Genomic DNA, 61,183 nt, shown 5'->3' on the forward strand with positions numbered 1-61,183 from the left:
CCATTCTTCTGTTGAGGGACATCTGGGTTCTTTCCAGCTTCTGGCTATTATAAATAAGGCTGCTATGAACATAGTGGAGCATGTGTCCTTATTACCAGTTGGAACTTCTTCTGGGTATATGCCCAGGAGAGATATTGCTGGATCTTCCGATAGTATTATGTCCAATTTTCTGAGGAACCTCCAGACAGACTTCCAGAGTGGTTGTACAAGCTTGCAATCCCACCAGCAATGGTAGAGTGTTCCTGTTTCTCCTTTTATCAGCTACCAAATTGAGTTATTTTAGTTTTTTTTTTTTTAATGTTGTTTCAGGCAAGCCCTATCATTCTAGGATGACACTGTCCAGTAGAAGATTCAATGATGGTGATGATGATGATGGTAGTGGTGGTGGTATTGGAATGTTCTATAATCCACTCTGCTCCCAGTATGACTAGTAACCATACAGCTATCATATATTTCAAACATAGCGAGTACAACTGGGAGACTGATTTAAGTTTTGGTTAATATACATAGCAGCACGTGGCTAGTGGCCACCATGTTGGGATAAGGATAGAGAGTCTTGGGTGGAAGGCAGAACCCCACCACGGAGCCCACACATAAACAGGTTCTCAATTCTTACTTGGTATTTTTCAGGACCCTGGCGAAATGGACGGATATAGACAATGTTTCATGAGAGTGGACAAGGAAATGAAATCTCTCATTAATGTGCATGGAGCTCTCTACAGCTTGAGATCCGTTATCAGAATCAGATGGTCAGCCCACTTGGATGTGGAAAACAATGGGCACTAGAGAACGCTGTAACCACAGGCAGAGTGCCTGCTTTCATCATTTCTGTCTCATATAAGGCTCCACCTCCTATCCCCCTAAGACTATCAAGTTTCATCTTTTCTTTTTCTTTTGAGACAGGGTTTCTCTGTGTAGCTCTGGCTGTCCTGGAATTCCCTCTGTAGACCAGGCTGGCCTTCAACTCAGAGATCAGCCTGCTTTTGTCTCCCAAGTGGTAGGATTAAAGGTGTGCTCTACCACCAACCCATTGGTACAAAACTTTTTTTGTTGTTTTCAGACTAATAATGACTTCCTCTCATTGAGACCTGTGGCGTGCCCCTCCCTTAACCTAAATAATATCCACTACCCAGCCAACACCTCAAGCTGGAAGTTATGGAGTCCATTTGTACTGAGATAATTGAAGTGGAGAGGATTGGCCTCAAGAGCTAGAATCACAGTGGGGGGTGTTTGTTTGTTGTTGGGGTTTTTTTGTTTGTTTGTTTGTTTTTGTTTTGTTTTGTTTTTTCATGCTCTGAGCTGTCCCATCCTCTGGAACACAGTGAAGTGACAGCCCAGACATCCACAGGTGCAAAAGGTAGCTGGATGTTTACCCCATCATGTTTTGATTGGGAGAGCTGGGTGGCAACTCTCTGATGCTTTAATTTAGATGCTTTCCATGGGAGATGCTACAGACAGACTGTGCTAGCTTCCAGGCACGCGTTAGCACTGCTTGCCAGCAAGTTGGCTTCCAGGGAAGGGGTTGGGATGAGATTATCATGAACCTATTGATTGGCTGAGTTCTGGAGTGGAGACAAGGTCTCCTGAGCAACCTGGCACCAGGTTGGTTTATTTGGATTTTTCTAAGCCTGTGATAAGGATTGTAATTTCAGCCCCCCAGACACTCCTTTTCAGAAGCCTTGGGGAAGGAAACTGCATGACCTGCAGTCAGGCCTTCCTAATTCTGCTCCTTTTCCCTCCCCTTCCTCTCATTCTATCAGGATTTTTTCAAGGTACATTGGCACACCTTCTCCATAAACTCTTCCCTGCCCCTCCCATCTTTTAATTTGTTCCTGATTGCTCATTACAAAACTCAAAATGGTTTTGTGTGTGTAGGTTCCTTCTTGAAGAGGCCGGGATGCTGGAGAGGGAACAATAGCCCTTGTTAGTAATGCTGGGTTCTGTGCAGGCCACTTCAGATGCAGGGAGAAGGGGGATGCCCACAGGGACCCTCAGACATTTGGTCAGTGTCTGCACCTGGGAGGTACCTCTGGCTTTGGTGCTAACACGGCTTTTACTTATGTCCTTGGAGGCCACAGGCAGAGTGTGTACAGCTGTCTCTTGCAGACAAGCTCCAAAACATTGGGGCACAGAGCCCTCAGGTAGCCACGTAGGGATCTGACAGGGCTTTCTCCAAGCTGTGGGGATAGGAGTCTATCTCTATAACATGCTGCATGAAGCCCAAAGATGACCCACTGCAGGGGGTGGGGAGTTGTCTAAATGTTAAATATACTATGTTGGGGTTGGAGAGATGGCCCAGTGGCTGTTGACATTCCTTCTACCCTCTGTCCAACAGTTACTTAGCAACAGCCAGGTAGGCCTGGCTTGCTATAAAAGGGACTGTTTGGTCTCTCTGACTCTTGCTTTCTGCCTCCTTTCTCTCCTCCACCCCTTTCTCCTTCTCTCCCCTTCTCTCTCTCTTCATGTGTTCCTGACCAGCCTCCTTTCTCTCTCTCTCTCTCTCTCTCTCTCTCTCTCTCTCTCTCTCTCTCTCTCTCTCTCTCTCTCTCTCTCTCTCTCTCTCTCTCTCTCTCTCTCCTTCTCCCCTTCCTCCCTTTCCTCCTCCTTCCCTTCCTCCTCCTCCTCGTCCTTCTTCTTCTCTGTCCCTTCTCTTCCTCTGCCTCAACTCCCTTCTCAACTCCCCTTCCCATGTCCCCAAATAAACTCTATTCTATACTAGACTCATTGAATGGTTGGTACCTGGAAGGGAAGGGGAAGAGAATGACTCTTCATGGGTCCTCTAAGGTTCCCCTTCCCACCGTACCATACAGTGCTCTATAAAACACATCAGTGGCTGCTGTGAATAAGGCAGCTGTGAGCATCCATGAATAAGGTTTTGTGTGCCATCATGGCTTTCAAGCAAACTGTGAAGGTAAGGGAATCAGCCACGCGCAGAAGTGTACCAGCTTGAGTCTGGACAGTGTGTCTGAGGGCAGCTGAGGGCTCTCTGTGGCTAGAGTGTTAAGCATGAGGCAGAAAGGGGCAGATAAAGACTGAGAGATGTGGGACCTGAGGCACGTAAGGCCTGGGAAGCCAGGTAAGTAAGGATCTTGGCTCCTCACCTCCACCCCTACCCCGCACCCCCCCCCCCCAGGAACCTTGAGAGAACCAGTGGAGGATTCCAACTTAAACCAAATCTTCTGTTTTGCCTCAAAGGTTATCAGAGGTGGCAAGAAGAGCAAAAAGAGGTTGGCCAAGAAAAACGAGAAGGAAGGAAAGTTCGCAGAGTTCCTAAGAGGCGAGGAACTCCAGAGGGTGAGTCATGATGTCTGGGACCCACAAGGCAGAGGCAGTTCATGCTGAGAAGAGGTGACCACCAGGCACCCACACTCCTGTCCTTGTGACCACTGGTGTGTATTTATCTAGCAGTCTCCCTGTGACATCCCTAGGAGGGGAGGTGGGCAGGTTCCATAGCTCACCCCAAGCTCCAGATTCTGTCATCTGCTTCCCCCTCCCTCATCTCCCCACCCCCACCCCAGCTCTCTGTAATTTGGCTTTCACCCCAGGAAGTAGCTCCTTTGATTACCAAAGATCTAAATTGCCTAGCCCCTCCTCCTCCTCAGCCTGCAAATATCTCTCTGTGAGTTTGTTCTACAGAACCTTGCTATGGAAATGGAGACCTAAATCCAGCAGCCTCCACTGGGGGCCAAGTCGAAATGCACCTGTGGCCTAACCGGTGGAATCAGTGTGTGCCTTAGCAAGATGCTGGGGTCTGAGGGGCATAGTTTTGACTGCCCACATTTAGGGAATGGGACTTCCTTTACTTTGTCACATTGAGGAGTAAGGGCTGCTATCTTCCTAGAGAGGACCACCCCACAAGCCTCAGTGACTATCAAGCCGTGGATTCAGAGTTTAACTCTCAGGCTTCTCACTTAGGTCCTGATGGATGAGGAAGTCAGGATTGTGGACAACAAGCTAAGCACCATGGGATAGAAGAAGTATGTCTCACACTGGGTTTGAGTTGGGATTCCCTGGTCATAGGCAGCCTTACTCAAAGTCTGTTTGGGATGAGGAAGGTGTCTTAGTTGGTAATACGTTATGTGTGCAAACATAACGACCTGAGTTTGGATCCCAAGTACCTGTATAAGAGCTAGGCAGTAATAGTGTTTATCTATCATCCCAGGACTGCAGGGACAGGAGAGCTCAGGCCCAGCCAGCCTAACTGAACCAACCGGGAGCTCCAGGGTCAATGTGAGAGCCTGCCTCACAAACTAAGGTGTAGAGTTGACACCTGATGTCAACCTCTGGCCTTTACACACATGTGTATGTGTGTTTTCATGTGTACACACACACACACACACACACACATTGATATGAAGTGAGACCTAGAGGTCTGAAGAGCTATGTTGGAAACAGGGAATCTGGGCTACTTCAAGGCCCACAGATTCAAGCCCCACATTGCAGGGTAGCCGAGCAGAGGGTCTCTGAGAGAATGGTTGGCTCAGGCAGAGTGCTAGTGTTGCTGGAACTGCCCTGTGCTTTGTTTGTTTGTTTGTTTGTTTGTTTAATGCCATCCTGTCATGTTTCATCGGGCCTTGGAGGAACACCAGCCTGCTCCTTGGTGCAAGATACCCACCTGCCTACCAAAGAAAGCTAAAGGGGTTGAAATAGTGGAAGGACAGAGAGCAACCGACATCACCTCAGCCAATATCTAGTCCACAGCCACACAAGCGTGCCCCCAACCCGACTTTTCTTCTATTGTTTTTCAGTCCCCGCAGGCAGGGGACTGACATGTGCACCCTCATTTTGAAGCATCTTCCTCTGCATCAGGACCTTTCTTTTCTGTCCCCACCCTGCAGACCACGACTTCTCTGCCTTCTCCTGGGTCCATCTTTCCTTCCTTTGAACTTGCACTTGTGTCTGCCTTTTGGTTGTTTTCCAAGACCTTTTTTAGTTTATAACCCTTTCTTTCCAGAGTTTTATGTTTACTGAGTGTGGCGGCACACATGATTAATCTTAGCACTTGGGAAACAGAAAGATTTCTGAATTTGAGACCAGCCTGGTCCAGATAGCAAGTTTCAGGCCTGCTACTGTGTGATTTGAATATATTTGCATACTCAGTCCCCATTGGTGAACTGTTTGAAAAGATTAGGAGGTGTGTTCTTGGGGTTGGCTTTGATGTTTCAAAAGCCCACATAAGGTTCCAGATCCTGCAAGCAGCACAACTCAGCAGCTTCGACCATGTGTTTCTGGTTTTATAGTCAAAAGGAGAATACTGGAACAATTAGTGGTGATTAAGAAGGGACCAGCATCACTGAGGTGAAATCTTCTGAGAAGTGTTTTCTGAGAGCACAAAAAAGCTGTGTTCCAGAAATAGCTCAGGTTGTACCTCCTGCTGCAGCTGGACTTGCTGATGTGTAGGAGTCACCCAGGTGGTACTGGTTTTGAAGGCATGAAGGGGTCATGAAGAGCAGCTGAGGCTTGGCCGCTGTGAGAGACCACAGAAGACCATTGGAGAAGGTGCAGCCTCAGGTGTAGTTGATGGCCCAGGACTGAAGGGGTCATGCAAAGGAGTTGAGGCTTGGCACCATGAAGAGAGCCTATGAGAGGCTATTGGTAAAGCCTAGTTGGAGTGGAAGACCCCAGTGTATCAGAGATGCCAGTACCATGGGATGATCACCAAGAACAGCAGCAGCAGTGGAGTGGATCAACCTGAGCTAAGAGTGCTACAGAGGGCAGAGCTGGAGAAATGATGCCAGCCCTTATGAGGAACCCAGAAGATCATGTGTGGACCCTAGACATTGAAACAAGAAGCTGTAACGTTGGGGATTACAGTTGGATGAATCTCAGAAGAGACCTTGAACTTTGAATTTATATCACTGTTGAGACTGCTATAGATTATGGGGACTTTTGAAGTTGGACTAAATGTATTTTTTATTATACTATGTTTAGGTATGGCCCCCATAGACTCATATGTTTGAACAAACCTCTGGTGGTCAGAGAGTGGAATGTGATGGTTTGTATATGCTTAGCCCAGGGAGTGACAATATTTGGAGGTGTGGCCTTGGAGTAGATGTGACCTGGTTGGAGTAGGTGTGTCACTGTGGGCTTGGGCTTTAATACCTTAGTCCTAGCTGCCTGGAAGTGAGTATTCTGCTAGCAGCCTCCAGATGAAGATGTAGAACTCTCAGCTCCTCGTGCACCATGCCTGCCTGGATACTGCCATGCTCCTACCTTGATGACAATGGACTGAACCTCTGAACCTGTAAGCCAGCCTCCAATTAAATGCTTCCTTTTATAAAGTTGCCTTGGCTGTGGTGTCTCCTCACAGCATTAGAACAGTGCCTAAGACAGCTACATAGTGAGACCTTGTCTCAAAAAAAAAAAAAAAAAAAAAAAAAAAAAAAAAAAAAAAAAAAAAAAAAAAAAAAAAAAAAAAAAAAAAAAAAAAAAAACCAATCAACCAACCAAACAAACAAACAAAGAAAAAGTATCTTAGGCTCTACTGTCTGAGCTAGGTGGGGACCCATGTGTCCACTCTTTTAAAATATGGCGTCCCTATGGCTTTGTGGGGGCACCAGGTAAGGGTGTCTCTAAGCTACTCTTCCTACAGCAGATCTGTGTTCATGGAGGCTGGACTGAAGATGATGAGGCTGGAGCCCAGACCTCAGTCTCCAGAGTGAAACCTGCATGCGTCCATCCTGCTCCACAAACACGCTCCATTCTCATTTCCAGTTTGGAAACTACATTAATCCTATTGGTATCACCCTCTTCCCTGTCACAAACGTAAATCTTAATCGCCTTCCATTTTGCCCTCTTATCTAATTCTGATATTTAACCCATCACAAACTATTATTGATTCTATTTTCATGGGCTTTTTCCCCCAAATCTTTTTTGAAAATACTTTACTTTTCTGTACTTGTGTTTGTATGCGTGTATGCACTTGTGGGTCCAGAAGAGGGCAGCAGATCACCTAGAACAGTTAATAGGCCACTGTGAGCTGCCCAATCATGGGTGCTGAGACCTGAACTCAGGCCCTCCGCAAGAGCAAGCAAGCACTCTTAATGCCTGAGCCATCTCTCCAGCCTCCCCAATCGATTATCCTGATATTGTCTAGCGTACACATCTCTGCACCACTTAAGACTAGTTGAGATCTCTGTTACTTTTAGTACGTTTTTTTGTTTGTTTGTTTGTTTTGTTTTGTTTTTCAAGACAGGGTTCCTCTGTGTAGCCCTGGCTGTCCTGGAACTCACTCTGTAGACCAGGCTGGCCTCGAACTCAGAAATCTGTCTGCCTCTGCCTCCCGAGTGCTGGGATTAAAGGTGTATGCCACCACGCCCAGCTTAGTAAGTTTTATTTGTTTGTTTAGGGCTTTGTTGTTGTTTGTTTCTGTTTTATTTTAGCCAAGGTATCACAGGCAGTTACCTATGTATTCACTGTGTAGCTAAGGATGACCTTGAACTGCTAATGCGTTTACCTCTTGAGTACTGGGCTCACAGGTATGAGGCTAGTGCCATTCCCTAAACGCGGGCAGTCAGAACTATGCCCCTCAAACCCCAGCATCTTGCTAAGGCGCACACTGATTCCATGGGTTAGGCCACAGGCACATTTCTACTTGGCCCCCAGTGGAGGCTGCTGGATTTAGGTTTCCATTTCCTTTCTCCTTTACAGCTCTCTTTTTCCAGATCTGGGAGCCCAAGATTCTGACACTGAGAGATCCTGAGTCACATGGAGCCCTCACAGAGCTGAGGGCTCCAGACAGCAGGTCCTGGGTCTCTCTGTGCCCAAGTGCCATCCAGGAGAAGAGTCTGAGACCTGGCTCACTGAGCAGTCGAGGTACATCTCAGAGGTAGGGCCAGGTCTCTGGAAGTAACTAGGGGCTGCCTGCCTTGGTGCAAACCAGGCCCTTGCCTTTCAGGTTTGCAATTTTGGCACCTGCTCACTCCTTCCTGCCACTGCCACATGACTAAGCTTTGGCAACTCGTGAGCATGACAGGCTCCCACCTCCGTCTCCCTCCCACCTTCTCCCACCTCCACAAGAATTCTCTACCTTCTCACTCAGCCTAGTGCTGACAGCCATCATTTTCAAACTGCTCTTCCGGCCTCTCTTCCTCAAGTTCAGGTTCTTCTCTCTCTTTCCTACTGTGCTGGAGGGAGCAACTGAAAGTAAGGCAGACACCGAGCTTTGTGTGGTGTGTGTGTGTGTGTGTGTGTGTGTGTGTGTGTGTGTGTGTGTGTGTGGTGTATGTGGTGGTGTGCAGTGTGTTATGTGTATGTATGTATATGTGTATATGTTTGTGTGGTGTGTGTGTGTGTGGTGGTGTGTAGTATGCTCTGTGTGTGTGTGTGTGTGTCTGTCTGTCTGTCGTGTCCATCCCCATCACCAAGCTGAATGGATAACTTCCTGGAGAGACACCCATGATCCCCTGTATCTCTAACACCCATCCACTATTTCATTTGCACACTGTAAATATGTGCTGCCTGTCAAGGATTATGAATGCAGAATGGAGGAAACAGCTGAGAAGTACTGGTCCATCTCCCATTCCTCCTGGGACTTGTTTCTCCCAGCCTTCAGCCTCCCCAGGTATCCACAGACCTCACCAACTCCTGCTTCCATCAGACCCATGAGAGCAGTGGTCCTCAACCTTCCTAACGTTGCAACCCTTAATACAGCTTCTCATGTTGTGGTGACCCCAACCATTACATTATTGCTGCTGCTAGTTTATAATTGTAATTCTGCCACTGTTAGGAATTGGAATTGTAAGTATTGCTGTTTTCTGGTGGTCTTTGGCCTCTCTGGTGAAAAGATTGTTCCATCCCCAAAGGGGTTGCAACCCAGAGGCTGAAAACCACTGAATTAGACAACGGGTCAAAATAATTTATTCCCGTGACCAGTGACTAGAAGGATGTTGAGTGGAAACTGCAAGGAAACAGGTAAGATCAAAACTTGGAAGACATTCTTGCTGCTGTGGTCCATTCTAGAATCTTCACTTGTGTAGGGTGTGGGGCAGGGCAGGGGAGGCAGTAATGTACTTTAATCAGTCAACTGAATTAAATGTAATCTCATTCAGGAATACCCTCAAAGAAATACCCAGAATAATGTTTGACGTAGTGTCTGGGTATTCAATGGCCATTCAAACTGACATGTGAAATTAATCATTATAAGAGAGGTCTGGGGCTGGAGAGTTGGCTCAGTGGTTAGGACCACTGACTGCTCTTCCAGAGGTTCTGAGTTCAATTCCTAGCAACCACATGATGGCTCACAACCATCTGTAATGGGATCCGATGCTCTCTTCTGGTGTGTCTGAAGACAGAGACAGTGTACTCACATAAATAAATAAATAGTTTTTTTAAAAATAAGAGGTCTGGAGCAATTCCAGAGTCCAGGCAGAGAGAAGAAAAAAATGAATAGTGGCTTAAAATAGGTGGTGGTGGCGGTGTTAGTAGTATGTAAAAAATAGTCGAGGCCGGGCGTGGTGGCGCACGCCTTTAATCCCAGCACTCGGGAGGCAGAGGCAGGCGGATTTCTGAGTTCGAGGCCAGCCTGGTCTACAGAGTGAGTTCCAGGACAGCCAAGGCAACACAGAGAAACCCTGTCTCGAAAAAACCAAAAAAAAAAAAAAAAAAAAAAAAAAAAAAAAAAAAAAAAAAAAAAAAAAAAAAAAACATGAAGGAAGGAACACTGGAGCTGACCCTGGGGACAGGAAAAGAGAGAACATAAGGAGATAGAGCAAGACAGCGAGGCTGGCTATTGGCAGTGCTGCTCAGCTGGTAGGGTCTGCCTAGCTGGGCCAGGTGTGTGCTGAAGTCATGTGGTTTTCATAACAACCCCATGAAGAGAGTCTCATCGTATTCCCCTTTATGAGATGAATAAACTAAGCTTCAGAGAGATTCATAATGTCTCCGAGCATTTCTTCCCAGCTGGGAAGCCATGGGGAGAGATTTGAACCTCATGGGAGACAGGCAGACAATCCAGGGTTCTATCATAGAAAACCTCTCTCCCTCCCCTTCCCCCTTCCTCCCTCCTCCTTTTCTTCCTTCCTCTCCTCCCCTCTCCCTCCCTGCCTCCTCCTCCATCCTCCCTCACTCCCCTCTTCCTTCCTCTTTCCATGTGGGAGAATGTAAATATGTTTATGGCTGAGGAGGAGCTGCAGAAGATGAACAAGTAGCAGAGGAACAACAGTGAAGCCAAGACCTGGGTGGAGAATGGCATTTAGTGGAGGGACTGCAGAGATGCCAGGCAGTGCAAATCCACCCTTGACCTATCTTCCTCCTCTGAGGGTCATTGCTGGTTGCCTCCATAAGGATGGCTGCTGGGGACAGAGAGAACCTAGGGACTTCTCAGTTATTGCTGCGGTCAGTTGTGAGCCCCAGTTAAAGGGTCTTCTGTAATAATGGCCTCCTTGTTCAGGGGAGGGCTGCTCTGAAAATCCATGAGGCCAAATTCTGGTTCTGTTTGCAAGCCTGTAATGGTGGGTTTCTAGGCCACTCTTGGGGTTTCTACTGCCTGATAGCAGAACCAGTGGCGACCTGTTCTACTAGTGTAGGGGGTGAAGGTGCCTGGCTGGAGGCTCCCTGTGGCTCTTGGGGACAGCACAGTGTATTGCTAAGGATGCTACCCCCAATATTAAACATAAAAGCCCCACGGATTTTAGAACGGGGGTCCATGGGAACTCATCAGCCTGCAACTCTGTGATATCTCCAGACACTGTGCCTTGCGTTCGTCCTTTATCACACAGTCCCTTTACTAGAAACCGCCTGTGGTGCCGCTGATCTCCACCTGGGTCTCCAGCCAGCTCCAACTCTGAGGACTCCCAGCAGGCTGTGCACTCGTCACACTGGAAGAACCCAGAACCCATCCGGAGCAGCCTGGCTTACTGGCTGCAGGCAGCTTGTTCTCTGCCCTCTCCAAGGATCTGGGATTTATTTAGCCCGTTTCCGTGGCAGCACTGGTGGCAGCAGCAGCATCTGCTTCCCCACGAGTCTGAATGAATCACGGCCACCCACGCTAACCCTTGGCACAGCACAACCCTGCTGGGGACCACAGATAATAAGGCAGCGGGGAGACACTATGCACTTTCCACTGCCTCGTGGCTTTCTGCCCTGGGTCGGACCCCGTAAAGATAATGCACCGGGCAGAGCTCTAGGAAGGACTTACCTACCCAGAAGACTGGAAGGCTCTTCCAAGAGCCGTCAGATCTGCTTCTGCTAACTTCTGGGTGGCTTCTGGGTGGCCACTGCCAGCAGCACCATGGCTTAATGGCTGTAGGACTTTGGTCTCTGAGTCCTGAGCTCTTAACGTTCCCTCCCTACAGCTGCCATTGAACCCATATTGACCTCTGGGTTCTCTGGCTCTCAGTGCAGCCCTTCCTCTCTGAGCAGCAGCCTTTCAAACTGGTTTCTTTCTCAGATTCTCCTGTTGGAAATATACCTTTCCTTCATCCTTCTTGTTGCAGATTTCTGGTGGAAAAATGAGCTTCCCTGTCTCATCGGTGGCTAAAGGAAGCATAAGGCTAATCTCAGAGGTGTGCTTCCCCTTACCGTCTCAGCAGGCAAGCATCACCTTGGAGTTTGCTGGACTCCACATTCCCCACCAGACCCCAGGTAAATTACATTGGAAATTCTGGGGTGCTATGACAATCTGTAAGTATCTGGGGAGACTCAGAGGCATGGCAGAGTTTGTGGTCCAAAGAAAGAGTAGCACCTGTGCCTGGGGATCTGGTTCGTGCTTCTGCATGGGCTCCCAGTACGGCTGCAAATGTGTCCTGTGTGTGAGGCACACTGAGGGAAGGGGCTCGAGAAGTCAGAGATTCCATGTGTCCTGACTCTGGGCCCAAGAGTCCTCCAGTGTCTCGTCTCCAGATTACCGAAGTCACATGGAAAGGAACCAGTGTGGTTTTCTTATATGGGAAGGACAATATTTCTCCTGCTGTGGAAAGGGTCTTGGAAAAAGAAAACCTTCTTTGGGAGCGAACAATCTGGCCTTTGAGTCTTCCCCATGAGCTCTGCTGGAGGAAAAAGCCCTGGCAAGCCATGCACATTCCTCTTGCTAGCTCTCTTTTTGCCATTCACTCCTTACCCTATGCTAAGTCTAATAAATGGTCTCCACCTCAGAGATCTTACTCCAGGGGTGGGGGGCGGGGGTGGGGCAAATGATCCCTAAGTCTGAGTTTCTTAAGAGAACCAAGGTATATGCTCTAAACGCTTCCTACCCTAAGAGGATGTCTTCTGCCTCATGCAAGCCTTCTCTTTGTACACATAGTGGAGAGACACCATCTTAGCCTTCTCTTTGGACACATGATGGAGAGACACCATCTTAAGCTCCTTTTGTCCCAATAGCAGTAGGAGTCAGCCAAGGGCCTGGATGTGAACTCCAACACTTTTGCTTCCATCTTGTTGAACAGAATCAGTCTCAACCTTCTGACCTTCAGGGACCAGAAAATGCAGAGGAGAGAAGGATGGTGGTGGACTGTAAGGCTTTACCATGTAAAGGCCACGTGTAGTGTTTCCATGTTTACCACATGTAGTGTTAGCATGACTGGGTGGGTGTTATATACTTGTGTACATGCTCACGTGCCTTTTCTGCCTTATTACTTGATGTAAGAGCAATCACTGAACCTGGAACATGCCAATCCAGCTAGACTGTCTGGTCAGCAAGTCCCAGGGATCCCTTTGTCTGCCACCACCACCCCCACCCCCCTCGGTGCTGGAACTGCATGTACATTACACAATACTGGCTTTCTATTGTGGTGCTGAGGATCCACACTCAGGTCTTCATGCTTGTATGGCAAATACTTTACCAAGGGAGCCAATGGAGCTGAGGGAAGCCATCTTCTCAGTGCTTACACAATCTTTCTTAACACTTGCAGGATACTTAACGGTGAAGGAGCTCCGGCCATGGGATGGGGGTGGGGCATTCCCAGGGCAACTGACTTTATCCCATTCTAGAGTATACCATTAACACTACCCACCATGAACAGTACTCCCTGTCTTTTGTTTAAGCACATGCAGAGCAGATGTTTATGTATGTATATGTGTATGTATATTTTCAAGATGCCCCCTGCCACATTCCTGGAGTCTACACACTCAGTAAGTGACCAGTGAATGACTGAAAAGGAATAATTATTAACAATATCTCTACACACACACACACACACACACACACACACACACAAGTTCTCTGTCTTCAGGAAGTTTATCCTGTGCGGAGTTAGAAGTTATCCAAGTAGCTGGACAAAGAGGTTCACGCCCACAGTCCCAGCACTTGGGAGGTTGAAGCATATGTTCAAGGCCAGCTGGGCTCCAGAACGAAACTGTGTCTCAAAAACAAAACCAAACAAATATGTAAGTCATTATCTGAAATTTGGAAAATATGTCGTATCGAGCAACATGCAAATCAAGTAAAAACCCGGGCCCCAGAGGAGCCAAGGGATGGATGCTTCTGACTAAGCATGAGGCTGGGAGCCCTTGCTGTTTGTTTTTACACATGCAATGTGGGTCTCAAAAGGTCAGTGGTCTTTCCAACACAGGCGCAGTGAAGCAAGCTGCTGGGTCTCTGTTCCTGATGTTTTTCTCCTCCCGTGCTAATAACTAACAGAGCTGTGCATCTACAGTTTACAGTTTTCAGCTGCCTTCATGGGTATCACGTCTCTGTAAGCCTGGCCGCCTGCACCGCCTCCAGCACCCAGCCTCAGAATCCAGGTTCCCTTGCCTCTGGTGGAAGATGTGGGATGTGTTTTGTCGAGGGTGGAACATCCAGTTCTCCCTGCCAGGCCCTGCCTTCCAGCATTTTCTCACATCCACTCCCTACCTGTACGAGGGCTCCCTTTCTGGAAGGCATCTGCAAGACCATGGGAGGGTCTATCCAGTAGCAGTGGACCAGAAGAGGCAGAGGGCAGATGAGCCAGCACCTTCTTGCCCTGCAGGCAGAGACAGGCATCCTTACTTTCACTTGAGCTCGCAAGTGCAAACAGTTACATAAGCCTCCCACTGACTTCCAGAGCGCTTTTGAGCAGATTCCATCCCAAGTCCATTAGTTCTATGGGGCCCCCAAAGGCAGGGCAAAGTTGGGGTTTATCATGTGGAATCTCCACCATTTAGGCATTGGCACTCTCTGTCCTTTGTTCCCTCCTGATGTCTCCCTCCTCCCTCTCCCTCCTCCCCTCTCTCTCCTGCCTTCCTTCCCCTTCCCCAAGTTCTTCTCCACTAAGGTTGTACTCAGCTTCGGGCATCTCCTGAGAGCCAGTTCTGAACCAAGCCCACAAAGCCCGAGCCCTAGAAGCTTGCTTCATCCTGGTCTCTCCTGTCCTTGCTCTTGCACCGAACAACCGTCTTCCTTGGGCTCCTCTGTGCACCACGCAATGAGCTAAGAGTTTACTGAAATTCTTTAGTCTAACTTATTCATTCTCTCTTTCTCTTTCTCTCTCTCTCTCTCTCTCTCTCTCTCTCTCTCTCTCTCTCTCTCTCTCTCTNTGAAATTCTTTAGTCTAACTTATTCATTCTCTCTTTCTCTCTCTCTCTCTCTCTCTCTCTCTCTCTCTCTCTCTCTCTCTCTCTCTCTCTCTCTCTCTCTCTCTCTCGTTTGCCCTGTTTTTGTTTTTCTGAGATAGGGTCTTGCTGTAGCCCAGGTCAGCCTCTCACTTTAGGGATTACCTCAGCCTCCCACCTTCTAAGTTTTTACACCTGGCACTATCATCCCATTATTACACTCTATCTACCTGATAGATAGTGTTATGTTCCACTCTGCCCTCTATATTATATGTCACATACTATATATATTTTCCCATATAAGGACATAGGGATCAAGAGGTATATAAATTGTTGGAGCCTGCACAGCTGGGAACAGCTTGCACAGTCAGTCGACCCGAATGCCCCCAGATAGCCGGCTGCCGACACCATTCCTCAACACGTAGCAGCTGACGTCTATTCTCAGTCTCAGTGCACAAAGAAAAGGAGCCTTTAACACAACGCCTTCCGCGCCACATTTTCCCCTTTGAGACTCCATGCTTTTTTCAAAATCGTAACGTAAAAATGATGCGTGCCTTTATGGTGTTCATATTTTAATTCATGAACACAGTGTGGGATAGCTAGTTGTTTAACATATGCATTGCTTCACACCCATTTCTTTGTGTTGTGAACACTTAAAATCCACTCTGCAATTTTCAAGTGTATAGACTGCTATTAACGCTGAGTTAAAAAATAACAAAAAAAAAAACAAAAAAAAAACAACTGAGTGACGGAGTGGGTAAGACCATGGTGTGTACATCTTGGGCTTCACTATTTTCTTGTTTCCTGGGAGTCTGGAAAACGATGTGATTTTTCGATCATTTCTCTAGTCCACAGAGTATGGAGAGCTTTTCTCCTTCTCCCGTAGAGGGTCTCAGGTCCATGCTGGCCTCGAACTCCCTGTTTGTTTCCTTTTCTCTCCCTCCACCTCCTGAGTGCTGGGATCATGGATGTCTACGAACACACCCAGTCAATTCAGTGGTGGGGATTGACCCCAAAGTGAGGCAAGCTCTCTACCCACAGAGCTCCATCCACAACCCTTGATCGATTTCATTTTGAGCAAAGGTCTCACCCTGTTACTTGAGTTGGCTTGGAACTCACTAGGTAGCCTGGGCTGGCCTTGAACTTGCAGCAATCATTGTACCTCAACCTCCTGGTGCCGAGGTTGTTGGTATGAATCACCACGCCCAGCTGAGAAACCTTTTCTGATATCCCTGTAATGCGATGAACTGCCTGTCCCCAAGGTTGTCCCCTAAGGGTTGAGCTCATGAGTTAGTGACAAAGGCGAAAAGCAGTATACAGTGTCAGCAAGTGGGATAGGGATCGACTGACTCTCACCCACGGCTTTTGATTTTGTTTTTGTTGTTTATTTATTTATTTATTTATTTATAACTGGATCGTAGTCATAGAAGCAACCAAAATAACATAATGCCTAGTGACAGAAACATTAAAGTTGAGCTGCAGAAATGTCTCCAGCTAAGAGCAGGCATACAAGCAAGCATACAAACACGCCTTTTTCCAAGACAAATTCTCCTCTCCTCCCCCACTGGTACATGCTTCCCAGCTCCCTCCCCACACACTTCCGCCTACAGGAATGACAACTACAGAACCATCAGCCTTTTGTATAACAGGAGCCTCCATCATGGCCCCGCTTGTCACCGGAGACCAGAGACCCAGTTGTTACCGCCTTGGTGGCTGTTTTCAGTGCCCCTCACTTTCTCTCACATCTCGGTGTGAGTCAACAGTATGCTCTTGACAGCACCTTTCCTCCACCATCGGATGCTTCTCCTCGGGATGGTGGAGGTGCTGCCCCTAGCCAGCATCCCAGTCTCGGTTCCATTTACACCCTGCTAGGTTAAAAGCCAAAGAATCAAAAGGAGTTGAGTAATTTTCTTCCTGGGATTTCACAGTTTCTTTCAGGGACTGCTTCAGTTTAGAGCAGGAGGGCTCCTCCCCAACCTTCCAGCTTCCTCCTCAGCCTCCGGAACTGACTCCACTGCTCACCACTTCACAGTGGGCCTTTTCCACCCGACACTTGGGATAGCCCTTAGGCCATTTCAGTAAAACCCCTCCAGTGCACACGCACACGGAGTCATTGTGCTACAGGCTGCATTTCGTTACCTCTGGGCTGCGCACTTAACTTCCTCTCCCAGACTCTAAAGTCTCAGAGAAGTTAGGGACAGGAGCATGCTCATATCTCTTGGCTCAGTACCTTTGCACTCAGAAACTAATATGCTCAAGTCTCATTCATAAATGAATCTTTCAACCACCCTTCTTATATTAAACATAAAGGCAATGATTTAAAGCACCATGAATCAAATAGCTAATCCCACTAGGATATAGTTTAAGGTGCATTGGCATGCCTTTGGGCGATTTTTGTCATTGTGTTGGCTAATCACAACTGTCAACTTGATGGAAATCACCTGGAAGAGCAGGCTCTGTGGGAGCTGCCTGGATTAGGTTGATGGAAACAAACCCTTTCTTCTTTAAATTGCTTTTATCAAGGTTTATTTTATCCTTTTAATTTTCTATGTCTGGGTGCTTTGCCTGCCTATAATATGTGAACCATATACATGCCGGGGGGCCTGTGGAGGCCAGAAGAGGGCATCAGATCCCCTGGACCTGGGGGTTAGAGATGACTGTGAGCCACCATATGGATGTAGGGAATCAAACCCTGGTCCCTTGCAAGAGCAACCAGTGCTCTTGACCACTGAGCCATCTCTCCAGCCCTGTGTCAGGGTATTTAATCAAAACAGCGGGGAAAGTAAAAGCGTAGTAAGCCTTGATGTGGATAGAGCTCAGCAGAACTAATTACTTCTTTGCATATAGCACAAGCGACGGCTAAGAGTCCAGTTTCTAAATATGTGTTCTATCTGGAGAAAGGCCCTGTCTTCTCAACCAAAAATCACTTAACCCTTTGATGGACTGGAGAGGTCTCTCAGATCAAAGCAGAACAGGACAAAATCATCTAACATTGTGAAGACATACTGCAAATGGTCAGTGAATGTTCAGTCAGTCTGACATATGACAAGGCTCAGAAACAACTGTAATATGAAAGCCCTCTTCACCCGCCACCACTCAGGCCTGACCCAGAAAGCTGAAGTCAAGGTCTTCAGTGGTGAGGATGCACAGGATGGGAGTAGAGGAAGGTCCTGCCAGGTGGCAGGCCTGACAGATGTGACTGGGGGTGGAACAACCCTAAGGGTGCATGAAGAAAACCAATAAAGTTCAGTGTGGATCCCCAAATCCGGGGCCCAGGGGGCGGGGGAGTTCTTGTTGCAAATAGACTCTATTCATGGCAGACAGAGCCTCCAGTGAGACGTCCTCAGATAGTCCCAGTAGTGAGGACAGTCTCTTCTGGAGGAACACACAGACAAAAGCATCGAAATCCCAACCACCACCCTCTGAACCCAGAGAGTGATAGCTACTTCTGCATCACTGTGAGCTAAAACGTGACAACGCAACCTGAAGGGAGGAGGGGCTTATTTCAGTTCAGAGTTTCAGATCTGTCCGTCAGTTATCTTGGAGAAGGTATGATGGACCCAGCTCTTCGTGCCACAGTGTCAAGAAACCAAGAAGGAGACAGGAAGGGGGTCATGGGCTCCTTCCTTCTTCCTTGTTCCTCCCTTCCTTGTTCCTTTTTTGTTCCTTTCCTTCCAGCCTGGTCAGTAAACAAGAAACAAAATATCTGCCTGCGAGTCCCAACAGCCAGTGTACTGGGCTCTCTGCTCTCTCTCCTCTCCCTCGCTCACTAGTGTCTGGTAAAGGGGTGGGGTTTCTATGAATGCCCTGAGCTACCTTTGTGCTGTTTTTAGGCTTTCTATTCTATAGACCAGAAAAAAAAAATTGCTGAAATTAGGAGACATTTGAATGCTCCTCCTCAAGCCCAGAAAAGCTCTCTGCTGTTGCTATGTTTAAGAGCCCGGCATCGAGCTGTTTGGGCTTATGTCTTGCTGTTATGTAATAAATATGTTTTTCAGCTTTGGAAATCTGAGTACCTCTTGCAAGGATGAAAATGGTGGTCTCACAATGCTGTGCACCCCGGGGACACTTGAAAGAGGGTGGGAGAAGACAACAGAGTGCCTTGGGAGTATTCAAAGAGGGATGTGTGCAGAGGCGATATGAATGACTACTGAATTCCCAAAGAAACAGCAGAGGGGAGAAGAGAAGGGAGAAGAAGGGAGGGATGCTATGTATGCACTGGTGCCAGGGAATGCGTCATCAGAAACCACACTAAAGCTGCCGCAGAAGTCAAAGAGACACAGGAGAGGTGGACTGGTCTATTGGAGAAAGGAGGTTTTATTAGCTCCTTCTATTATATAACAATTTACCCTAGTCCCAGCTGCTTAAAATAGCGTGCATTTATTATCAGGCAGTTGTGCGGTTCAGAAGTGTGGCTTGAATGTATGTCCCCATAGGCTCCTTACCCCCCTCCTGGGAAGTAAGGTTGGTCAGGAAGGTTGTAGAGCTTCACGGAGGAAGTGGCTCATTCCAGGTAGGCCACGAGACCTGATAGCCCAGCCCCATTTCCTGTTCTCTCTCCACCCTTAAGTGTGGATTCAGGGTGACCAGACAGCCTCTTGCACTTGCTAATGTGCCCTCCTCATATACAGCCACGACCCTACCCCCTGCACGCTTTCCCCCTCCAGGAAAGGTGTCCCTATAAAACTATAAACCAAAATCCATCCTTTCTTTCTTAAGATGCCTTTGTCAGGGTATTTATCAAAGAATCAAGAGCTGAAGATGGGCAGCGTAGCCAGTTCTCTGCTTGGTTAGGATCTCACGAAGTAAGAGTTCACGTCCCCACTCCTACACCATTACCAGCAGAATATGGTTGCCCTTGGTCACAGGACCAAGGTTCAGTGTCCTTGCTGGATGTTGCTCAATTAATTACAATTCCTTACCTTGTGGCTCTCTTGCATGGTAGAGGCAGGGGTATCAGAAGTTCAAGGCTTAGCTATATATACTGAGTTGGAGGCCAACCTGGGCTACATGATGCTCAGGTCACATTCTTCCGACCTGTAATCAGGGTCCCCGAGTTCTACTCCTTGATTTTCAGGTTGCTGATTATGAGAGCAGTTCTGTAACTAGTAGTCAGGTCTGGGCTCCAGGTGTGCCTCCAGGATTTTGGCCTCTTATTGAAATAAGGCTCCCACAGATTTGCAGAAGTAACAAGAGAACTTTATTCAAAGCAAAGAGCTTGGACAGATCAGATCCACTGTTGAGAGTGACAATAGGCCACAAGAGGAAAGGTACTCAAGGGCCCCCAGTTATTGTCTGGATCTTCTTTTTATTATTATGGGAGTTTGAAAAAGAATAGACCCCATAGGCTCGTACATTTGAATCTTTGGTCCTCAGTTGGTGGAACTATTTGGGAAGGATTGGGAGATGTGGCCTTGTTGAAGGAGATGGGCCACTTGGGGTAGGCTTTGAGGTTTCAAAAGGCCACACTAGGTGCCCCCCCCCCCTCACCAGGTCCCTCCTCCCCCCTACCAGGTCTCCCCCTCCCCCCACCAGGTCTTCCCCCCTCCTACTCCCCCCACCAGGTCTCCCCCCCCCCCCCCTCTCCCTACCAGGTCTCCCCTCCCCCTGCCTGCTTCCTGTGGATCATGATGTAAAGCCCTTAGCTACTGCTCCAGCACCATACCTGCCTGCCAGCTGCCATGAGCCCCACACCATGATAGTCATAGATTAGCCCTCTGAAACTGTAAGCAAGCTCCCATTTAAATATTTTCTTTTATAACTTGCCTTGGTCATGGTGTCTTATCACATAAAAAAACTCTATAAAAAAGGAGGGATTTGGTTACTGGTGGTATGGTTTCAGTGTCTGCCTATTTTGATAGGCAGATTCTGTTATATAACCATTTTTCTATTCTGTGGATCCCAAGGTGGGGCAGTCTCTGGATGGCCTTTCTTTCAGTCTCTGTTCCATTTTTTTGTTTGTTTGTTTTTGTTTTTGTTTTTCGAGACAGGGTTTCTCTGTGTAGCCCTGGTTATCCTGGAACTCACTCTGTAGACCAGGCTGGCCTCGAACTCAGAAATCTGCCTGCCTCTGCCTCCCGAGTGCTGGGATTAAAGGTGTGCGCCACCACCACCCAGCTCTCTGTTCCATTATTTGTCCCTGCGTTTTCTTTAGACAGGGACAATTCTGGGTTAAAAATTTTTAGATGGGTAGGTGGCCCCATCCCTCCACCAGGGGGCCGTGCTTATCTACTGGAGGTGGTCTCTTCAGGTCCCATTTCCCCTCGTTAGGTGTTTGGCTAATGTCATCCCTGTTGGGTCCTGGGAACCTCTTGCTTCCCTGGCGTCTGGGACTTTTTAGTGGCTACCCCCAGTTCCCCACCCGCACTGCTACATATTTCTATTCATTTTCCTGACTTCTTTTCTGTCTCTTCGCATACCTGATCTTGCGCCCCCCCCCCCTTTCCCTCTCACGTCCCTCCCTCCCTCTGCCTCCCATGATTATTTTGCTCACCCTTCTAAGTAGGATTGAAGCATCCTCACTTTGGTCTTCCTTCTTGTTAGGCTTCATATGGTCTGTGAGTTGTACCATGGGTATTCCAAGTTTTTTGGGGGGCTAATATCCACTTATCACTCTCAGTGAGAACATACCACTTGTGTGCTTTTTATCTCACTCAATATGATATTTTCTAGTTCCATCCATTTGCCTGCAAAATTCATGAAGTCATCATTTTTATTAGCTGAGTAGTACTCCATTGTGTAAATGTACCACATTGTCTGTATCCATTCCTCTGCTGAGGGACATCTGGGTTGTTTCCAGCTTCTGGCTATTATAAATAAGGCAGTTATGAACATAGCAGAGCATGTATCCTTGTTATATGTTGTTGGAGCATCCTTTGGGTATATGCCCAGGAGAGGTATAGCTGGGTCCTCAGATAGTACTATTTCCAATTCTCTGAGGAACCTCCAGATTGATTTCCAGAGTGGTTGTACCAGCTTGCAATCTCACCAGCAATGGAGGAGTTCCTCTTTTCCCACATCCTTGCCAGCTTCTGCTATCACCTGAGTTTTTCATCTTAGCCATTCTGACTGGTGTGAGGTGGAATCTCAGGGTTGTTTTGATTTGCATTTCCCTGATGACTGAAGATGTTGAACATTTCTTTAGGTGCTTCTCGGCCATTTGAGATTCCTCTGCTGAGAATTCTTTGTTTAGCTCTGTACCTCATTTTTAAATTGGGTTATTTGGTTTTCTGGGGGAAAGGTCTTAGACCAGGTATTGGGGCGGGAGAGGGAGCTCACCTGTGAGTCTGGAGTCAATTATCTCTGGGTGGGTTGGGGGTGGGGGGCTGGATGACAGGATCTGCTCCCCCAGGTTACACATTTTAATAAATGAAAATGCAAATTACACTCCACTGTCTTCAACCATGACTGGCATCTTCATAAGAGCACAAGATGTCCCCTAGGAAGGGCAGTGGACTGTAACTGGAAAGTTGAACAGTCCTTTTTTGGCATGCGATCATTTCAAACTCTAAAGCCTGATATGACATTATAAAAATAATGTTGATGTTAATATAAACCAAACACTACTTTTTAGGGAGTCATAATTCTGGTGATACCATCTCTGTCTTCTCTGCCACATCATCGGAATGTCTATGCAGCTTTCTGCATTCCATGGGGAAGCCATATGTACTGGGTATATCCTGTGTGTGTGTGTGTGTGTGTGTGTGTGTGTGTGTGTGTTTTAGTAGGATATGTGTGTGGTATATACATCTGTGTATGTGTAGTGTATTTATGTGTGTGTGTGTGTGGTATATGTGTGTGGTGTGTGCATGTGTGTATATATGGGGGGTTAGTAATATATGTGTGTGGTGTATGCACATGTGTATGTATGGGGGTTAGTAGTATATGTGTGTGCATGTGTGTGTATGTGTAGTGTATGTGTAGTATATGTATGTGTATGTGTAGTGTATATGTGTGTGTAATATATGTGTATGGTATGTGCATGTGTATATGTATTGTAGCATTAGTAATATATGTGTATGGTGTATACACATGTGTATGTATAGGGGGTCAGCAGTATATTGTGTAATGTGTGCAGTATGCATGTGTATATGTATGGGGGTTAGTAATATTTGTATGCTATGTACATGTGTATATGTATAAGGGGGATTAGTAGTATACGTGTAGGGGCAGAGAGGGAAGCCAGGCATCCTGCTTTGTTACTTTTGGTCCCTTTGGGACAGATTCTCTCATTGAATCTGGAGCACTCCTCCTGTCTCTGCCTCCATGGTGCTGGCATTACAGGAGTGTGCATACTCAGCCACATGGCTTTTAAATGGGCACTGAGGATTTGAACTCAGGTTTTCATGCTTACACAGCAAACACCCACTGAGCCACCTCCCTGCTCCTCACCACCAGTCTCTCTCCTTATTCGCTAGTTTAGCATCGTTGGGCCACTCGTTGAAAGAAACCCAAGAATTCATTTATACCTGACTTCCTTTCATACAGGAGCGTGGAGGTACGCACTAGCACTCCAGAATCACCCTTCTCTGATAAGAAGCCCTTGGTTCTATTCTGAGTGTCCCCAGCATCTTGCTTATGGGAAGCCACATGTGTAGTTGCAGGGTGGCGCTGGCTTCCACTGGCCACCACGCATACATAGGCAGTAAAGGTTTTTTTGCCAAGATGAGGTTTTGAGAATTAACCAAAATTAACCAATCCAATGAGAGACAAGTTAACCAATCAGATGAGAGAGAAGTTAACCAATCAGATGTAGGCATGCAAATGAGGTGGTAAGCATAACCCAAGCACAACCAATCCAGGTGTGAGACACGCCTCTCCTAGGCCTATATAAGCAGCACCAGTTCTGGGCTTGGGGTCTCTTTGCCTCTGCAATCAAGCTCTCCCAATAAACGTGTGCAGAAGGATCCTGTTGCAGCGTCGTTCTTGCTGGCAAGTCATGCGCAAGACTTGCTGGTTATTAGCTCAAAGGCCCAGGCTGAAGCAGAGCCTAGGAAAGACCACCCCAAAGGCTCCTTGCTAACACCTTTCAGAATCTTCTAGTGAAATCTCTTCCACTCACCTCTTGCCCCAAGTGAACAGAGCCCTGGATGTACTGCTGTAAGGGCCCAGGATTAGACAAAAAACGGACTCAAATAGTATGTAAACCCAAAAACTGTTTTATTTTACAGAAGTCCAGCATGCTGGGGTCCTTCCCCCCCCCCCCAATTACCAAGATAGAGAGACACCCAAGTGAGCTTGCAGGCCTGATTTAAAGCACATTAGGGAATTCTGGAGTAGGTGACCTCTATGTTAATCTGCTGGATCCATCTCTAAGGGCATTCCATTACCAGGGTGTGGGGGCTGGAAACTTGCTGGGAAGGTCTGGAAACTGTTACTGGGGAAGTAGCTGACAAGTCTAGAAACTGCTGCTGACCCATCATTGTCCTTGCCTCAGGCCAGGTGGCAGGGCTGCTTCTGAGGTCTGGACTTGCCTGGAATTGCCCAGTTCTTGAAGACAGAAATTTAGGCCTCGTCTCCTTAACTGCTAATTTGAAGCCTGTCATGGAATCAGCCTAGCCTTCTCACTGTCATGTTCAGATTGGGCTCTTCAGTAACAGAGAACCAACCTAAGTTAGATCCCTAGGTTCTTTTCTGTTTTCTGAGTGCTTAATCAGGGGAAATGCTAATAAGCTGATAGTAGATGGTGTGACCAGTCCCCTGTCTCAGCTACAGGAGGGATTGATTGGGTGAGGTGGGCCCCCCAGGGCGGGGGTGGGGGGGTAGGTGTTGCCAGAGCCTAACTTCTGGGATTCTTTCCTTAACTGCAGACCTCCTGTGAAGCTTTCCTCTCCCTTTCCCCAGCCTCCAGCAAATCAGACCTTTGTTCCCATTTCCAGGAGGGAGTAGATGTGGGAAGGACTGGAGGGATTGTCAAGCATAGCTAACCTAAGTCAGATCTCCAGGCCACCGCTGAAAGGCAGCTCTGCCATGTCCTCTATGTCCTTAATGTAAGCGAGAAGCTGGGTCTTAGCGTCCTGTTCTGAAGGTTACTGCTCTGACTCAGGGCTTAGTCATCCCTTTTCTGTGCCTCTCTGCCCGTTGTTCCACTCTGGTGCCATTATTTACCTGACCCTTGAGTAAGAGGTGACAGCCAGGGCCAGAGCAAACAGCTGGAAACTGTACCCCCTGGGGAACTGGCAGACCTGACAAGGTCAGTTCATTCCTTTCAACCTTTGACCAGCTGAAAAAGTGGAGATCACTATAGCTGGCTTGAAGGTTGTTTTGTTTTGGCTGGGTGAACTGGATATGCTTAGAACCCCCACCGACTCACCCTACCCCATCCTATCCCCATCTCCTCATGCTCCCAGCCCCCCTGCTACTGTTGTCTCTGTCCACTGTGGTTCTGGGTAGCTGTTACTACCTGTCTCCTGATTTATCAGGCTAAGAATAAGAGGGCAGGATTGCATCTTCTTGCAGCTGGTAATTACAATGTTGGACAGAGAGGAAGGGCTCTCTCTGTTCAGAAGCATTGAGCAGATTTGAGCAAGGGCCAGAGTCACCACAGTGTGAGAGCCTTATGTGTCTTGAGTCAGTGGTTCTTATATATATATTTTCTGTTGAGGATATATCTAAAGGGGCCGGCATCATGAAACAAGAATCAATAATAATTGTGACTTAATTCCCCTTGCTGGAGAAGCATGCCTTACCTTGTGGGCAAAAATAACCACTGTGGGCCCACCACCTATTGGGAAGTCCTCCAACACTGGGGTAGGGTGGGGAAAGTTTTCTATCCTGATCTCCCACCATCGTCATACAAACATAAGTTCTGTGTGTAACTCATCACCAGGCTTCTTGGTTATTGGCTGGACTGCACATCTCATGTATCACAGAATTCAGGTTGTAACTACAGTCTGCTGGCCTGCAGCTCTCAGACAGGCCCTTCAGCTTTGCCCTGGAACCCAGGCTCTGCAGTCTCAACTCATCAACAGTCCCGATTGTCACTGACATGTAGTAACTGATCAACAGTCCTGATTGTCACTGACATGTAGTAACTGATAATTTTGCTAAGTCATTTTTTTTCTAATTAACTTAGAAGTAACTCGCAAGCATGTGCATGTTGCAAATGTACATACTGTAGAGAAACGCGTGAAAACAAACCTGTAATGTTTCTCTTTCTTTGTATCAGTCAGGGTAGCACACACTGTGATATGGCAACAAGCAGCTCCAAATCTTAGTGACTTTTTGATAACAACTGTTCAACTGTTTATTGCTTCAACACACTACCTTTCAGTCTCCTTATGCCCTTGGGTATGGATATATACACATATATGCATGTAGTGTGTGTATGTATGTGTGTGTCTAGATATACATATGACTCTAGCTCCTTGTGTACATTATTCATACTGTTCTGTGATGGCTTATAGTGCCTTAGAAAGTGTTTACTGGCATGTATAAGTCTCCCCAACTCTTTCTAACAACTCCATGGCATTTCAATATATTTAAATTCTGGAAATCTGTATCCGTCGGGTTTTTCTAAGGAACAAAACTGATAGAATTAATTAATTAATTAATTAATTCATACCCATATATTATTTAAGGGATTTATTAGAGAGGCTACAAGATGTGGTCTGAGGACCAACAATGTCTGTCTCCTGACAGAAAGTACGGAGATCTGGTTGTTGTTCAGTCTAGGAGAAAGGATTTCTCAGCTGTCCTGATCTGGTGCTGGAGTCCCCGGGAAGCTCTAGAGAGCTGGCGGTTTATAGTCCACATTGGAATCCTGAAGAGGTAGATTCTAACTCCAGGGAAGGAACGGCTCAGGGACAGGAGAGATGAATTTGCCAGTAAGAGTGAGGGCAGGCAGTCAAAAGCAGATGCTCCCTTCTTCCTTTATGTGGGCAGCCATCAGTGGGTGTGGCCCAGATTTAGGGTGGGTCTTCCCACTCAAATGATCCAACCGGGAAGAATCCTTCATAGCCCAACTGCTTCGGTTTTGGTTCATTTCAGGTGTAGTCAAGTTGGCAACCAAGATTAGCCATCACAAAACCTTACATAGAATACCATTTGTAGCCGGGCATGTTGGCGCACGCCTTTAATCCTAGCACTCGGGAGGCCGAGACAGGCAGATTTCTGAGTTCGAGGCTAGCCTGGTCTACAAAGTGAGTTCCAGGAAAGCCAAGGCTATACAGAGAAACCCTGTCTCGAAAAACCAGAAAGAAAAAAAAAGGAATACCATGTGTATGTATATGTATAATTTTCCTTTTTTATAATTAGTTAATAATGTATTTATTACGTGCATGTGTGTGTGTGTGTGCCTGAGTCTATGCACCATGTTCATGCAGTTCTAGTAGAGGCCAGAAGAGGGCGTCAGATCCCCTGGAACTGGAGGTACAGAGGGTTGAGAGCATCTAAATGAGATGTGCTGAGAATCCAGCCACAGTCTTCTGGAAGAGCAGCAAGTGCTCTGAACTAAGCCATTTCTCCACCAACTATTGGTTTATAATTTTTGAAAATCAATTGTTTGCTTTCTTTTTCACTCCTCTTTCAACCGATCATCTTATCCTTTCCGTGTTTTGCCTTTTTTTCCCAGTCATGAAATGATTTTATAAATTTTCCTTCTTTTTGCTTTATTTTGTTTTTTGAAACAGGGTCTCACTCTGTATCCACAGCTCGCCTTGAACTCACAGAGATTCTATTGCCTCTGCCTCCCAAATGCTGGGATTAAAGGTGTGTACTACCATTCCTGGCCCCATTTTATTTTACATATTTCTTTTTTTTTTTTTTTTNCTGTCCTGGAACTCACTCTGTAGACCAGGCTGGCCTCGAACTCAGAAATCCACCTGCCTCTGCCTCCCGAGTGCTGGGATTAAAGGCGTGCGCCACCAACGCCCGGCTACGTATTTCTTAATAGCAGTTTTTTGCAGCTGTAGCTGTGAATGCATCCCAGTTACATCAGAAAGCCATCCACCTGACTGGACGCTCAGTGACAGCAAGAAGCCCCTTTCCTTCAGCTGACTCTGGCGACCAATTCCCTAAAACAGAATCAGATGTTCACAGATGTAACTAGGTAGGAGGACTAGGACCTCGTCCCTGATCACCAGTTTGTGCCGGTCTTCAGCCACGTTGCACATGTGCCGCCTCTCGCTGCCTGCAGCATCCAGATACACAACACCTCGGTGCACTCAGAGTTGTTGGAAACATCTGCCTGAGGAAAGTAAGTGGAAGAGCCCTTCCCCCTCCCTCTCATACATACTTCTCTGACTTAAAATGTTGCATCAAGTTTGAGAGCAGACAAAGTCTATATAAACTTTGCTCCCCACGTTCCCGTTCCTGTCCCCGCCCCCGCCAAAGTTAGTGGCACCGCAGAGAAAGCTTATATCTGTGTAGAAGCAAACGCCTGCTGTGTAAAGCTCTCCTGGAGGTGCTGTGTGGCGTGAAGGCGTTCCTCTCTTTGAGTCGAGTCTAGCCACCTTGTTTTAATTTTAATCATGACATCTTTTTAATTTTTTTTCATGTTTAAATTTCATGTGTACGGGTATTTTGACCTCATGTATAAGCTGTGTACCACGTGCATGCAGTGCCTGTGGAAGCCAGAAGAGGGCGTCAGGTTCCCTTGGGCTTGAGTCACAGATGGTTGTGATCCACCAGGAGAGTGCTGGGAACCAAACCCAGATCCTCTGCAAAAACAGCAAGTGGCTTTAATCACCAAGGAGCCATCTCTGCATCCCTCACGGCATCTTTTCGATGAATAATTTGCCAGTTCATATAGCCACATCTGTCAATTATTTTATTTAAAATTTCTAGATTAGTGGTCTTTCCTTACCTATTCCATGATCATTTAAAAATTCTTCCATATATATTAAAGTTAGTTTCCGTGCTAATTTATAAATTAGTTTTGCTCTGGTCTTAGCTCTTTAAGCATTAGAATGCATGCTTAGGTAAACTATGAGGTGTGGAGCATCCGTCTTTACTCTGTACCTGAATGGGCATCAACACCAGCCAGCCGTTGACCTTCCCATAATTCCTCTAACTGGTTAGAAATACAATGTTTCTTAGACTGTAATGTATAATAGAGTAGCTGAGACTGGGTCCTTTCTTTCTTTCTTTCTTTCTTTCTTTCTTTCTTTCTTTTTTTCTCTCTTCCTCTCTTTCTTTCTTAAAAATTTATTTATTTATTTTATATGAGTACACTGTAGCTGTGTTCCAAACACACCTGTTGCTGTAGTTGATCAATCTGCTCCAATCTCCCTGCTGGCTGTGGTGTGCATTCCTCATTTCCCACCCCAATGTTCTGGATTCTTGAATGAAAGACACACACACACACACACACACACACACACACACGTGCGCGCTTAAGTGTGCACAGCCCTATATTTAATATGCCATTCCCAAACTTCCACATTGCTAACTCCTCCCATCTGACACTCCTGAGTTTTTACTTACTAAAATCTATATTCTCTCTTTGCTACTCTAGACCCAGTGGAGCAGGAGAGCCCCAGGGCCATCTTCCCTGGCTCTTGCATGATAGGGCTGCTCTCTCTTCTGTAGCTTTCAAGCCTGGATCTTATTCCTTTCTCAGCATGGCGATTCTGCTTCTTCCTCGGCCCACAAATCCTGAAGTCCTACCTCTGTCTTTCTGCCCAGCCATTGGCCACCAGCAACTTTATTTACCAATCAGAACCAGCTGAGGGCAAGGACCCTCAGTGTCTCACATGCGGGACTATTGTGCAATTTTGGTAATCTAAATAACATAATTCAAGCAATAAACCAAATCCACAACACACACCAGAGAGGGCATCAGAGCCGAGTCCAGATCCACCATGTGGTGGCTGGGAATTGAACTCAGGACCCCTGGAAGAGCAGTTGGTGCTCTTAACCACTGAGCCATCTCTCCAGCCTGAGACCAGGTTCTTTATAGAACAGAAAGTAATTTCAGAATTCTAGAAGGTGATAGTCTTAAGATCAAGGTACCTTTGTACAGTATCTTTACATGGCAGAAAGAGGAAGGGTGACCCTTTTACATGAGAATGGCCCCTTAAGACAGCCCTGTGGTGGTTAATCTAATTGTCAGCTTGACCAGACAGAGACTTCTGGCTTGATTGTGAGAGGGTTTCTACAATGTGTTAACTAGGGTTGGAAAGATGGCTCAGTGGTTCAGAATGCTCACAGCTCTTCTGATCTAACCTGAGTTTGAATCCCAGCACCCATGCCAGGCTGCTTATAATCACCTATAACTTCAGCTCCAGGCTATCTAATCCTCTCTCCTGGTGTCTGGGGGACCCACACACAGGTGGCATACAGACAGATACTTATATGATTTAGCCGCTCCTCCCCCAACCATTGTTATTGGGTTAACCAGGCTGGGTATCCAGGCCAAATAAAAACAAACCAAGTAAGAGGCTAGAGAGAGGGCTCTGTGGTGAAGAGCCCTGGCTGCTCTTGCAGAGGACCCAGGTTCAGTTCCCAGCATTCCATGGTGGCTCACAACAGTCTCGGGTTCCAGGGGATCTGAGGTCCTCTGTGAGCAACACACACACACAGAGGCAAAATACTAATATGCATAAAATATAAAAATAAATATGTATATTTTAAGTGTGCTAAGTACCTCTTCAAGTGAGCATTCACCTCTCTCTCTCTCTCTCTCTCTCTCTCTCTCTCTCTCTCTCTCTCTCTCTCTCTCTCTCTCTCCTTCCTAACTATATACATTATGACTGGCTGTCCACTGCTGTGCCTTCCTCACCGTGATAAGCCTTCAATCTGTGCGCCAAGATCAGCTTTCCTTCCTAATGACGCTTTCTCTGGTGTTTTGTCCAGCAAGAAGACAAGTGACTGATGCAGGCCCCTTTCTATAATGCACTAACTTATGCATGACAGTGTCTCTCCTGTGAGCTAAGCTCCAATCGAGGTCCTTCCAGTGCTGTCACGGTAGGGATCCTATTTCCAGTACATAAATTCTCAGAGTCACATCCAAACCACGGCACCATGTAAATTAACTTCTGCAGGCCATAAAAATGTGTGCTTTGTGTCTTAGGGCATCAAGTTTTATGGTGGTGCCATAGACGTGCCAGCCTTAGGCATCAGATCAATGGCTGGTGTCATGCATGGACACTGCCTTCTCTGCTCACTGTGGTTATTTGTACAGAGGTAAAAATGTTCTTTGTAACAAACCGTTCTGATACTAAGACATGCCTTTCAAACAATCAGAGTCCCAAAATAAGAGAATTATTAACGATTTGAAGAGGTCATTTAAATGTCTGGCTGTCCGCTCTGTTTTACTTCATGCCTTTTTAGGTTTGGGGGTGCTTAAGCAATCCAGGGTTCAGTGGTTTTGCAAGTCCCCTGGAGCATTCAGCTTGTGATGTGATTGGAGTCTTCTGGTTTGCCTGCCACGGGCACCACTGTGGCCTTGTGCACTCTGCTTTTGTCTCCTGCTCATCAGCTGTTCTTCACTTCCTCTCCGCACCCCTTCTCATGCTCAGAAACACTGGTGCCATAACAAGCTAGGCACACAAGTTTGCAGACACTGGACTGGGCGTGGGAGGGAGGGAGGCCCAAATGGTGGCTGCAGGGACTTGGGCAATGTGGTCTTAAAGTCAAATAGATTGCTCCCAAAGGTAAAAGAGCAGAGTACAGCAGGAAATGAGATTAGCTGATGATATTGGAGGTCTCTTCTCCTCTCCCCTCCCCTCTCTGCTCTCTAGTCCCCAAGTTGTCTCCAGCTTCATCAGTGTCTTCAAGGAAAACTTCATAGCAATATAAAACTAGATGGACCCCCGAGCAGCTGAGCAGACACTGCACTGTGGGAACAGTCAGGAGAGGTACAGGGGTGCCGTGCAGGAGACGGTGGCTGCCAGTCTGGGCCAGGGGTCTCTTCCCTGGATGCTGGTCTCCATCCATGAAGCAGCCATCTTCCCACTGTGTTACAGGACCTTATCCCAGAAAATGCTGCTGTTGGAGCCTAGCCCCCCTTCCCCCATTCTCAGGTCAAAGTCTTCCTACACAGCCCCCTCTGGGAACCAGAAGACAACACCGCCTCTGTGGGGAGAAAGAGGTGTCTCCATCCAATCTCACCCAGGGCCAATGGGTGGGGCTTTGTTTTCCCCCCGCCCACTTTGTTCTTTGCACCTGACAAAGTTTGGGTACCACATCATCTATCTGTGCTTGTTTCCTTGTAAAAATCCTTTTGTAGTTTCATGCCTAACCTTCCCTACTCTCCACTAGGTCCAATGTAAAAGCCAGGATTAGTTTGTGCTTCCCCAAATTCCTGCAGTGTCTCCAATTCATGTTTGCGGTGGTTTATTGGCAGATCAGGAAGGCTGAGGCTCTACCTGTCAGCCAGCCTCCCTAGCATCCTGGGCCAACACTTTTAGTAGGGCCTGGGGCTTTGAGCCTTCTTCCTTAGACCCCTCTGAGAAATACAATAAGAAGTGGGAATTTCAATCCTTATGTAGATCAGGCTACTGGTCCCTTTCCCAAGCTGATTGGCTGGCCTGCGATCTCACAATGGGGTTATTGTTCATGGAGGGTCCAGGTGAGAGGCACAATCCGTCACTGCTGGGGCTCAGTCCAACTGAACCTCGAATCCCAATGACAGTGAGACAATGACATCACCAGAGAGTCCATACAAAGAGCCCACTATTCTTCCGTGTTCTCTAAGGAGAATTGCCTTTTAAGTTCTTTTTTTTTCTTTTTTGCTGCGTTAGGCGTATAATGTCATTATCCAGCCTCTCCTCAATTCAGTTCAAGGGCACAGATGATTTGTAGACGTTCTCTCAAGTGAAAGCAGAAGCTGAAGCCTGGCTTGCTGAGGGGAAGAGAACAACTCAATTTGGAAGAAGAGCTGATTTCCCAGGTAATTGAAGGTTATATTGACCTCGCTCCCCCGTGGGTCTAGTTTCTGCATCTCTTACACAGATTCCCAGTGACAACCTCTCTCCTTATCATTGTTAATATCCACAGAGCATTGCACTGAGGATTTATTGGTTTAAAAAAAAGGCGCTGATTTCTCAAAATAGCAAAGGGCTGTCTTCACGTCTCATGTAAGACCGTGATCCAGTGAATTTTAGTCTGCACAACGTGAAGACAGGGGTAAGGAATGTGAACTGTGGGGTAGCTATTATCATACTTGTTTACATGGAGAGAGGTTTCTGTGGATCAGGCAGTAGACTGGGCTCTTGGCATGAATTAGCTCATTTCATCCTTTACAGCAAACATCCAAGGGAAAGAGAATTTGTCAAAATTTGTTCTGGTAGTTGTTTGGTCCGTGCATGCATGCGTGTATGTGTATGAGTGCACGCACATGAGGGTTTGCATCCATGCACATATGTGCAGACGCCTGAACAGTCATTAGTTGCCTTCTGTTCTTTCCTGTTTTATTGACTTGCAACAGGGTCTCTCTCATACTGAACTGAGGCTGGCTGGCCAGAGGGCTTTCAGAATCCTTCCACACACAGCCATTCCTGGCTTTTTTTTTTTTTTTTTTTCTTTTTTTGGTAGGCTCTGGGAATTCAAAGTCATGTCTTCTCTGGTACTTGAAGAGTGCACACTCTTAGCCACGGAGCATCTCCTCAACCCTGAGAGGATTGTTAAGAACTCTTTAGAGCTGAGAGAAGCAGCCCCTGGGGAGGTCTGGAACTCGTGCTACCTGGGGAACAGAACCAGGATTCTAATGCTGACCTGCAGCATTCCACGGTCCAGGCTCTTACCACAGGTCATAGATTAGCAATGGCCATCTGTAAACTGGGATTTCAAGCTCTGGTAGTTCAGGGCCTACCACACTTGTGAGGATTCACAACTTTATCAAGCGCTTTTGTGAGAAGCACGTGTTGACTTACTTTAGGGGAGTAAAATGTGTTATTTAGGTGGGGAGGTAGCTCAGTCTATAGCAGGAGGACTTGGGCTTGATCCCCAGCACCCACATAAAAAATGCCAAGTGTGGGGAACATGTTTGTGATTCCAGCATTAGGGAGGCAGAGATAGGGAGACTTCTGAGGCTTGCTGACCGGCCAGCCTATTTAGTAGCTCCAGGACAAGTTCCTGTTTCAATTAAAAACAAAAACAACAACAACAACAACAACAAAAAACCAAGTTGGATGGGCCTGGAGAGCCAACTCATTACTTAAGAGCACTGGCTGCTCTTTAGGAGGACCTGGGTTGGATTCCAAGCATCCACATAGCAGCTCGCTACAAACTCCAGTTCCAGGAGCTTGTTGCCCACTTCTGGCCTCCTCTGGTGCTGCATTCTCGAAGTGCACAGACATGTAGGCAAAATACTCACACACATAAAATAAAAGTAAAGGTTTAAAAACAAAAAGTAGATGGTACCTAGGGAATGACATTGAGGTTGTCTCCACATACATGTCCACTTGTGACTGAACACATATGCGCACCCCACCTCATAGACACAATGTGTTATTCTCTTGGCAATGTTCCATCCAACCCCATTAGAATCCACCTTGTCTGAAAGTCTGTGTCTACCCCAAACACCTATGTTCTAACCCTCAAAGTGAGGGGAGGAGGAGATAGGAGTTTGGGTGGCAATTAAGTCCTAATGTCTTCTTCAGATCTCTCAATGGCCACTCTCTCCTCATGCTTTCCACCATGTGAAGACACTGTGTGGGGGTAGCCAGTGAGGAATGAGGAAGTGGGTCTAACCAGACACTGAATATAGCAGAATCTTAACCCTAGTCACCCTTGCCTGCAAAACTGTGAGAAGTGCATTTCTACTATTTATTAGCTATTTGGACCGTGAGATTTTGTTACAGTAGATGGACTGAAGCAACACCTAAGAAATAAAATTCTCACACAGGAGAATCCAGCCCAATTCTGAATGATCTAAATGCTTGAGCTGGTATCAAACAAAAAGCTGTGACTACCTGTGCTCTTGGGACCTGAGCTAACTCGAAGTCAGTTTCTGATCAGTGGGACCTGAGCTAACACACAGTCCAGGTTCTTGATCAGGTTTTTGACTCTGATAACAGCTGCCCCAGGGGGTTCCCTCCACCAATCATTCCACTGGTTGGAGTTTTATGTGTTTCCTGCACGTTAATGGAGAACTCACCCAGCTTGTTTTCAAACAGAGACTCACCTACTGTGTGTGACCTTACTGGAGAGCCACTGGTTTTCCCAGCCCAACCTGGCCCACAGCTGTGTCTAGTCTGAAATTATTTTAAATTCTCATCTGTTTAGCCTAAGAGGGATGGGTGGGGGTTGGAGCGACGACTCAGCACTAAGAGTTATTACTGCTCCTTCAGAGGATCTGAGTTCCATTCCAGCATTCACATCTGGAGGCTCGTGGCAGCCTGTAACTCCAGATCACGGAGACCTGGTGCCTTTTTCGGGTCTCCATGCTCGACTGCACTCACATGTGCACATAACTATGCACGTGGATGTGCGCGCGCACACACACACAGACACACACACACACACACACAAATCTTAACATAGAAAGAGGAATGGTTGCTGTACTGCCCAGAGTGATGTGGAGAGATCCTGGAGAACTCAAAACAGCTGAGGTCAGTTGTCAACTTGGAGCCAGGTGCTGTGCTGGGCCCTCTGCTCCCTTAGCTTATCTCATTCCTTGTTACTCTTAGTCTAATTGTTTTAGAGGAGGAACCGAGAGGTTGGGGTGGGCAATGATCCCATCCCCAGCTACACAGCCAGCACACAGATCTGAGAGGATTGTAGTCTGCCTGGCTTCACTTCTGATGTCCATTGAGTTGCTCTCCAGTGGATGCCTGGAAGCTAAAGACTAGAAAAATTCAGGATGTTTCCATGGAAAGAACAGAAGTTGCGCTGAATATTGAGAATCACGAGGAGGAGGGGGAGCTGAGGAGACCACCCCAAGCTGGCGAGGCACTTCTGCGCTCTCCACAGTGGCAGAGAAAGGTGAAGTAGACAGTTCTGTGGGAGGCATTGCTGAGCAATTTAAATTCAGCACTTGCCTTGCCATTTGAGCCTAATCTTATTATAGCGTATCTCTCCGTGTTTCTTTTGTTTGCGAAGATTTTACAGGCAGGGATTCCAAGTCAATCAAAGTGCATCTGTGCTAAGAGAACTTATTTTTGTTATGGATTAAGACAACCGGTCCAATTCTGTGATCTCTGAACCAGCAGGCAAAATCAATTTAGCCCCTGTCGCAAAGGTGAAGACTGATGAGCCAGGGGAAGGAAGGCGTGCATGTACCCCTGCCTTCCTTTAGTTCCCACACGTGGGATGGTGTCCAGAAGAATAAATTTGCAGTGTTTGGAGAAATAGCTGAGAACAGCACTTCCAGCTTGAACTTGGCACAGGGACAGCACCCTTGACTTATGGCTTGCCCGGCCTGATAAGTTGCAGGTATTTCCCGAACCCATAGCTAACGGCCAGAGAAATAAGCCTGGCTTGAGATATTCCATCTCTAGCCATAGGGCACACCATCTTTCTTACTCTGCTTGGCACACCTCACTCTGAGATTGCCTCTTGTAAAATCCTGTTTCTGAGCTTTGCTCCAGAGCTGCTGAATTTCCTCCAGCTTCTTGAACCTGTGTCCTTCTTTGTCATTCTCCCCGTTCCCGCTTTCAATCTTGTTTTTTTTTTTTTTTTTTTTTTTGGTTTTTTATTCCTCTCTGAAAGTAATTTTCCCAAAGACATAGTTCAGTCCGTGTCAGAGGGAAATGACTTCATTTTTCTTTAGCATCTCCAAAAGAACTTTTTCTATTTCAAGAAAGCTGAGATCAAGTGATTTCGCCTTTGTACATCTGGCAACCCATCCTCTGTCCTCTTGAGAAAAGCATCGCTGTCAGCAACCATGCAGTTTGTGTGGACGCAGCCTAGCTTACCACTCAAATGCCAAAACGGTCCAGGCCTTTGGGAGTCACAGATTTGTGGCATGCAACAGTCAGCATAGAGCCTTGAGTTGTTGCTGGTTGATGTGGAAAACACACAACTTCCTATGGCACAGAACAGGAAGCAGGTGGGCCTGCTGTAGGCAGTCCTCTGATCATGTGACAGCAAGTCTTGGGGTGGAACCAGCGTTGGTGCACAATAGAGACAGAAAGAAACCAATTCTGTATGCTATCACTGTGACTCTGGTCTTCTTGTTATCCAATGAAGTTGCAACCAGCAACTAAACCACCTCAATCTGGGTGTATTGACTACAGCCTGAGTATTGACTACAGCAGGCTAGACTATTGGAACCAGAGAAAAAGTGCGTTTCACCAACTCACTTTTGTATAGTAATGTAAAGTAAGTGCCATGGTTGGTCAGATGGCTGTCTTCCATATGGCTCCATTGAGTTTGTGGAAACCTAAGCTTTGGGTTCAAGCATGGTGCCATCTGCTTGTAATCCCAGGACTCAGGAGACTGAAGCAGGAGGATCACGAGTTTGAAGCCATCCTGGACTACAGCAAGACCTTGTCCCCGAGACTTTGTCATGCCCCGCGTGAAACTGACAGGGAACAAGGACATTGAGGGGCATCCTTGCCTCTTAAAAACTTTGGTCTAGAAATCACCGAAATCAAATCCATTCTTCCCTAGCTAAAACGCAGTTCCCAAGGTCACGTTAACATAAAAGAGCCCGGAAAGAAAGTGCGAAATGTTGGTAACTCTCAGTCACAGATAGGAAGTTGGCAAAAATTAGTAACACAGCATGGGGTTCATACTAACAGAGCACATGGTGTCAGTTCCCGTCCTTAGGTACTTAAACCTCTAGCTCATTCTCCAGCCTTCTCCAGCCTCTGGCACGCTCACCACATTCCCAGTGAGCGAACTCATTCCACGAGGCACCAGTGAGCACTGAGGATTTCACTAGAGATCGCCAGACATCTGTTCTTCTCTCCAAAGCTCTTTTCCCTTGCCAGAGACTGCACCTCACCTGTCACCGTCTATGGCTAACCATTTCCCTTCCAACACTGACAGCTCCTAAACACTCCAATGTTCTTAGTCTTTTGCCCACTCTGCAAAACAGAGACCTGCTAGGAAACCACAACCTAATGACACAGTCCCCCGACACCCGCACAGCCCACTGACTGAGAAAGCTCTCTACTTGGAACAGGGTTGGATAGAAGTTTCTACTAAGACTTTTTTTTTTTTTTTTTTGCCAGAAAAAAATATTTCTGTGGGGGGGAAAAAAGACCAGAAGGGTATTCTGAAGTATTAAGTATTTGTCTCTAAGAAATCAAAATAAAATGCTTTTTTTTTCTAGGATTTAATTTTTGTTTCTATACATTTGAAATGTTTTTTTTTAAGTACACGATTTATTTCCTTAATAGTCTAAAATATATATAGTTGAAGGCTTTTGGTCTTTTCCCAACATCATTGGTCATCACAAAAATGCATGCCTTTAATTCCACCACTTGTGAGGCAGAGGCACACAGATCTCTGTGAGTTCAAGGTCAGCCTAGTCTACAAAGCAAGTTCCAATGCTACCCAGAGAAACCCTGTCTCAAAAGAACCAAAAACATAAATAAATAAATAAAATTTTAAAAAGCTTCGGTAATAAACTAATTCACCAATTCACACTCATTAGGAGCACTATAATAAACACACACATATCAGACAACAAGAATCACTATTAACTATATTAGTCCATTTTCTGTTACCATGGCAAAAATAACTGAAGTTGGGTATTTTCTAAGGGAATCTAGGCTATTTACTTCTCAATTTGGTAGGCTGAAGTCCAAGGTCAAGTGTCCTATCTATTTGGCTTCTGGTATAGGAGATGTCTGAGAAACATCATGGCCAATGGTGAGAGTTCATGCACAAGGCAGGGACCACATCTCAAGGCAGGAAGAGAGAGAGAGAGAGAGAGAGAGAGAGAGAGCAGCCAGCTGGGATCAGTTCTGCTCATTGTTTTCATAACCGTTGGGAAAGGTGTGTACCCCCGTATCTGTTAGCTCATAGGAAATAGCCAAGACCCAAAGAGAACTACCTTAATCTTTCTGAGAACAATGCCTAATGACCCAATCGCCCCTACTCAGCCCCACCTCCCAAAGTCTCCCCCATTTTTAATATTACCACAGGGAGAAGCAGACATCAACTCGTGAACCACTGGGAGCCACACCCAAGCTTTATCCTGCGAGAAGGCCAAGGCTATGGAGAGAAGGATGTCTTTGCCTCTCCAATGAAGTAGCACCACATTGGGAAACAATGCGGAGACCAGCAAAAACCAAGCAGAGAATTGCTGGAAGACTTGGAGTTCTGTGTACATACCCTAAAGAGTTAGGAGTTTAAGCAGATGTTTGCACACCTATGTTCACTGGCAACACCGTGCAGTAACCGGATGGTGGAAACAGCTGGGGATTTGTTTAGAGACGAGTGCACAAGCCAAAGATAGCTTAGGCAAGTGGGACATGTTTTAGCCTTGATCAGGAAGAAGGCGCTGTCGCTTGCTGCGTCCAGGAATGAGCCTTAAGGGGATTATGGTAAGTGAAAAAACCAGTTATAAAAGTACAAGAAATGCGAGGTTGCTCTTACCTGAGCTTCCTAGAGGACTGACATTACAGAGACGTAATTTACAGTACAGTACGGGGGCTGGGAGACGAGAGAGATTGGAGTTACTACTTAATGAGCATAGAGTAAGGTGAGCTGAAAAGTTCTGGATACAGGTGGAGGTCACTGCTGCACAGCCACTTGAAGGTGTCATGCCACAACCTGTGCACTTAAGAATGGGCCTATGTAGCCGGGCGTGGTGGCGCACGCCTTTAATCCCAGCACTCGGGAGGCAGAGGCAGGCGGATTTCTGAGTTCGAAGCCAGCCTGGTCTACAAAGTGAGTGCCAGGACAGCCAGGGCTACACAGAGAAACCCTGTCTCGAAAAAACAAAAAAAAACAAAAAAAAAAAAANAANGGGCCTATGTGCTATGTGTATTCTATGATTTTTGTTTGTTTGTTTTTGTTTATCGAGACAGGATTTCTCTGGGTGTCTTGGAATTTGCTCTGTAGACCAGGCTTGACTCAAACTCAGAAATCCATCTTTACCTCCCAAGCACTGGGATCAAAGAAAGGTGTGTACCCCCCTATCTGTTAAGTTTTTTGTTGGTCTTTTTGATAATTAAAAGGCAGGCAGTTTTACCTCAGGTTTTGTTTTATTAAAAATAAAACCAAAAAAAACTTTGGTAGCTTATGACCTCTAGAAACCATATATTTGGGGGACATGGTCCAAGGACGTTATCAACTTGTATGAAAATATTCTTATGAAACTCAGTACTGTGTTCAGCATATATGAGTCCAATGATAATGATGATAAGGGTAATACTGAAAAGATGGCTCAGCAGCTATGAACTACCCATTTTTCCAGAGGACCTGAATTAGATTTCCAGCACTTACACAGTGGCTCACAAAGTCTGACTCTGGTGCCCCCTTCAGGGCTCCTTCGAGAATCAGGCATACAAGTGGTACACAGACATACATGCAGGCAAAACACCCATACACATAAAAATAAAAAATGAAAATGAAAAACAAGTTAGAAAAACAGATATAATTTAGTCATTCCATCTGCTCATTATTCATTTTTAAACTGAATTTGTAAATGACATTAAGAGCGTCCCACCTGTATTTACACAGGCTTAGGGATTTAATAGATATGGCTCCTTCTCTTGGGGGATTTCCTATCCAATGAGTGAAAAGGAACTAATTACGGTACACAGTGAGATGAAACAGTAGGCCACGTGTTGAGGAGCAAGCAGGGACTGCTGCCTGGGATTCAGAGGCGTCCTCCATAATCCCTCCAAGCTAAACCTGTGAGCGATGTGGGTAAACATAGAAAGTGGGTGTGAAGAGAGATGGAGGACGGGGTGGGGGTGGGGGGTGGGGCTGGGATATGAGCAAGCCAAGGAAGCCACTAGCTCTACCCTGTGAAGTCCCCAATTGGTCACAGGGCATCGCAGGACAGTGACCATGAAGGCTGAATGTGGACAGGAAAGCAATGTCACACCACGATATGATGGTGTTGTCTTTACTGGGAGGATGACCCAGAAATGGGGCTGAACTCAGACAGCCATGCCAAAGCCAACAGTGCATCGGAGCCAGAGGTAAGACCTGTGCTGGCTCAGTAGTGGGATTCTAGATAAGAAAACAGCCTACCAGAACTTTCCATGCAAGCTGGGCACTGACCTGCGTCTGCCAGTGCCTGATCCTGGGCAGCTGTTGGTTTTACTGTCTGACAGTAAAAAGAGTAGAAGACATTTTTATTCAACACAAAAGCTTAGGCAGTGTTTCTTGTCCGTGTCTTGGACTCAGCCAATTTGCAGCATAATCGTTTCTACCCTAATGCGCATGCAGTAGACTGAGTCCTAGAGGCTGCCATGAGACTAGTCCACAGCAGAGTAACATCACTGGGGCCCAGGGAGTGAGGAGAATAGAATGTGCCCGGGGTTGGGAGTTGGGGGTGGGGCAGAAGTCCATGGCAGTCCTTCTGTGTGGTAGGAACAGGGGAGATCACGTGCAGGAGTCAGGCTGCGTAAGTTGGTGTGCTGACCTTCAGGTCAAGGACAATTCAGCGGCCATCTTGTCAACAAGCAAATCATTCTTGTCTTTTGGTGTCTCTGTTCTTTGAAGCCCCTACCACATCCTTCTTCCTGCTTTGTCTTGGGTACCTTTTCCCTTGGTCCTTGAGACTCCTCTCCACATCAGCCACAGCTCTTAAAGAACCTTTGTCCCGACTCTGAAAGGCACACAGTGTCTAAGATCCACAAGCCTCCATGGCTACCCTTCATCTGTCCATGGCTGGGGCATAAAGAGTAAGGAGACATCCCTTTGCCTTTTTGTGGAAAATCCCACAACTCCACCCCCCTGTGTTCCAAGTTCCCAGCATCCAGCCACCTTTAGTAAGTCAGGCCCTGACAGGATCTTACACACAAAGTAGTAGTAACCTTTACCCCTTCCCTCCTTGGAAGGCTCCTTAATTTCCCCAGGTGGACTAGATTCACAAAGAACTGGGAATCCCCTGCCTGGTGTCAGGGCACCCAGGTCTTGAAACACAAAGCCTTGGTTGCTTTTCCTGGAAAGAAAGGGAGGCAATTATCTATCTGTCCTCCGTTCCTCAGATTAGGAAAACAGAAACTAAAGCGATTTCTCAACCACTTGGGTAACCTCCTTGTCTTTTGAGAGTCTTGCTCTCTGATACCTGCTGACAGATCAGCTGGCACCCTAGTCTGGCACCTTGAAGTCTGTCAGAGCCATGGATCCTAACACCTTTAGTCTACCCATAGATCTTTCCCGAGCCCCGACTCTGTAACTCATAGGCACCCCTGCCTGAGAAAAGATGGCTGCCATTGAATGGCATCTCCCACTGTCTTCTCATGAACTCCTGGTGTTCTCCTTACCACCCCAAGGTGCCTGATCTGGTTGAAGGGTAGACACAGTGACACAGAATGTGAATGGCTGAAGGCTAGAAATCTGAGCTGTCTGTGAACCCTCTCTCCTCTCGTGTTTCTAAAATGACTTCGGAATTAGGGTGCAGGCATGTAAAGCCCAAGGGAACGCCATCATTTGCGAGGAGGCCAGCTGTCCCCAGATCCAGGCCAAGAAATCCTAGGATCTGATGGCCCACACTCAGCTATGTGGCCAAACCGCTTCATGTCTGTGCTTCAGAAGTGACCGGGTAGTTCCATTGCTGTTCTTAAAGGAAGGGCCTCTGACTTTTCCCAGAGATGATGGAGTCCTTGGTCCTACCTCCTTCTTGACTGCTTAGGAATCTTTCTTGGCTCCCTTAGGTGCCTAAACTCCAGCTCACACGAGTGGGACATTTCTACTTAATTTCCTTACATACAGTTGTTTCAGGAGGTTCCCAACCTACAGAGTCAGTCTCTCTCTCTCTCTCTCTCTCTCTTTCTCTCTTGCATTTTCTACCTGGTGTGGCAGCCAGTGAAAGCAAAGCCAAGTTCTCTCTGAAGCCCAAACTAAGGGACTTGGTCCAAGTTCTTCACAGAACATTCTCAGCCAGCCTTGGTGGGAGCACATTTGTAATTTTAGTTCCTGAGGAGGCTGAGGCAGGAAGGCAGCAAATCCACGGGTTATGTAGCAAGTTTGAAAGGCCTGGGCAACTTAGTGAGACCTTAAATAAAATAAAAACATAAATAAAATTATATAACCCATTAAATTGTTATTTATTATTATTATTATTATTATTGGGAGAGGTCATGTGCATACTATGTACGGTGAGCCTGGGAGAATGGGGGGCACTCCTTTGAGAAGTTGGTTCTCGCCTTCCACTTCGGATCTAGGATTGGAGCTCAGCTCTCTAGGCTTACGTGGCTCCTGCTTTTACCCGTTGAACCATCCCACAAACCTTAAGATAAACCTATTAAAGGGCCAGGTATAACTAACTCAGTGAGACAGTCCTTTGCCAGTATGCTCTGGGTCAATACCTAGTGACATGCCTACACAGGGTGTATCAAGATTCTCTAACATTGGGGTCACCCTTTCCAGCCCAACCCCATGGGCTCAGGCCAAGCCTCGGTCCATCCTTACACCTGGTGCCTGGGATGTTCAGTGATGGTTTTAAGAGCATTAAAACTGCATGCCTACTCCTGCCCTCCTCACCCACCCATCAGTCTAGAAGCCGTATCCGTTCCCCTCCTCCTGGTTGTGGTTCACATCTCCATCCTGCTGCTGTTCTCGCACATGCCCAGAGCAGCTGATGATCTGATTTGTGTTTTCCAGATCTGTTGCCTCGCCCGCATCCCCAGGCTGGCAGATATTTTAAGCGCATGAATCAGGGTATCTGGCATGGCTTCCTCTGCAGCAGAGCTCCGGCTGCAGGCATAATGAAGTTGGGAGGGGGAACAGTTCAACTTATCAGGGAAGAGCTTTGCGTTGGTAACTAGTCTGCCTGGCAACAGCACAGGCAAAGAAAGATACCGGGCCCCTTAGTATCAGAGTCAAAGCGTGCACCCCCAAAGATCAGCATCTTTATGCAGTTTTCCTTTGCTGTAGGGGAGGGGGGAGTATGCTCCTTTTTAAAAAAGGAAGATAAATTTTGTCTGTGCATGTTCCAAATGATCGATGTCCCCTACCAAGCCACAAGATAGGGAGATGTGATAGGCAGCAATGTCATCGGTCCGTGGTGATCCATGGGTCATAAGAACTCCATTTCTGAAGTAAAATGGGTGGCTGGAAAAGAATTGGCACCAGGCAGTGACCTCCATGATTCTGTGTGGGGCATCTTGTTTGCAGAATGGGGCTGGAGACAGGGGAGAGGCTAGCATTCTTTTCCATTTCAGTCTCCTGAGCATGCACTCATGCCTGATACCGGTCTATTTCATGAGGAATTCATGCAGAATGAGGGGCAGAGCAGATAAAGGATGGCATGGACTTCCCAGTACTTGGGGTGACTTCAAGACTTCTCAATGTATAGGACAGTGACTGACACAGTCGAAGCGGAACCAGGGTGTGTTGGATACGACTTGGCCCTGGCTCTGTTGATACTGGAAGCATCCTGAAATTGTCTCTCCTTTCCCCTTCCCAGTTTCCTTCCCACCATGTGGAGAATGAGCCAATGATCCCACAGAAGTCTTCCCGGGTCTCGAATTCCAAAGTCAAAGATAGTTTTCCCATCCTAAAGCAGAACGTTTAAAATGTTCCTGTAAATGTTTATAAATCAGACACCTGAATCCTTAGCTTCTCCCTTCTCATCTCAGCGTGCGTACAAGCCTTCAGGCTTCAGTGTCCCCAAGCATACACAGGCCATGGGATCTGGGATGCATTTACATTTTTAGCATCAGTGTAATTCTATTTGGCTTCGTGCCACAGGAAGTTCAAGCCTGATTCAATTAAGAGTTTTATAAAATGAGATTTTAAAAATGAAAGACAACGCATTGCATATGCGAACCCATTGTACTTTATATTGGTATCCAGTCAGGCACATTAGGGGCGACTTGCGCTCAGGCCAAGAATCTGTTAACAATCCACAGAGTCGAATATTTTACTGTCTTATTTGGAAGCATGGAATTTAGGAGCTGGCAGGGGCTTAGAAGGTAGGCAGGCATGGCCTGTCCAACAAGGGCGAGAGGACTTTGAGTTCGGCTTCTCCTGATGCAGTCTTCACGGTATGGGCCTGAAAGGCAAGCAGAAGAAAAGCCATCTGTTAAACCTGGTGAGGAGAAGGCCGCCAGCCACATAAAACAGAATTGGATTCAGTCGGCTTCTCTTTCCGTGGAAAGCTTCCAGAGCAGGGGCGAAATTCCTGCAAGTCAGTGAAAGGGTGGAGACAACAGGGCAGATGACAGGCAGAGGGAAAATCAGCCCAGGTAGCAGCTGCAGCTGGGTTTTCCCGTCCAGCCCACACTGCAGAGAGGCAATGGAAGACAACGCAAGACTCAAAAGAAGGGAACTCTGAGCCGCTGTAAACGGAGAAACCCAAGAGCCTCAGTAATTGTTCAAAACTCCAGGTCTGGGTAGACAGACATATGTCTGTGGAGCTTGAAGAGAAACTCAGACAAAACCCATGGAGACAAAGATCCTGAGATGAGCCAGATTTGAGTAGCTGGGGACAGTCCCAAGCTACAGAAATGGGAAGGCATTGTTCAAAGGTGAACTGTTCTCCACCGGTTCCTGTTGAAATCTCGGTTCCCAGCTGGTGTCACTATTTTGAGAGGTATTGGAGACTCTCAGGAGTGTGGCCAAGGCCTGGCCCTCTCCCCCAGGAAGAGGGCATGCCTTTGAAGGGTGGACCGTGCACATCCCTCTCTCCTCCTCCTCCTCCTCTTCCTCACTACCATGAACCAAGCAACTTTTCTCAGGCGTGATGTTTCTCTGTTGCAGTCTAAAGACAACGGAGCCGAAACCCTCCAATCTGTGCCAAGGTAAAGAGTGCTCATGGTCACTCCTAAGGAAAAGGTGGAGAATTCAGTTGAAATCAGGAGAAGAGGGTTTTTGGAGGTCAAGGCACCGGATTCAAAACAGTGACTCTGAAGTGTCTAGAGCTCTTTTTGTTTACGTAACTGTGGCTGGGTAACTGTTTAAAGAAGCTACACAGCAGTTTTGGCGCAGCCAACAGAGTGGGAGAATAGAGAGCAATCAGGACAGAATTATTATTCTCTTTAGTCATCAGATATCAGAACTGAATACAAGGTCAGTTTGTCTCCCCTGTGCTCGCAAGCCATTAAAGACACAGCAGAAAGGAGTTAGAGCCATCTGAATACGTTTACCAAAATAGGAATACTTCCTGTCTCACAAAACAGGATGAGATAGTCAGGGAGGGGTGTTTGTATCAGGACTGATGCTGAGAGCTGCTCCCAGGTTCTCCGGTCTACTGCTTCCCATTTTTCCCATGATGCTCACTTAGGGTGGCTTTCCTCACACCATTTTAGGCATTGATGTGGGCATTGATATTTAACATAGTGAAAGCAGAAGACCCTCACTTGCATAAGTTCTTAGGAGCAAGGAATTCCCTCCCAGGAGCAACTCCCTCAACTTTCCCTCACATCTTGTCTGTCAGGATTTCAACACCGACTCCCGAGGCCAAACCAATGGAAACGTCAAGAGATTAAGGGAAGTGATAAGGCTTAGGCCTTCCCCCAGGGCACATGGTCACCAGCCACAGGTGAAAAGACTGTGTGGGCATCACAAGGAACAAACATAGATCTGAGCAGCACGTGGGGTTTTGATGGCTAATGGCCACAGGGAATGGAGGTTGAGACACCCTCTTCATTGGGTCTTTGCTCTCTTCTTCAGGGACAGTAGTAACAGCCAACTAACCAATAGCCAACAGAGGTGACACACCCAAGGCTTCTTAAAGAGAGAGTTCTCAATTCTCACTGCTCTGGCTCAGCTCGGTGGCTTTTCTGGCACGCCATATTGCCCTTGTCTGGTAGCTGAGGCTCAGTGCAGGTCTCCGGAAATTAGACACCACCTTGGTGACGAGTCAGAGCCTTTTTTGGTGGAAACAGGAAGAGTTTCAGAATCAGATCTGGTTTGATTGTTAAGCCAAATCTTTAGCTTTGAGATAAGGGGAAATTTCTCCAGGCCCACCTCCACCACACTTCTTTTGGCATGTGAATCCCATCAAGGGAGACAATATTCTGAGGACTATTGTAACAGTGAATGAGGCATTCTGTAAGTCCATGAAAAAAAAATGGTGGTGTTCCAGGGACTATGGGAAAGGAGAAATGAGTAGCAGAAACCCTAGTTTGCTCTTACAATCATCCTCTTGATTCAACACAACCCAAAGGAAGCCAAAGAAAAGCTGAAGAGGGGGGGAGAAGCCTGCGAGGAGAATGATCAAACCTGCTGCTGTTTGTCTAGGATGGACCAGATGCACATGGATACTTTTCACATTATTTTATTGTCAGAATCCTAAAGTCAAGTTCTAGAAAAAAATGTCACAGAGACAAGAGGCAAGCAACACACTCTAGATCTTGTGTTGGGGACCATGACTTCCGGTTTCCCTGTTCCTCTCTCTTTCATCTTCCTGACAGCATTATGAGTCCCCTCATAGGGTTTCCAAGTCCAGTGTCTTCTTATACTCTAACTAAACTGACTGCCATGTCCCAGATACTCAGCAAAGAAATCTAGCAGAAGTGGGGACGATGATGCAAGGAGGCAGTGCATTTCATCATGACAACACCAACAAACAAAGATCTCCAGTCATTTCTCTATGACAGTGAAGCCAGCTAGGCAGTTAACACACCAACCATCTCTACCCCGGACTTACTATTGACTACCATGTGACTGATGACAGGCTACAAGTCTATTCTAAACTCAAGAGCCAACTTCTGTGGTCTGTGGAGGCTCCCCTTACCTCAGAGAGGAGCCAGCAACACAAAGAATCACAAACAGATCTGAGAATCAGGGCCCCCTGTGTGTGCTCACCCGCTTCCACTCCTTAGCTCTCTCCATCTCCTTTCACTGTTTCCTGTATTTGCCTTCGCCACTTTCTCCTTGCGGCAGCACCGTGAGCTCTGTGGTCCCCACCTATGGGACCCAGATACACGGAACCAGCAATCCCGAAAGGGTGGAGCCCTTTCCTCCTCTCGGAAGGAAACGCAGCTTAACTTCAGCAGCAGCAGCAGGCCAGTGCTCCAAGCTCCCCATTCACCTTGATAGAAACTCTGCATATGGCCCCTTCTTGTGCGCTGAGTGTGGTCCCCGCTTGCTTATTTCTCCAAATTAGCCTCCTCTAGTGGCTTGACTCAACACAGCTCTGTCAGATGTTGGCCAATCTGCTAGGCAGGGACTACTCCATAAAATACCCCCTGACCTGGGGGTGATGGCTCATGCCTTCAATCCCAGCTCTAGGGAGGCAGAGCCAGGGGGAATCTCTGTGAGTTTGAGGCTAACCTAGTCTACATAGTGAGTTCCAGGACAGCCAGCACTTCATAGAGAGGCCCTGTCTCACAAACACACAAAAAACAAAACAGAAAAAAAAAAAAACAAAAAAAAAGAACCAACCCAAAAACAAAATCCTTCCTACTATGTCTCCCAGTCATTTTTTGAATGAACAAGAGAAAAAGTGTGTTTCAGATTCCTGGTTTGATGAGATTCTCATCCCCACCCCCACCCCACCCCCTTTACCCTTTAAACACACCAAGTACTCTCATTCTTTATAGCCTATTAACTTGCTCGGAGAGTGGTGCGCACCATAAATCCCAGCACCTGGGATCTCTGTGAGTGTGATGCCAGTCAAGTTCCAGCACAGCCAGGGCTACACAGAGAAACCCGGTTTCAACAACAACAACAACAACAACCAACAACAACACAAATAAAAGAAGGAAGGAAGGAAGGAAGGAAGGAAGGAAGGAAGGAAGGAAGGAAGGAAGGATGAGACTATTGGAGGAAGGAGACTGTTCTCTCAATAACAAGAAATGTGTCAGCAAATACAAATTAATTTGGAAACTTCTAGATAAAGACAGAGGGGAAGATTCAGTACACATTGTTTCTTTTAGAAGTAAGGCTTGCTTTTATTTACTGCATATGGAGAAGAACTGCATGTGTCAGAGACTAGAGTTATTTACTTCAATTATCTTGGCTTTCAATCCTGCCTCCTCCTCTTCCCTCGAAAGAGAGAACATTTTTATTAAAAAGGAAACCCACAGATCTTTCTGTGGATCACCTACCTGTGATGTCATGGAAGTGCTTATCAGCAGCCTCCTCCAGGGGAGTGGGTGTAGAATCTTGGCTCAGATAACATTACTGAGTTCTAATGTCACCTCCAGAGGGACAAGCCTGAGCATACTCTTAGATTAGTGCTTCACAGGCCAAGTCATGTGTCCAAAACACTTGGGGAGGGAAGCATGCCTTGGGCTCCGGCCTGGAGACTCCAATTCAATCTGGTATAAGGTAGGGCCCAGGCCTTGGTGGGTTTTTAAAGCTCTCTAGCAATACTTGCATGCATTGAGGTTGAAACCTACTGACTGGAATACTGAAACGTTTACCCGTGCCCGGCTTTATGATAGGTCCTCTAGGCTAAAACCTTTCTGAAATTTCCTTCTGAAATTCCAAAGGCAATTCTTCAAATTGATTGGCTGTCTGCAGCCAATGATGCCCAGCTCTGGAAGTTAAGGAAAATCTTAACACACACACACACACACACACACACACACACACACACACACACTGTGAGTGATATAGCTCTACATACAAACTTCTGCTTCATCTCACCCACTACAAAGAACAAAGCACTGTAGCAGCTACTTTGTCACGTTAGAGATAAGGTGTGTGTTAGTCGTTGCAACAAATACAGTAAACGACTTAAAAGCAAAAGAAAGGAGAAAGTTTATTTTGCCTTAGGTTTCAGAGTCAGTCACGTTTGCCTGGATCTGTTACTTTGGGCTTGAAGGAAGACTGACAACCACCGCGTGGTGACAGCATGGAGGAGACACTATTTGCCACATGGTGACCAAGAAGCAGAAAAACATTGGTGGAAACTGGAGGAGGACAGCTGATGGCCTCTACTGACTTCTGCATGTTCATGCACAGGTATACACACAGACACATAGACACACACACACACACACACACTCCTTAATAATTGACAAGCGGCTCTTGTAGCTCTGTGAAAGACACAATTAAAAGTATGAAAAGACAAACCATAGGTTAGAGGAAAATGTTTGCATGATACATATCCAACAAAGCATTTACAATCTAAAATATGTAAAGAAGTTTAATGTGTGTGTGTGTGTGTAACCTAAGCAAAAAAAAACTGGACTAAAGGTTTAAACAGGTTCTTTCACAGATGGCCAATAATCACATATCATAAGGGAACTTCAAATTAAAACAATAATGCCCAAATGAATAACTAAAATTAATATATGCACTCATATTAGCATCAAGCCCTGCTGAGGGTGTAGGACATTAGGAACGTCATTCATTATCCAGAGGACGCCAAATGGTTCAGCTGATTTGGAAGACAATTTGGCAGTTTGCTAAAAAGCTCGGCATTGACTTTCCATATGATCCAGCAAGCAAAGCCTACATATTTTCCAAAGAGAAGTGAAAAAAATGCATGCTTATGCAATAGCATACAAGTGTCTATAATAACGTTTTCGTTCTCCCAAACTAGAAACTACCTAGATATCTTTCAGTAGGTTTTCCACACTGATAATCTGTGTGTAACCTGTCCAGTGGAATTACTCAACTTGAGAAAGAAAGGAGCTATCAGCCACACACACACAAAAAGAAAGAATTTAAATGTATTTTGTTCAGTGGAAGAATCCAATCTCAGACGGCTGCATAATTTATGATCTTAGCTATATAACTTCCTAGAAAAGGGCAGAATTATAGACAATGTCTTACTTTTCTACTGCAGTGATGAAACACCATGGCCAAGGCAACTTATGGAAGAAAGTATTTAATTTGGGGCTCATGGTTCCAGAGGACAGTAGAGTTCATGACCATCATGGACTGGAAGTTTGGGATCACAGCAGCAGGCTGGCAGGCATGGCGCTGGAGCAGAAGCTGAGAGCTTACCTGTTGAGATAACAACCATGAGGCACTCTCAATGACATACACCTTTCAAAAAGGCCATCTTTCCTAGTCCTTCCCAAACAGTTCCACAAACTTCAGATCAAGCATTCAAATATATTAACCCACGGAGGCCATTCTTGTTCAAACCATCACAGACAGAAAGCAGAGGCAGGAAGATCAAGAACTCAAGGGACCATTGGTTGCCAGGGATCCTGGGGGAAAGATGAATAGGCAGAGCACAGAGGATCTCAGAGCACAAGACTAGTCTGTGAAGCATCCTAATGGTAGATACAAGGTATCAGATATGTGTCAAATCTCACTGAGTATCAACCCCAAGGGCCGACCCTGAGGTTAAGTGCACATTCTCATCTATAAAAATAGATTCTTCCAAATATTGATAACCAATATGTTTTTCTTGCTATCTTATAAGCCGATACTGAGCCAACAAACATAGATGGAACAGGTAACCTCCATAAAGACCTTGGGTTTTCCCTTTTTATATTCGAAAATGGTATCAAAGCTGTGCTGAGGTGTGAGGAGGGTCAGCCAGGTGTTCTTAACCACAGTGATCATTCCTGAGTACCTGATGGCTCCTAAAGTTCATGACTTGTGAACCTCCTAGGCTGCTATCACAGGCTCAAGTTCTGGATGATAATAGCGAGAAAGAGGGGGGGGGAGGGAGAGGGAGAGAGAGAGACGGAGACGGAGATGGAGATGGAGACACACACACACACACACACACACAGAGAGAGAGAGAGAGAGAGAGAGAGAGAGAGAGAGAGAGAGAGAGAGAGAGAATGTTTAGAGGTGAGTTAGTGACAAAGAGGAGGAACTAGCGGGGACCAGGATTTAGTTCAGTGGAGAAGTGGAGATTTATAGATGGAAAAGTATAAGTGCCAAAGCTTGCTTACTGATCCAGGCTCTCCTGATATGGTGGATAGAAATTAAAGCCAGGTTGGGCTGGAGGGGTCTGAGACAAGTTTACAGCAAGCAGGCAGACTTTTATAGCCTTATCAGAAACTCAATACAATGGCAGTTGCAGGGGTGGGGGGACACAAAGGGTGTTGCCAGGGTACAATGGCATTTGCAATCTATACGAGGTACACAAGATTAACATCTAAGACGAATTGTGCTGCCAAGCTTCTGTGCTTCCTGACTTCCAGGGAATGCAGAGAGACACAGGTGGCCTGAATGTTCCACTGCCCAAGGGGGTGCCTCAGTTTCTCAGGACCTGAAAGGCACACAGTGCCCCAGGAACCGTGGGTTCTAATCTGAAAAAACCTATGGCACCTGCCTCCCAAGGCAGCCAGGCCGGGGCTGCTCCATGATTCTGCAGAAAAGGAGGCTACGTTATTTGACAAAGATTATCTTCAAAGACGTTTTAAAATAATGTGAGACGTTATTTTTCTTTTTTTTTCTTCTTTTGCTTTTTAAGAAAGAAGCTACTAACTGCAGTAAGGTACAAATTAGTTCACAGTTGATGTAATATATAAGTGCTTCTCATCTCTCGTGTGCAATAAACTCCTTGTGTACTGCCTGTGCTTTTGGGCTCTGCTCCAAGTTAGGAGAAACAGAAAGGTTAATGACATTTGCAGTTGGGTAAGAGGAGATGAACACACACACACACAAACTCACACATGAGTAAGTAGACTTGCAGGAGACAGTTGCAAAGGAGAATTTTCTATACAGAAAGAGAACCTGGTATCTTATGAAGGACAGAGAAGTCTTTGAGGAAGACGAAGGAAATGCCTTGAAGGATAGGATTTTTTTCAACAAGGGCCAAACAAGGTAACAAGCCAGGACATTTCACACAATGATCTAACAAGGACAAATATTAAGTGACACAATTTGGCTGGAGTGGGACTTGCAGAGGACCACAGCCAGCGTGACAGGCAGGTGAGATTCAGCCAGCCTGTGGAGAGGTTTGAACATCAGACTAGAGCATCTGCCTTAGCTCAGTGGACACTTGTCAGGCATCAAGCAGTACTGGGGCCTCTTTGCTGTCTGAGGGCTTGGCAGGTGCTGGTAGACATTTCCTTTCTTCCTCTGTACCTCTGTCTTTGTTCTGTTTTCCACTCCTTTATTAGGAAGATTTCTTTTCATTATTTTCAACTACCTGTATGTGCATGAGAGAGAAAGTGAGAGAGAGAGGAGGGAGGGAGGGAGGGAGGGAGGGGGGAGGGAGGGGGGGAAGAGAAAGGGAGAATGTGTGTGTGAGTAAAGTTACCTTTAGAGGTAGCTGTCTCATCCTACTGGAGCTGGGGATTTCGACAGTCATCAACCACCACACATGGGTGCCAGGAACTGAACCTGGGTCTTCTAGAAAAGCAGCAAGCTCTCTTAGCTGCTGAGCCTCTCCGTGAGCCCTGTCTCCCACCCTTGTCATTTGTCCCCTTTTGAATTTTCCCTTTCAACTCAGTCCCTGATAAGAATGTGTGCCCTTCTACCTCCCTCTGCAAGGAGACATGACTGTGGTCTAATCCAGTTCCATTCTCTTTGGCCCTGCTTTTAAGTATTTTCTGGGATGTTTCCAATATCCTAACCTAAATAAGCCATCAAATAAATTGCTAACTTCTTAAAAATCACAGCTTCATCAAGAGAAGAAAGATCTTATGCTGCCTGTGATTGACATGGCTCAGTGCTGGTAAGACCGAACACTTCAGTACTAGCAAGGATGAAGGTTAAGGCAAGACTGGATGAAACTAGTTCTGGAGGTGTGGCTTTTGGGAGCCGAGTTAAGACAAAGCATTAGGTCTGCTTCCCAACAAGGAAATCCATTGATCCTTTAGATATGTGTGTAGGTAGACTACCCTCTGAAGTGTTTAGGGGCAGATCTAGATTTCAGTCTTTATTTTTCAGATGTTGGGATATTTACATATACATGATAAGGTATCTTGGGGATGCGATCAAGTCTGAACAGGAAATTCAGTGTTTCATGTGCACTTTAGATCTATACCCCGAAGGGAACTTTACACAATCTTTTCAAAGCACCTGTATTTTGACTGTGGATTATCAACAAGAGATCAGGTGTGGAATTTTTGTTTGTTTCAAATATTATCATCAGCATTACTGTTGTTGTTCTATTGTGTGTATGAGAGACGAAGAGACAAAGAGAGAAATATTGAGAATGGGTGTAGATATGACACAGAAGATGCCTAGAACACAGTGATTGTACTGGTGTGGTATGCACATGCCCTGGGTTGAAACTCCAAACACTGCAAACAAAAAGATCATGATAACGTTTATAAAAGCCAAGGTTATAAATATGGTTTGAAAGTGAGTTTCAAACACAATCTGAATTAATTGCTTACTATGGTAAAGTTCAACCCTCTTTGTTTGTTTGCAAGGAGTGGTTAGACAGAGTCTACGTAGCCTTGGCTGTCCTAGAACTCAGTCTGCAGACTCAAAGACCTGCCTGCCTCTGCCTCTCAAGTGCTGGGATTGAAGGTGTGCCACCATGCCAGTAATAGGTCTCTCGTCTAGATTCTTAAAACCTTAAATTCAATGCCGGGCGTGGTAGCTCACGCCTTTAATCCCAGCACTCGGGAGGCAGAGGCAGGCGGATTTCTGAGTTCAAGGCCAGCCTGGTCTACACAGAGAAACCCTGTCTCGAAAAACCAAAAAAAAAAAAAAAAAAACAAACCTTAAATTCAATCCCCAGAACTGCAATTGAAAGAACTTAGTGGGGAAACCCCCACTCAATTCTCAATTCGGCGTGCACCCAAGAATCACGAACAGACGGCCAACTTGATGTAAGAACACGAGGTAGTTTAATGACGGAGCTCCGGGCCGACACATATCTCTCGCAGGAGACAGAGGTGTTGACCACATGGTGGAGTCATAATGGCGGAGCTCCGGGTTGAAACGTATCTCATGCAGGAGACAGTGGAGGCTTGGAAGCTAGGGATTTTTATAGAAAAGGGGTGAGGCTCGGGGAGGAATTGGCACGGTTTCACATGATTGGTCCATTTAAACATCAACAGACTGTCAGAAGGGCGGGAGATAGGGAGGCACTAGGCCAGTCAGGACATGTAACGACGACGGGCCTACCCGGGCATGTCCTGGCCTGTTCTGCTATGCTCTCAGCCCCAGGTTTTAAAGCTCACAAACTCCTCTTTGGGCTATTTGACATGAATCACAGGTCTCAAGTTTTATTTCCTTTCACAATCATCATCATGGTCACATGATTATACCTATTTATAAAGTCACTTCTGCATCTTATATCAAAGAACTTTGCTAGTCCAAGATTATTTTTTAAATATCATTTATTTTTTTATTTTATGAGCATTGATGTTTTGCCTGTGTGAGGGTGTCAGATTCCCTGGAACTGGAACTGCAGACGAACATGAGCTGCCATGGGAGTGCTGGGAATCGAACCAGGGTCCTCTGGAAGAGCACCCAAAGTTCTTAACACTGAGCCATCTCTTCAGCTCCCAATATAATTATTTTTTAATCCTTCAATTGTTTAAAAAGGTTAAATAATGTGTGTGTATGTGTGTGAGTGTGTTACATTTGTACATGTAGGCATGCATGTGCCTGAGGCTCAGAGGATAGCTTGTGGAAATCTGATCTCTTCTTTCAGGGCGTGGAGACGAGAGATGAAACTCTCATCTTCAGGCTTGACTATACTCACGGAGCCATCCCGCTGGTCCTAATCCTCCGGTCTTCTGGTTCCTATGATCAACACAGGGATCCAACTTTTCACCCCTTCATACCTGAAAGGCCACGAAAGATGGTATATCCAGGGTGCTGGCAGTTGTGACCAGGGGGCACTGCGAAGCATCCTGGGTAACCTGTCGGCACAGTAAAGACAAGTTCTTTAAGAGACCACCCCAGAGTGGAGTCTTAAAGAATATATAGGAGCTAACCAAACAAATAGCTAGAGAATTGAAACAGTAGCAAAGTTCAACTAGAGGTTAGAGTGGAGGGGATGGAAGTGGGAAGGGGGAGGGGCGCACAGAGAAGAACTCTAATGGGGTCAAGGGGCACATGGTCAGGCTTAGGCTTTAGCAAGCTGTCAGTGGGCACAAGTGGACATGGACTTGACTTGAGCCACCCCAGGCTAGCAGAGATCTTTGAACCGAAAGCCCTTTCCTTGTGAGGATCGCTGGCCTTACACCACAAGGCTAATAACTGGTTACTAACTTTGAAACCAAGTAACCCTCTTTGAATTGTTTCTCCACAATTTAGACTAAAATAGCAGCAAACGTTCCAGGAAAGGATAAAAGCTGCCAGTGCCTGGTGCTAAGTGGGACTATTTTAAAGCCCAGATCCAGAGTTCTTGAACCCCAATCAGCTCCCCTGAAACCTGAGAGTGCAGCGAACTCCAGGCCTGGCAGTTCAGTGAGAGAATCTTATGGCTGGAAGGAAGCCCAGAGGTCTCTTTCCCACCCAGAACAGGAATCCTTCCCAAACACACCCAACAGGTGGCCCAAGGGCTCCTGCTCACCACTCTACCTTCAAAGCGAAGTTCGGAGGCCCCTGTTCCCTTGGATCAGAAAGTTCTTTCTCATGTTGAGCCAATTTTTTTCCTCCCAGGGATTTCTACCCATTAGTCAGCAGTGTCTCCTTCTGAGTCCTCTTTCTTCAAGGGAAAACCATTAGCCGCAGAGACCACAGGCGTTAGGAAATGCTACCCTCTAAATACCATGTTTAAACTATACCAGTGGCGGTAAGCGGTGTGAATATATTAATGCTTGGGAATACTTAAACATACTTCCACTGATAATTTTTGTGTTATGTACATTTTAATACATTTTTTTTCACTTAAAATGTGCAAGACATAATGATAGTTTGGTCTGTAAAGTGCTTCTCTTTGAAGCATAAGGACCCCACGAGCTCCCAATATCCACATCAAAAAGGTGGGCATGGTAGCATATATCATCCCAGCCTGGAGAGACCTGGACACATAGATCCCTGGAGCTCACTGGCCGGCCAGCTTACCCTAACTGATAGGCTCCAGGCCAAGTGAGAGACTGCCTCAAAAAACAAGATGGACTGCACCTGGGGAGTGACCCTCAGGTGTCTACACACACTTACACATACATGCACACACACATACCCAATGTGCAAGGAACAATACATTGACCAATATTAAAATAACATGACATGGTGATTTGAAATTTTAATGTTTGTGGCTCTTCAAAACAACACTGAATCTTTCTTTGCTACCCTTTGCAACACTGTCTCACCTCACCTCACAGTGTTTCCAACATTTCCTGCAACAGTTAGGGTCTCCATTTGTCTTTAGCAGTAAAGGTTGCATGTCTTGGCTCCCTCTCTTGATTCACTGGATCATCTGAATTTAAATTAGGTTTGTTCACTCAGTTAAGTTGGAACAAAAAAAAAAAATATGAATCCCTTAATTGCTTTAAAGCATGGTTCTCATGGAGGAGAGATTACAAATATGTTTTCATTCCAACATGCTAAGACCTTAACTTTTGTAGAAGTCACATTATTTTTAAAAGAGGAGCCCAACATTGCATACATGACATTATTAAAGAATTGATATTTTTTAAAGAATTTATTTATTTTATGTGTATGAGTACACTGTAGCTGTCCTCAAACACACCAGAAGAAGGCATCAGATCCCATTACAGATCCCATTACAGATGGTCGTGAGCAGTTGCTGGGAATTGAACTCAGGACCTCTGGAAGGGCAGTCAGTGCTCTTAACCGCTGAGCCATCTCTCCAGCCCAAGAATTGATTTTTTTAAAAATATATTAAAATGGGAGGGGTCTGAGAGAGAACACTGACAACCCAAAGGTCTCTATGGCAACTGGTTGGTTTTATTACTTGGAGTTCCTACTTCACCCTGGTGAGAGTGGCTGCTGTCAGGAAAGCAGGCAGAGAATGCTGGCACACAGAAACAGAAGCCATGACAAATGGGGAGAAGAGATTAAAGCTCAGGCTGTATGATGTGAGGCAAATAATGATCACGTGTTGCCTCCTGCCTATGCAGAATCTAGGTTTTAAGGATGTGTGTGGCAGAAGCGGAAAGGGAACTGAGAGAAGGGAGACAGAGATCTCAAGGGATGGGGGAACAGAGACCAGTGGAATCTGCGAGATGCGAAGGCAGAGGGGTGGGCTGTTTAGGAGGAGGGAGGGAACCAGCAAGAGGTAGGGGGGGTGGAGTGGGAGATGCCACTGGGAGAGGGGATGTGTACAAAGTACAGTGACACATATGTAACGACACTTCCCATGACCTAGTTAACCTGGTGGAAGCACCAGGCTCTGCCTCCTAAAGAGTCTACTAACTCAGTGCCATCTCACTAGGGACCAACTTGCCAGCATATGAGATGGGGGTGAGAGACCATAGCTAAGTCACAGCTCCGTGTCATTGCATGTTGTCACTGCTCATCAGGGCTCCCTGTGTTCTGTAATGGCCTCTTCAGCCTGCCCTTTCCCATTAGTCTTTGTTAGTTAAAAAGTCCCAAACAGGGAGGTTAGGGTATATATAACTCTGTGACAACATGGATCCTTAGATGCAGAAATCCTGGCTTTAAATCCCAGCACACACACCTCTGAAAATAACCCAGGTGAAATTCTGGATATCTTGTACTGGCCATGTCTGGCTTGGGCTTCCAAGAACCAGTTGGGGGCTAATAGCTACTACCTTTGTAGTCTTTGTTAAAACAAACCCTTTTCTGCGAGCCCTGTCCGTACTATTCACTGACTTCTTTCCCTCCCACAGTGCCTGTGTATTACAACACAAGGAAGTCCAGTGCCTGGCTGGGCAGCAGGAAACACATGTAGCAAGGTCACACAGGCATGGACTGGAACCTGTAGGAAGCCCACTACAGTTCTGCAACAATGGATGAGAAGACCTGGTGTGTGTGTGTGTGTGTGTGTGTGTGTGTGTATGGAAGACTTTGTTAGCTCCTACTTATGAAAGGGGAGGAAGGGGACGTTGTTCTGTTTTACTCCTGTCCTGAGCTTGCTTCTGAGAACCAGGAGAGGGAGCCCCTTTGGAATCTCGGAAGGTCACGATCATGGATGGCATAACACTGTGGGCCCCAAGTGTATTCTGAGAAATAGAGCTCTCTAGTCCTGAGGTGTGCAGGGTTAAGGCTCTGGGCAGGATCTTGAAGCATGATAGAGAAGCTGCATGTAGGCTAACAGCTGAGTGGGTGGTAAAGGAGAGGTGGGAAGGAAAGCAGGCTTGCTGTCAGACAAGCCTAAGCCGACTCTCCATTTTGTTGGTAATTAAGCCCATAGCCCTGGGCAAGCTATGCAGCCTTTCCCAGGCTTCATCTCTTCATGCCTAAGATGGGCTTCATAAACCAACACTGCATGGGGTGACCAGGAGAACTACAGACAAGACTGGTGACAAAGAGAACCCCTCAAACCATTTTTCCTTCATTCTTCACGTTGATGGAGGCTTTCTATTAGGGAAAGTGGCACTCTGCTATGCTGCCAATAAGAGAGTATGCAGATTTTTAAAAGGGCAATCTGATCGTTTCTCTTAACTATTTTTAGTTCCATGGTTTTCAAATCTGCAGTCTACTTCTAAGTGTGTGCGTGCGCGCGTGTGTGTGTGTGTGTGTGTGTGTGTGTGTGTGTGTGTGTGTGTTAGAGCCATTTATAAGCAAGGGAATCACTTCAGTAAACCAGAGCCCGGGCAACACAATGAGAACCTGTCTAAGACAACACAACAACAACAACAAACAACAACAACAAACAACAACAAACAACAACAACAAACAACAACAAACAACAAAACCCAACAGAATGTCCTAGTTAGGACTTCTGTTGGTGTGATGGACACCCTGACCAAAAGCAGCTTGGAAGAGGAAAGGGTTTATTATCATTGAAGGAAGTCAGGATAGGAACTCAAACAGGTTAGGAACCTGGAAGCAGGAGCGAATACAAAGGCCATAGAGGGATGCTGCTTACTGGCTTGTTTCTCATGGCTTGCTCTGCCTGCTTTCTTATAGAACCACCAGCCTAGGGTTGGCACCACCCAAATGGTCTGGGCCCTTCCATATTAATTGTTAAATAATAAAATAACCTACAGGCTCACCTATGGTCTGATCTTACGGAGGCATTTTTCTCAGGAGAGGTCTGATGCTGACCACAGCTTGTCAAGGGGATGTGAAACTAGCCAACAGAGTCCACAGGCATCATGCCTACGGACAACATTTCCTGTCATTCTGCACCATCAGCTGGGACCGAAGAGGCCTGGCTCTACTTAAAAAACCATCAACATTTTTCTAAAGCCTCCAGTTGCCCTCTTAGCATCATAGAAATAGATGTTGTATAAGCCTTAGAACTGCAGATTATAGAATAAAAAAAATATTAGAAAAAGTATGGCTTGTTATATCTTGTTATGGATGAAAGCTATTTAGGCCTGTGGAGGTAACCCTGTCTCCCAGGGAGAAGATGACAGAACCCCACTGCACATTAGTTAAATTTATGAGTTTAAATTCTCCAAACTTAGCTGTGTCCTTCCCAGTGTGGCAGTAAGAGTTGTTTATCCATCATCTAGTCTCCTTTTCTGTTTTAAAACTACTTTTCCTTCCTAAGAGTTAAGAATATTCACCTGCAAGCTGTGGGGTAGCTCAGTAGGTTAGAGTGCTCGTCCATCGTGCCTGATGGCTGGAATTCAATCCCTGGAGCTGCCTAAACTGTTTCCTTTGTTGAGAAAGAAAGGAGAAGCTGGCACACAACTTCTTTACCCTTGCTCCTGTCCCCTCCTAATGTGAAGCCGTACTCTCTGGAGTGTCAGCCCCGTGCTGCCCTATGTGGCAAAGCCACATGCAGGCAGGTAGTACAGGAGGGAGTCTAGGAGCTCAGACATGGTGACAGCACAGGCCCTACTCCAGCCTTGAACCCGAGGCCCTGTCATTTTGGTATGTCTCTGCAATCCTGTTTTCCTTTCCTGTCATCCCCCAGGCAGAGCCAAGGTTGGGGGTCGTCTGCCACATCAATGTGCCTGTGGCCGTGTTCACGTCTCTCCAGGTTTAGCCACACATTGTGTCCATTTCCTCCAGGTTCCTGCTACTCCTTACTCTAGAGTCGTCTGTTAATTTTGCTTTCAATTTTTTTAAAAAAAATATTTATTTATTTTATGTATATGAGTACACTGTAGCTGTACAGATGGTTGTGAGCCTTCATGTGGTTGTAGGGAATTGAATTTAGGATCTCTGCTTTCTCTGGTCAACCCTACTCGCTCCAGCCCAAAGATTTATTATTATAAATAAGAACACTGTCGCTGTCTTCAAACACACCAGAAGAAGGTGTCAGATCTCACTATGGATCATTGTGAGCCACCATGTGGTTGCTGGGATTTGAACTCAGGACCTCGGGAAGAGCAGTCAGTGCTCTTATCCACTGAGCCATCTCACCAGTCCTTGCTTTCAATTTTTATTCCCTGAGAAGATGACAGTCCCCTGCCCCTTTGTCATGTCCCATTTAAAAGTCTAAGCCTGTCTCCTTACTGTGGAAATGTCTCACACAAATCCAGCCTGACAAACACCTGTCGTTGTTCACCCATCTGCCCTTCACAGCCTTTCGCCTTGCTCACCTACCCTTCCTTCTTGACCTCTGACCTTTGACCTCTGCTGACAGTAACCTCTTTCTTACCTGCCAGTTCCAACCCAGGCTCTGACCCAGGTACCTCCTGCTGCCTCTACCTGCCTTACCACTCTATTTTTTTACTTTTGTTTATTTGTTTCTCTATGTAATCCTTGTTGGCATTTTGTCTAGGTTCTGCCCCATGGTTACCTGGCAACAGCCAGGTGTGCCTGACTCACTATAAAAGGGGCTGCTTGTCCCCCGCCTTCTTCCTCCTCCTCCTCTTCCTCCTCCTCCTCCTCCTTCTTCTTCTTCTTCTTCTTCCTCTCTCTCTCT

The 61,183-nt window shown here is 46.4% G+C and overlaps 1 long non-coding RNA gene across 1 annotated transcript; it reads left to right on the forward strand.

Moving 5' to 3' along the window:
- Window positions 1–8,084: 8,084 nt before the first annotated feature.
- On the forward strand, window positions 8,085–32,263 carry LOC115032801. Its single transcript, XR_003838441.1, has 3 exons — window positions 8,085–8,145; window positions 11,436–11,583; window positions 32,151–32,263. It is a non-coding gene; the product is annotated as an uncharacterized LOC115032801 (long non-coding RNA).
- The last annotated feature ends 28,920 nt before the right edge of the window (window positions 32,264–61,183 follow it).

Source organism: Mus caroli, chromosome 12, assembly GCF_900094665.2.
Source record: "Mus caroli chromosome 12, CAROLI_EIJ_v1.1, whole genome shotgun sequence".
Taxonomy (NCBI): Eukaryota; Metazoa; Chordata; class Mammalia; order Rodentia; family Muridae; genus Mus; species Mus caroli.